Source organism: Papaver somniferum, chromosome 4, assembly GCF_003573695.1.
Source record: "Papaver somniferum cultivar HN1 chromosome 4, ASM357369v1, whole genome shotgun sequence".
NCBI lineage: Eukaryota > Viridiplantae > Streptophyta > Magnoliopsida > Ranunculales > Papaveraceae > Papaver > Papaver somniferum.
In genome coordinates this window covers 145,202,209-145,274,297 of record NC_039361.1, presented here as the reverse complement: position 1 = coordinate 145,274,297, position 72,089 = coordinate 145,202,209, and the positions used below count along the sequence as shown (strand labels likewise).

At 35.5% G+C, this 72,089-nt stretch overlaps 2 protein-coding genes across 5 annotated transcripts; one reads left to right on the top strand and one right to left on the bottom strand.

Moving 5' to 3' along the window:
* Positions 1-62,115: 62,115 nt before the first annotated feature.
* LOC113271482 lies at positions 62,116-71,475 on the bottom strand. 4 transcript variants are annotated; one of them, XR_003322173.1, is made up of 9 exons: positions 71,339-71,475; positions 71,057-71,202; positions 70,839-70,948; positions 70,595-70,660; positions 69,948-70,030; positions 68,931-68,977; positions 68,735-68,813; positions 68,397-68,643; positions 62,116-62,189 (listed from the first exon to the last, which is right to left on the bottom strand). XR_003322173.1 is itself a non-coding variant. In XM_026521362.1 (8 exons), the coding sequence occupies exons 1-8, from the start codon at positions 71,387-71,389 to the stop codon at positions 68,554-68,556; spliced, it is 672 nt and encodes a 223-aa protein (XP_026377147.1). In that variant the 5' UTR covers positions 71,390-71,475; the 3' UTR covers positions 68,304-68,553. The 4 variants fall into 4 exon arrangements, 2 of the variants coding, with proteins under 2 accessions (XP_026377147.1, XP_026377148.1); XR_003322174.1 differs by lacking the exon at positions 62,116-62,189 and adding an exon at positions 62,479-62,970; XM_026521362.1 differs by lacking the exon at positions 62,116-62,189 and having other exon boundaries at positions 68,304-68,643.
* LOC113271483 lies at positions 63,016-64,270 on the top strand. The gene has a single exon (XM_026521364.1). It carries the CDS (start codon positions 63,152-63,154, stop codon positions 63,725-63,727), a length of 576 nt encoding a protein of 191 aa, XP_026377149.1. The 5' UTR covers positions 63,016-63,151; the 3' UTR covers positions 63,728-64,270.
* Positions 71,476-72,089: the final 614 nt, after the last annotated feature.

Sequence of the window (72,089 nt, the reverse complement as noted above, 5' to 3'; positions counted from 1 at the left end):
CAAGATTCGAGTAGAAATTTCATGCAGGCGTGATTGATTTCTCCCGCCATTTTCAAATTCAAATCGTGAAAAGGTGTCCCCTTAGCAAACAGTGGTGTCCCCTTAGGAATTTGGGCTGAAATAGTAATTCTTGGGTTGAAATAGTAATTTTTCTGGTTTCCTCCGGGACATTTCTGGGACGTTTCCGGTACATTTGGGGACGTTTCCGGTACATGGGGTGCCTTTAGTACTTTTCTCCGGGGTGTAAATCATCACTTTTTGAGCAACTCTTTCCATACAAGGGTATTTTCTCCAAAAACACCTAAACAAACATAAAAACAAATATTAGTACAAAAATAGAGTTCCAACAATACAGGCATTGAGGACAAATTAGACACAAAAAGTGTCTATCAAATACCCCCAAACTTATTATTTGCTAGTCCTCGAGCAAATTTATTCTTGAAAAGTGACCGAGTTAATCTCGGGTGGGTTTATCAGAGGTGTACCCACAAAAACCAATACTCCAGACCCTAACTATCTACGCAAAATCTTGGAAAGCACTAAAGAACCTCCTTGGTTGGCATACTTATTAATTATAGGAGGAAGTACCCTGATGCGAAATTCCAATTACTGTACACGAGTTTTCACTCAAGCATACTAAAATTCATATAAGTGACAGAGCTCTACTAAGATAGTTTCACGATGGACATCATACTCGGAGTCAGACTAATCACATGAAAAGATTAAGAAGATGGAAAAAGAAAAATGTAGATGGTTGAAAAGTGAACGATGTTTCCCATATCTGTCTGAAGGCCACTGCCAGAATGAACCTATCCTAATGGACTGAGATACCGGTCTGACTAATATCAACACAACTGGCATATACAAGGGAACCAGTGGTCAATAACTTAAATCTAGATCAACAAACTGGCAAATACAAGGGAACCAGCAGTTGACTACACATAACAATAACCATTTTTTTTTAACGGCATGAATAGATATTTTTGATCCAAGCGCATGCTTCTTGTCAGCAGATTACACGATAGTTCCCACGGGTCCTGCATTCCACGCTTGCTTAGGCGACGGAAACAGGGAGAACACACGCATATTGCTATCCAAGTGTTAATACTTATTCCGATTGGTCTAACTGGTCCAGTCTTTTTTTTTTTTTTTAGTAATCTCAGTCACTCTAATTCACCCTAGCAGTGGTAACAACTTGAATCGTGTGCCCCACCAAATCACTTGAAATAAAAGAAAACTGAAAATAAAAGTGAAAAGGACTCGACGAGATATGGCGAAACTATCATGTTATTTCTAACACCTGAGCTCTGTGCTTTTATGAATAGACTCTATAGATGTTTCCATCTAGTCAGATTGGTTCCTCAACTCCTAAAACAAAAATGTTTCCATCCACTTAGATTGGTTAGTGCTATCCTTAATAGGCGTAAATTTCTAGGCTCTGGAGTTTATTTATTGCAACTAAAAGATTTTCCCATACCCCCAAACTTAAATCTAACATTGTCCTCAATGTTCTAAAGATGAAATTAAAAGCATGAACAAGGAGAAACGGTTACTATTTGAAGCAAAAGAGTTAAGGAAGGATATTACCGTGTTGCATGAGATTGGGTTACCTCCCAAAAAGTGCTAAGTTTAAAGTCTTCAGCCAGACTTAGAAAAGGTTTAGTCAACTCGAACCGTATAACAGTAGCCGGAATAACTGCGGGTCTTTAAAACCAAAAAGAGATGACAACAGGAAATTGCAGTGAACCAAGAAAATGAACAAGACTAGCGTGCCCTTACCTAGTTTCCTGATTAAGATATTTATCTAATTGTGGTTCAGGTTCAGGTTCTATGAAAGGGTCTAAATAAAATATTTTTCTTGGATGCATTTCCTCATAGATTGGATCTAAATTACTAGGTCCTAGAGTCTGGAAAAACTCAAATACGAACTTAGAATCACGAAGTAATAACCTAAATAATTGCGGATCCTCTAAGTCAATCAGATATGACTTACATAATTGACCACAATGAGAGTAGTGGTCATCCTTAAGCAAATGTGTCGATTCTAATTTCCTAAAGCATTTAGGTTTAGTCTCACAACTTAATATTCGACACATTTGAAATCTATATGTTCCCACATTTGGAAGAAAACTATTTGGTGGGAAAACAAAATCAATCTTGGTATTATTGCCTGGGTTAACCACATCAACCAGAGGATGGGTTTCTAACAGTTGAGACTCTTGTTGGATATCATTAGGTTCTGGAAAACGAGTACGAAGATAGTCTCGTAAGATGGGTGAGGCATTGATGTCAAGTCCCAAGTGAGGGATATTTTTAAGAGTTAAAGAACATGGAGAATGATAATCACCCCAAACTTAGAGTTTTCGGCGTCTCTAGGTAGACTGGTCATAATCTCCCTAATTTCTAGGTCATCAGATTCCTGAAAGTGGGCGATTGATTTTTCTAAGTCAGGTTCATCCCCGCTAATCTCTACGAGTTCTTCTAAGACTATTGTTTCTAAATCGTTTGACTCGAAAACAGTACTCTCAAGATAAACTGGTTCCTCTAAACCATCATCGGTTTCGTAATCATCGTCTAAAACGGGGGTATTTCTAGTCAAATCCTCGTCCTTTTGAATAGGTAAATAATTATTAAAATTATTTGGATTTGAACTAGAAATATCATTATCATCATCACCATCCTCCTCCTCATCATCATCACAATATAATTTTTGATATTCACGAATTCTCAAGCTTTGTTCCCAACTACATGGTCTATGTTTATAATATTTCTCATAGATCGTTAGAGGTGATTCCTCAATAAAAGTTGGAGTATCCATATATCGCTGCCCACGCATATATTCACCAAGAGTCATTTCCGAAGACGTCTCTTGATAACGAGAATTTCTAGACATATATTCTCGCAACGTCATCGCAGGTGGCGTCTCCTCAAAAGGATTCATCACCGAAGAAATATAAACTACAGAGGGATTCTATACAATCACAAACAAGGCCGACTCGACTCCACCAAAGCAAAAAAGATTTCTAGCAAACAAAAAGCATGATGGCTCCACTTAGATTGTTTCTAGACCAGCTTCTATCTTTCGAAAGGGAATTCGTTGCAATTTGAGCAAACCCCTCTGGAATCAATCCGAGTCAAAGTAAGTTGAATTGAGGCGAGGGAAGCTCAGTGGAGCTTTGATACCCAAGGCCTCACCGCTATCACAAGGCGGCGCAGTCACGCATTCAACTCACAGAAACCATCATGAACTTTGGAGTGTGCTTAAAGAGCAACCAATATTTTTCGAACGAGTTTCCTATTAAGCTCGTTACCCTATCGGTCTCGTTCTATTCCAAATTTTAAGCTTGGGTTCGCGTTAGGTTTCGTTTTCCTAAGGCGGGCAAGAAGGGAACGGTGATGAAATCCGAACCCTTATCTTGTTTAGGCCAGGCCTTGCCCTTTACTAGGAAAATAAAGACAGTCCGGTTCGTCCTCAAACAATTATCACCTTAAGGCAGACAGTAACCCGCTTGCAGGAGATTCGCGGGTGTTTCGATTGGACTTACCTCCCGTACCAGACGGGCGATGAACCGTTGTCGTCGACTCGGGCCACGACTCCTATGCCGTGTGCGAACCCGAGGGGCCGAGACGATATAGTAATCGTCGTCCTTCCCTGCACACAGTTTATATAATAATTTTTTTTTAATAATAATACCCTTCCGTAGGGTTAAAAAAAAACAAAGTCCAATTGTTTAAAGTCCAAAGTCCAAAATAAATAAATAAAAAATTACAGTTTTCCTCACACACTCTAAAAAAATTACAAATTAAAAATTAAATCCTAAAATTGTCCTTTTTTTCTTCTCTTTTCGCTTTTCGCTTTAAGATTTTTCCTCTCCAAGTCCTTAGTTTTCACTTTGAACCTGCAAAATAAAGACAAAAAGAAACGTAAAAAGGAACAAACAATTCTAAAAAAAAAAAAACCTAAAAAAAATAAATCAATCTATATACAAGTCCGCGTCGGCGGCGCCATTTTGTTATAGTTTTGAAAGTGGTAGTAAAAGTTCGTTGCTCGGACTTGTAAAGATTTAAAAAAAATATATACAAAAAATATTAACAATATGGGCAAGAGTACTGGGACTAAAGATACGGCCGTTTTTTTCATTTTCAAGTGGTTCAGAAATTAATTCTAACAATTATAGTTCAAAAACAAAACAAATATTAACTCTAGTTTATTGCCAAGATAGATTTTATAAAATATTAGTTGTATTTTATGAGCATGGCGCATCAAAAATCCCTAGGACCAAGCATACTCCATCAAATAAAATCACAAGTAATTAATTTAAAATCTTAATTCAATTAAAATTAGTGCAAAAAGTAAATAAAGAATTAATTAAATTACCACATGGATGAATTAAGGCTTTCTCCGTCGTCCCAGTGCTTGGGTTTAGCTCATCATAGTGAAATACCTCTCAAAATATTTTATTAAGCTCAATTGGTGTTTACAATGAAGAGAAAATGGAGAAAAGGGTGAAAATCGGTAAACTGCAACGCTTATAAGCGTTACAGAACACCGTTACAAAGAACGATAAAAGAGTGCTGCTGTTGTCTGCGTAGCTGACTACGACCCACAGAGACCGGTCGTTGTCACTGTTGGGGAACGACTGTCTTTGGCCGTCTGTTCTTCGTGTTCTTCCTCTTCATCAATGGCAGCAGCAGCAGAGAAAAATGGTGATTCTCCCTCTGCAGCCTTCTCTCCTCTCCTCCCAACTCTCGACACCCTTTCTCCTTGACCTCAGTGAGCTATTTATACCCAACAGCATCGATATCTTCCATCATAACTCCATATAATCTTCTCTTCAATTCTTTGCAGACGCGAGAATAATATTTTTGATTTTTTTCCTGTTTAATCGAAATCGTGTTTACCAAATATTCTCTTGGCTTCTGACGCTCTCTCAATCTTTCCTAGCTTAGATATATTCGAATCCCATGAGATAACGCACGTATATCCTCCAACAGAATCCAATATTTTCCAAAATATTCTCCCGTGAAAACAGCTCCCCTGTTTGGACTTTGATCTTCTCTCCCGGTCATTTCAGCCCAACTTGATCGCTAAAATCACTTGCATTCGGCCTGTTTAGCCTTAACAGGCTTAGCCCAATAATTTCCAGCGATCGAATCTTCCAAAAACACGTCCAAGAATCGAGTAGAAATTTCATGCAGGCGTGATTGATTTCTCCCGCCATTTTCAAATTCAAATCGTGAAAAGGTGTCCCCTTAGAAAACAGTGGTGTCCCCTTAGGAATTTGGGCTAAATAGTAATTCTTGGGTTGAAATAGTAATTTTTCTGGTTTCCTCCGGTACATTTCTGGGACGTTTCCGGTACATTTATGGGGTGCCTTTAGTACTTTTCTCCGGGGTGTAAATCATCACTTTTTGAGCCACTCTTTCCATACAAGGGTATTTTCTCCAAAAACACCTAAAAAAACATAAAAACACAATATTAGTACAAAAATAGAGTTCCAACAATACAGGCATTGAGGACAAATTAGACACAAAAATGTGTCTATCATCCTCGTACGCGTACCGTGCTGCAGTTGGCTCAGTATCAACATAATCGACATCTTTCTCAAATACTTTGGCCAAGTTCAAAATTGGGAAATGGTCATATATCCACACCTGCATCGAAAGAACCACATTAAAAAATCAAATGAATTGAATTGATAGAAACAAGTTTTACTTGGAGACATCAAAGTAAGACTAAAGTTTGCAAACTCAGAGAACTGTTCGGCTTATATGGATCAAGTATTATAAGCCGAACCAAGTAAGAAAAAACTTCGGCTTAAAAGGTTTTATGGTTATAAGCCGAACCATACTCTGAACTCCCAAAAGTTACCTGGATCAAAGTGAAGTTCCCTCCGATGTTTGTACTTGTCAACCTAGACGCGGTGGCAAGTTGGTCCAGCAGGTAAGCGAGCGTAGCCGTTCCCCAAGCAAACTTGTTACAAGTTTCAAGATTCTTTACCAATTGGAGATAATTAGCATTTACCTTGTTTCCGGTAGTGTCGGGAAAGATGTCTCTACCAAGAGTATAAAGCAAGTAGGCGGTTCCGATTTGCTTCACTTTGACGGGATCCATTATCAACAAACCTTGTGTGACTCTTTCCTTTGTGTTATCAAACTCCTTTTTCAAGTTAGTCAACTTGATCTTCTTATTTCTGCCACCTGGTATGAAAACGGTATCGACATCTTTAACTGATCGACAAAACTCCAACTCAGTTTTCATTGAACCCCAACCAAGGCATTCCAGGTACAAATTGTATAGATCATCCCAACACATGTCATAAAAACCAGCATCCACACTTACACCCCTTGCTTTAAGACCTGTAATCTTACTAGCCTCATCAGGAGTGATTGACATCTCTCCAAAAGGTAATTGAAATGTGTAAGTTTCTGGACAAAAGCGCTCGGTAAATGCAGAGGCCGACACACTATCATATTCCTTATGTCCATAATTGATAGCAGGCCATAAAGCACTGGCTTGTACGTAAGCAATCACCTCAGGAACCTCTTCATCAAGACTCCATTTCGCTGCCCTCTGGTGTCTCAATACTCGGACTGCACGGTTGTGATCAGGAGTCTCATAAATTCTCTTCGCCCAAGAATCGGCATAACCAATCAACACATTTCCTCCATCTTCCGGAAGACCATGAGGCAAACCATCTGATCGAGGTGTAATTACGTCATCTTCATCAGGAATGTGTAAACCAGTGATCCGTCGATCATCATCGTTCTTCTCTTTCTCGGGTTCTGCCACCTTCTTACCTTTCTTGTCTTTCTTGGGTTTTCCTTGGGGTTGTGTTTCTTGATGAACTTCTTGATTATCATAAACTTCTTCATCTTCAGCTATTCCTTCTTCTTGTATTTCAATTCTTACTTGTCTTTCAATTCTTACTTCTTCTAAAGTTCCTCCTCTACCTCCCGCTCCCAATTTTTTCTTATCTCCTCGTCTAGGATCGGGATTTTTAGAAGTAGAAGGTGTTACCTCCATCTTCTTCCTCTTTGTAGCTGCATTGGTCCTGACACAAGTATGAAAGTTATAAGACTAATTCGAACAACAAAGAGATTTGGAAAGCCAAAAACTTGTAAGAAAATAAGAAGGCTCGGCTTACCCGAAATAACACATATGAGCCGAATCATGTCTTGAAATTTTTATTAGCTTACACAGAGAGTGGATCGGCTCATACCACAAAACAATTATAAGTCGATCCCATATATTTGGCTCACAACCGATACCGTCGAATAAGCCGAATCTATGATTATGAACTCAAACATGTATTCGTCTCAACATGATACAATATAAATAAGCCGATCCTACACACTTGTAAAATTTATGAAATTTTAACAATAATATTCGGCGCAACACTAATACTATCGAATAAGCCGAATCTAGACTTATGAATCGAAACCTTTGTTCGGCGCAAAACTAATACAATCATACAAGCCGATCCTAAGCACATGCAAAAATTCTGAAATTCAAACAACAATTATTCAGCACAAAACTAATACTAACATACAAGCCGATCCTACGCACATGCAAAATTATTAGCCGATCCTATATATTCGGCTCACAACCGATACCGTCGAATAAGCCGAATTTATGATTATGCACTCAAACATGTATTCGGCGCAACATGATATCATATAAATAAGCCGATCCTACACACTAGTAAAATTTATGAAATTTTAACAATAATATTCGGCGCAACACTAATACTATCGAATAAGCTGAATCTAGACTTATGAATCGAAACCTTTATTCGGCGCAAAACTAATACAACCATACAAGCCGATCCTAAGCACATGCAAAAATTCTGAAATTCAAACAACAATTATTAGGCACAAAACTAATACTACCATACAAGCCGATCCTACGCACATGCAAAATTATTAGTCGATCCTATATATTCGGCTCACAACCGATACTGTCGAATAAGCCGAATCTATGATTATGAACTCAAACATGTATTCGGCGCAACATGATATCATATAAATAAGCCGATCCTACACACCAGTAAAATTTATGAAATTTTAACAATGATATTCGGCGCAACCCTAATACTATCGAATAAGCCGAATCTAGACTTATGAATTCAAACATTTATTCGGCACAAAACTAGTACTACCATATGAGTCGATCCTATACACATGCAAAATTTCTGAAATTCAAACAACAATTATTCGGCACAAAACTAATACTACCATACAAGTCGATCCTACGCACATGCAAAATTTCTGAAATTCACAAAACATATTCGGCACAAAACTAACACCATCGAATAAGCCGATCCTAAATATAAGTCTCTGTGTCACCAAGTTCGGCTCAAAACGGATTTCAGATATATGCCGAGCCGTTCAAATGCACTTTCAGGGTTCAGTTTCAAGAACAGCTCGGCGCACATCTAAGATTTGTTTTGCGCCGAACCATACCCTGTAACCGCCGCAGAAACATGATTTTGACGAATTAAATCAATCAAACCAATCAAAAACATCAAATACGAGATGGGTTTGTAAAACTAACCTTCTTATTCTCATTTGTGGAGTTGGTTCTTCTTCAATCTCTTCTTCCGGTTGATTTTGTGGTTGATTTTGAGTTTCTTATTCACTCTCTAAATCTTCTTCTTCTTCAATGGGTTGTTCAATCGCTCGATTAGAACGAGATACTGGCTTACAGCGAACCATTATATAGATGAGTTTAATCGTCGACTAAATTTTCACGAATCGACGATTAAATTTCCGCGATGATACGATGAAAAAAAAAAGGAAGAAGAAGGGTTCGGCTGTTGTGGAGGAGGAAGAAGAAGGGGTTAGGGATATGAAACTGATTTTGGTGTATTGATTATAGGTTTTTGTATTAGGGATAGGGATAGATTAGTAGTAATTTAGAGAATTTAAGGGCATATAGGTAATTGAACCATCCCATAGGGTACCCCTTATAAGGTCACCCAAGTTAGGACTAGTCCTTTGTATGCCTTGAAAGTTTTAGGCATGCCCAAAAATGAGTGTTCTTCTACTAATCTCCACATTTAAAGGAAACTCCTAGGGAAGAAAAAGCTAGCATTTTTGTAAAGGGTTCACGAGGTGTGAACCAAATAGTGCCAATATGGCAAGATATACTATTTACTCTATCAAGTCCGGATGTTACCTCTCAAATTTAATGGAGTTTTTACGAATTATTCATAAGGTTATGATGGAAAAATTTATGGAATGATCGGATATTTTTTTTTAATGGTTGTTATTCTTTTATCGTTCGGTCATTTTATAGCTAAATGCAGTAATATTCTTTTTCAAATTAAAATTCACTCAGTTTTTGCGTGATCCTTTTATTATTCAGTTGAAAAATGAGAAAGTTATACAATTCTTGATAGACAAATTGACCTTTGGAAAATCGGTACCCTGTTATTTTTCGAGTTCGTTGTCATTAAAATGCTTGTATTGTAGATACCAGATTTTGTGCCCGTGATTTGCACGGGCTTAAATATTCTGTCAAGAAAAGTATGTTTTGGTGCAAAGGGAAATTTTTGGGATCAAAAAATTGAGGCATGAAACAAAAGAAGAAGACGGGGAAGAAAAAAAAAGGCAATAAAAAGACCCCCTCGTCTCACATCAAAGCAGCTAAATTAAAATATCAAAAAAATAATAATTTGAGTTTTGTCTAATGAGTTTCTTCTTAAGTTGAGAATTCAAATTACATGTACAAGCCTCTAACCCGGCGCATACACACCGGATGGACATAAGTGGAAGATACATTTGTGTGCAGTCATTGAAATCTGTTTTTTGGAATGTAATTTGTAAGTAATATCAATGCAAGGATGATGGACACCTTATTCATTCCCTTCATATGAAGAAAAAAATAGCATTCCGATGATAATATTAGCTTCTGCAACTATTAAAAAACCAAGTGAACGGGAACTACCAATGATATGTTCCTTTTAATTTTATTGGGTAAAAAACCATCTTGTACAGCACGGATGTATATTGTTTTGAACACCAACAATAACGACTAACTTTTTATGTTGGGGTGTACTGTTCTGTGAAGCTCTTAACAAAATTTGTAACTGACAACACTACATTAAACATTTCATTCTAAAACCGAAATCTATATATTAATTGTGAGCATGGTGGTATTCATCGGGCTAAAAATATCACTCCATTGGCAGTAATATTTGCACCAACATGTCTTAACCCAAGAGTGCAAATTATTTCACTGTGGTGTTTGACCATTCTCAAAATTCTAAACTTTTACTTCCATTGCAGGTATAAAGAAAATATAATCATACTTATAAAAGAAACGTACCATTGGAGTTTGTCATTGGAAGGTTGGAACTCTCTACAACCATATAGATTTAATGATGTTCTTCTTAGTTCCACCTTTATGGACCGATGTGAACTCCATTTGTTGAACCTTTAACCTGTACATTTTCTCGTACATGATGATGTGAAATCCATTAGTTTTATCCAGACGCACTACCACACAATGAGAACCGCGTTGGCTACGAAGTCTGAACTTTGGTATATATAAGTAGTAATAGTTGGCTGGGATATTTTGTTGGGGTGGAGACATCGTGAAGTTTCCCTCATCTTTCTTTGCATTTCTTTTCTTTCTCTCTGTAAATTCTTTTCCGTTCTTAGAAGCAATGTCTTTCTGATCAGAGTCTTTGTACATACTTTTTCCATCTTGTCGCTCCCTATTGTTGGTTTTCCAAGGTCACCTACGAAGAATAAAAATAATAACCTATACATATACACAAATACCAAATGAAAATATAATATGTCAAACATGATTGAATGCTGAAAATCAGTAAATACTTGTTTATTTCCTTCTGGGAATCAAGTATGTTCTACAATTTAACATATCGTGGCAGCCTCTATCCTCCATCTTTCTCCTCGCTGCCAACAGTTCTTCCAAAGAGTCAAAGACATCAAAGGTCATGATATGTAGGCCAATTTGAGGTTGTAATACTCTAATATTACAATGCGAGAGAATAAAAGAAATAAATAAAGAGAAAAGGCCACAAATTCATTTTAGATTGGTTTGGATATTAAAACCCTAATCATCATATCACGGGGTACTGCCTTCAATGGTTAATTCAGATAAGGAGTCGGGCTTCTACATCTTCTCTTTGAGAATCTCTCTCCCTGATCCACATAGATTGCAATTAGTTTTTGTTGCTGTTACTTTTTACTGGCTCTTTCTTCTTTAGATGATAACTCCGGGTAACATCTATCCACGTCATTTCCCTGGTTCTTACAATTCTCAATCTCGTTGACACTAAATCAGATTATTTTAAACCTATTCAGGTGGTTCTCCCGATTCCTAACTCTTAGTGTTACTTGATGCATCAATTCGTAATCTTCAAACATGTCTGCTTTTGCCATGTCAAAATCCTAATCCAATTACTCTTCTTGTTAACATCTGGGTTAATTACTGACTGAATAACCTAATCCTCCTTACTAAAGAGCTCCTAACAATTACTATTATTCTTTTCCAAAAAAAAATTGAATTCGTTTTTCAGAATTATCTCCTAATAAGTGGGGCAGGAAATGATTGTAGGGAAAAATACAACAGGCGATATCAATGGATAGTGATGAGTATCTCTCCAGAAGAGGTTTCCGTGAAAAGATGGATATACTTAACGTTCTTTTATACTCCTCCAAAGGAATGTGTTGTAGCGCCCCCTAAGCTAGCAGCTGACTAATCCAAGAGATTAACTAAATAAAGAGGCACTACGAATCTAATTCAAATACTTAAACATTTAATTAAGAAATCTGCTACAAAATTTATCCCAAAACTAACCCCGCTCAGAATATATATACATGAACTTCTCTCAAATGATACATATATAATAGTCAATTGGTTTACAGATACAATAACCAACATAATAAACATAGCGGAAGTTAACTAATTAACGGAGTCAATACTTGTGGCTTTCGCTGCGCAACTCTGATCTGTCTCTGAAAACTGAAAGTGGGAATAATTAACATTTAACTTCTAAGTAATCATAAACAAGATTAAGAAAAACAATAATGTTTTCCCAGATATTAAATAGTGACCACGTCACTGAGATACACAAACACGAATATGGACAAGTTCTTTCTTCAAACAATGTATACTATGGTTGTGCAATTCTGAACTCACAAATCCAAACCTAATCGTAAATAAGGATGTCGACAATTCCGAACTCGCAAACTGTCGACCGATATAAGCATAAAAGCTGAATTCATGTAGATATAAATGCGAAAGAGCATATCCTCACAGAAGTAAACAAACATGTATATGGACAAACTCCTTCTTCAAACAATGTATACTATGGTTGTGCAATTCTGAACTCGCAAATCCACACCTAATCGTAAATATGGATTTCGACAATTCCGAACTCGCAAACTATCGACCAATATATCATAAAAGCTCTAGGTATAAATGTGAAGGAGCGTATCCTATATACCACACGTGGAAATTCTTATTTCCCGTAACAATTCATATTGACCACAACACATTATAGGTCCTTTCCAAACCATGGAAAGATTAACAGAATAAACAGAATTATCATAAAACAAGTTAAACAGTGCATAGAACGCACAAACAAAAATACATAAGTTTGTTAAACATAAACTTTTGTAAAGGAAAACAATAATGGTTACCAAAGAGTCAAATGTATTCCCACCTCTTTTGATGACAAGCCACGCCTACCTCGAGATCCACGATCCACTGGTTCATCCTTTGAATCGATCGTTGTTAATAGACTAATTGTTAATCATACAAGAAGTCTAAGAAGCTAGCCAAAATGGTTCATACAAGAATCATACAAGTCTATCTAATTGCTCTAAGTCCATTTATGGTTCTACACTTCTTTATTATCCATCTCTTGCATATCTAAAGGTTTAACTAATCCAATTAGATTGACTCTATAGTCCATACTTAAGTCTTATGAATATTTACAACTTTGTAGAATAAGCCAAAGGCTAATTCGAACCCAAAAGGTCCAATTCATCAACATAGGGTAACTAGTCCTAAGCCCAAGTCCACTAAACAAAACCGTTACTCTAAATCCCAGTCCACTAGAGTCTAACTAACGGTCACTAACTGTCAATCTAACAGTCAACGTCCAGTCAAAGGTCAAATTCCAGGGTAAGTGGTCAACAAGTCAAGACAAGTGACTCAGTGGGTCAAACCCGATTCGACTCAGTCAGATGGACTAAGTCAGCTAGACAATGCCAAATCAGACTATATAAGCTCAGTCAGACAAGCCGCCGGTTCTTCTTACACAACTGCACTCTAACTCTACAAGCTAACTCAAGTTCAACTTCAATCTAATAAAGCATTGATTCAATCATTCAAATAAATTTCAAATCTCAATTACAATACAGATACAAACTGTGTCTACCTGCAATTGCAGCTTTAAGCAACATCTAGATCATCTCAACTCACGCCTATCAGTTGTAACCAAAACAGAGTCTACTTCAACTGAACTCAGTTCAACACTATCAATTCTCTTGAACATCAGTGCCAGAACTAACTCTCCCACAACATCAACATCAGTTCATCTCTTTCACCACCATGACCTCTTCCTTGTCCTCAAACTACACTCTAGACAGTAACACCGATATCAATTCAAGCAACCATTATCATTCAGTAAACCAAACCACTTGCAACTCCATTTCATCACCAACTCCATGTCTTGCAATATTAGAATCACCACAAGCACCACCACCTTTAACAGCCATTACTCTAATACCTGCAAAATTAGACTCCAACAGTTGCAACTACATAACAACATTCTCTCCTTTAGAAGTTCATCTTCATCACTTTAACATCATCAGCTGAATTTCTAACTCCATCTGCACTACTACAACTTACCAACAATTCAACCCCCAACACTTGCAGTCGCAACACACTGGCAAAACAATCTCCAGTTCACTCCATTATCCATAGCCCCAACTCAACACACACTACTTCTTAATTCCACATTCTTATCAATCTCATACCACCGCTGGTTCAACTCCTCCCTGTAACTTACCAACATTTCTACTAACACAACATAAGACAATTCTTTGAACCCATATCATCAGCCAATACTCCATTCCATAATCCAATTCAAATATCTTATGGATATTTTGCGTCTCCCCTCCTTCCAAGATCGCCAATTAGCGTTTCCTCCCCAAAAAGATTGAAATTAGTGAATCCTCCCCTCGTTAGGTTTTCATTCCATTATTCGGTTATCCGAGTCAGCACCTGTGAATGCGTGGCAAAAATTATACAGGTGTAAATAGAAGTACCTGAAATACCCTCACATACAAATTTAATCTAACGGTCGTAGATAAAGTGAAATAATAAATGGGGGAGATTTACCTATCTTCCCTTCACATCTGCAGATCCACATACAACCACGACCAACACCATTTTTCTTCGTAGTAGTTCACTTCTTTTCATTAACAATTAATCCATAAACCAGACAGGGTAACAACTCCATCAATCAATCCATACATTTTTGTGGTAAACTCATGATCGGTTCACATCGAAAACCCCCAAATCGTCGACAGTATCTCCATCAATTTACGGACACCAAAAAAATCCAACATGTTGTGTTCAGGGACAATTGAAATTCAATTTCATAAATCATTATTCTGCATCACTGCCTTCTACATTTCAATTATCACTGCACAACAGCTCCACTAATCCCTTCTTAACCATTCAATTAATTCAACCTAAACCCGTACCACAATTCAATTACCACCAATGAGCTCATAAATTCATCTCAACTTCGACATCCCGAGTCACAAGGCACAAGCCTAAGCCAACCTTCCTCAACTGATTGTTTCTTTGATTTATCTCTGCTTCCATAACTTTGTTTCCCTGTTCAAATCTTGCAAACACAATCATTGTTCTCCAGTAATTCAACTACTAACAGCAGCAAAAATCAATTTCAGTACTCTAATTAATCTCTGATCCATCAAACCCATCAATTTCTCTGAAGACCTAATAGTTCCCTGTCTTCCTCGTCTCGATTTCATATTCATACCCATTTTGATTTCAGATTTCTTCATGAGAACATCAATTTCTTCTTTGAATTACATACGCATCTTTGATAGAGAAGATTAGGGTTTGGCTAAAGCATCTGAATTACAGCCGCATCTTTGAACTAGGGCATCTGTCCAATTTGGTTTGAATAGAGATTGAGATTGTTTTGGATTTCACGGTATTGGTTTCGCGATAAGATTTGGGTTTACTTACTCGAACAAGGAGGGGGCATTTTGGGTAATATACGCGACACGCGTACAATTTTTACCATGTGTGCATAATAGCTGACTCAGCTAACCGAGTATTGGATGGAAAACCTAACAAGGGGATGATTCACTAATTCCAATCTTTTTGGGGAGGAAACGCTAATTAGCGATCTTGGCAGGGGAGGAAACACAAAATAGGCCAATATCTTAACTTCATCAAAAACTCGATTAAGCTCATCCAATCTCAGTTCTTATTCCATAACAACTCATAAACTCATTAAATAAACCAATTCAAATCAAAATACTAAAATTAAGATTATTTAGAAGCTTACCCAATCATTAGCACCCTCTGAATTGCTACATCTCCACATTAATTCTTCTTAAAACCCAATTTCTGTTTTGTGGAAGAACAGAAACCATAATCTTCTTTAATCTCGAGTTATCCTTCATCTCTAACTCTAATTCATCCAATCGACCATTAACCATCTCAAATCCCCTTCTTAAAGCATCAATTTCAACTTATAATTCATCTTTGATTTCTCCCAGAAACCCTAACCTTTGATTCAGACATCAAACAATCCCACAACTTCAATCAAACATTAACCATTTATTCTTCATCTACCCACAACTCAATTCATCTCTCAATTCACCTAAGAACTCGATTTCCATCCAACCAATTCATCTTCAACCAACAGAAACCCTAACTTTTAATTTACAGTAGCATCAACATCTCTTCTTGTTCACAGTTAATCAACATCAACACCACCAACAACCACCACCATGAACTCTCCCTTCATAACTCGACCTCAAAATCTTAACTTAAACACTCAATCTCTCAAGACGCAGAGAAACAAAGAAAGAGGAGAAAGAAGAAAAAGAAGAATGAAAGAAACGAGAATAAGAAAGAGAAAGAAGAAGAAGATAAGACGAGAAGAGAAAATGACCACCTCTTTGACACGTGTTGATGATAAGCCAGCTGAGCTTACTAGAACGCCCAACATTTGGATAAGGGCAGACCTGGTCGGTCTAGCTTTCGTGATAATCTGGCGATATCTTCTTCGTCCGGTGTCCGAATGACACGCTCGAGTAGTCTAATTCGCATAACTTTTCGAGATCTATTCAACGGTACTAGTTTCGTACCTAGATAGTTTTTATATTAGTTCCTAATAATTAATGTTCGAGTTACACTAATCGAGTCGTTAGTGGTTAATTCGTCTCTTGACTAGTCTAATAGCGTTGACGAGCTTGAGGGTCCTTACATGTGTCGCATGGGAAATGTGAATATTGGTGCCTCTAAAAATGTTGTTTCCGAAGGGTTTCAATATGTGACTGAAGATATGAACATGCGTGTTTTATGTCCGATGACATGGCGCTGAAATTGTAACGACATGAAAAGATTGCGCTGATATGGCTTCACTAAAATCAAGAGTGGTTATGGGATCGACATGTGGCAACTTAGGGGTCCCTAATTATAAAGAAAGATGAGGAACCATAATAAATTTCACATAGGCAAAGAAATTTTACCCATGTAAAAAAATAAAAAATTAAATGCATATGTGGTTGACACTTGACGGTACATCAGTATTTGCTTGCCTAAAACATTTAGTTGTATCCACCCAGGGTACATTTGCTCCCTTTCTTGAATGCTCCAAATACAATCATTTTGTGGAGACGTCCAATTTTTGAAGTCAATTCTTTACGCATGTGGTCAAAGGACAACCAAAGGGATAGGAAATCTGGTAGTTTCATGTATGTTGGATACAGATTTTTCTACAACAACTGAAAAACATAATAAGCAAATCGTAAAGTACAGAGTAGTAAGTACGCCATCTTCAAGAATTAACATAGATCTATCCTATATAGGATCTTTTTAGCTACCTGTTGTCCGTTCAACTCGCTTGCCCTGAATCACATGAAGTTACTGAAAAAGTAAAAATGTGCAAATGCCATTTGTTTAATGGTTGGATGTAACCATCAAGTTGTGATACCTTTGAGTATAGTTGTGGCTTGTAATCCACCAGTTGTCCGAGCCAATGTCCAATAATTGACTAAAATGAGAACTTAAAATCAATTAGTATTTGAAGACACAGAGTTACAATACTAATTATCTTATCGTTGTCAGTTTTAAAAAGTAAAATGTGAGAGCAAAAGAGTTCATCTATAATTTCAAAAGTTCTTACGGACCTTCTTGATGGCATTAACCTTTGCCAAGTCTCCTACAGGTGTTGATGTTGCATGAGCATTGATTTATGTAACCTATAAATTCAAGAAATCCATTCAAATTTCAATCAGAATCCAAAAAAAATGGAGGAAACTGTAGGAAGATTAAATTGTGAATGTAATGGGAAGAATTACATCAACATGAGAATGCTGTAAAAAATGAAAAATAAAATGTGACACGCAAACTAAGAATGTCTAGGCTTGGATTCGTATCCTGAGTGAAGAAGACCATCCTGAAAACCCTTTAATTGTCTCGGACAAGAAAAAATGAGCTTATGCAGCGAACAGGAAGATGGGATGGGAGGTCGCTCTTGAGCTCTTTGGATACAACCTATCTAGACCTTGCTGATTTCCCCGAATTCTCCATATTGGAGACAATAATATCAAAAATATTAGCACTAAAATATATATGAGGAGTCATGGTCGAGTACACATTACAAAACACCAAAGCTTTTGTTTTCTACCACCACTTTTTGAGCTCGTTTTTTAAGCTCTGCATCTGCTTAATTGCATCTCTACAACGGCCGTCAACTTTGTTTTCTAATTCTTGAAAACCCTTCTTGAAATTAGTGGCATCAAACAGAAATAAAGATTAACAAAGAACATTTTTCAAAACAGAAATAAGCATAAATTAAAATAATCAAATTGTGTTTATTTGCTGATCCAGTGATTCCACTTTTCTTATCAGAGAGCAAATTAAGGGTTGTGCCTTCCTAATACTATTATGATTCCTTCGGAAACACTCTGTCTGCAAAGAGAACTTAGGAGTTACGCGCATCAAAAAAGCCACTCCAAATGCAAGACAAAATTAGCGCCACATAGAGCTTGAGATTGGAACTGGAATGGAGATTCCACATTACCACAATGCAAAAGACCCTGCAACCAAACAATCAACTGAAGAGCTAAGATAAGGAATCCAGCTCACATGCAAGTAAAGCAGACATATCAACAGTTTGAATAAAGCTAAAAGAGATCGAACATACGAAGAAGATTAACGGAAAACCCTGCAATCTACAATTGCATCTCATCACTTGTAATTTCCCCTAGCACTTCTAAAAGACGATGATGATGATAACAAAATAGAAGGAAACTATAATTTAGAGGGGACGAAAAAACTATTCTTGAGTACAACATCTACAGGATGCCTTACTAAATCATCAATTGATTTCTGTATTTCAGGATTTTCTTTCTATCGTTTTAGGGTTTTCTTCCTCCGTTTATCATCTTTTACCTATAACAAAATTGAGGCAACATATTCTGTTATTTATCGATTGTAACGTGGTGGATTGCGGTAAACCATTGATGATTAGGGTTTAGTTGCAGAAGGAAAATAATCTCTCATAATTAAGACGCAAGTCTCCTTTTTTTCCTAGGTATGATATTCGCTCGAAACCAAGTATCGTAAATATTGAAAAAGCTTTGGTGGTGTTCCGGACGAAATTTTGGTGGTGTGAAATAACATGAGCTTCCTATTGGTCTAAATATTTCCTGGTGGGGCCAAAAGCTCTAGGAAAAGAGCTTTGTTCAGCTTTTAACCACAACAGAGAAAATTCACCTGAAGTCATATTATTAATGATACAAAGACGAGACTTTGTTTCAAATCCATAAGGAAAGTACATGCTAATGAAAATTCGGAATGGAATCTGCTTGGTAATGAGCTTAGTCCGGTACCTAAGTTGGTTGCTGAAGAGGATATTGTTGCATTCTTGGAGCCATTCTCGGTTCACAAATGTTATAATATCCAAAATGAGGATGGGACTAACTGTGTGATGTAGTTTTTACAGTGGTAAGAAAGGGTTTGATTCTCGGACTTGTGAAATTGATTTTAGACTTAAATTATAAAATTAATCTAGAAAATAAAACAATGGATAATGACAATATTGAGAGATTACTAAGAATCAGGATTTCACCAAACTCTTTTTTTATGGTTCAATATTAATTCTTAGAAAAATATAGCTCCAAAAACAATAATCATTGACTCTTAATCGTTGCCAAGGTAGATTTTATAAAACATCAGTTGTAAGTGGAAAGCATGAGTTATCAAAACACTAAAGCTAAGCATAACCCATCAAACTAAATGACAACTAATTAATATAAAATCATAATTCAGATTATATTAATGCAAAAGTCATAAAAAGAATTAAATAAAGTTACCACAGTGATGAGAATTGGCTTCCTCCGTCATCCAAGTGATGGGGTTTAGCTCCTCATGGTGAATACACGCTCAAAATTGGTATTCATAGCTCAAAAAGTGTTTACAAGAGGTGAAAAATAATAAAGCATTGAAATTACAACGAGATATAAGTGTTGCAAAGTCACTGTTACAATAAACGATAAATCGTAGGAGTAGCAGAATAAACGACTGTATGTTTGTGTTTCTTCATCGTGTTCTTGAGAATGACTCTTATCTTCTGTCGTCTGCAACTCTTCTTCTTCCTCTTCACCTGCTGCTGCTGCAACTCCTCCTGCAGCGTGGCTTTATGTCTACGCTCTACCCCAAACTCTCGATAATCCTTGTATGACCTCCCACCACCTCTTATATACACCACAGGATCTCTAAATCTGCCGGAAAATCTTTATTTCTCCTTCACAGCAAGTTACGGGATATTCTTCCCTGTTTTAATCTTCACGCGTATTCTTCTTCCTTTTTTGTTTAACTCAAATCTTCTCTAATTGGTAGCACCAAATCTCAGGGAAGATATTCTACCTTTAGTCATCACGTAACAACCAACTTCTTCCCTGTTTCGCCGAGGTGGAAGATATCTTTCCCTTTTTCTTCTCGTAATTCTCAGATATAAAAGAACCGAGTCTTCTTCTTTTCCACACGGATTCTCTGAGTCAATACAAACTTTCTTCAAATTTGGCAACAAAATCCTGTGAGAATATCCTACAAGTAACCACAAAATCCCGACAAACTCTCTTCTCTCTGTTTTGTTCGTGAATCCATATTTAACTTGTTTTCTTCGATTATAGAGATCATACCTTCCATGTTTACTCGTAGCAAGCCCATAATGATCCATATCCGTGAAAAAAGTCCAACAGAATCGCACCCAAATCGCTGCCAGAAAGCTACGTAGCGTGAACTTGAAATTCCCGCCAAATCATGTTTTCAAAAGTGTAAGAGATGACCTCCCCTTATCTGGATTGGGGGTCCCTTTAGCAAGTGGGGCGGCAATAGTAATTTCTGGGGTATGCATAGTAAATTTCCTGGGGGTTCCTTTAACAAGTCTTCGGGTGCCTTTAGTAATTTTCTCACACGAGCGTAAAAACCACTTTTCGAGCCAATTTCGCCGCACAAGCTTATTTCTCCAAAAACACGTACAAAACCATAAAATACCAACATAAGTACAAAAATGGGTACTAACAATAAAGGAAATTGAGATCAAAATAGACACATAAATGCGTCTATCAATGTGACTTTGAAAAGTATATTTGAAGGAAAGAGATACCACCAAAGGTTTCCTATGTGCTTTGAGCTAACTATCATTGTTCTATCCCTACTCTAAGCATGCTCAGGCATATAGGGGTTGATGTGCAAAGTATTCTCTGCAGCATTTGTAAGAAAGAAAATAAGACTGTTGAACATATTTTTCTTCATTGTGAGTATGCACATAAGGTCTAGAGTCATTTCGTAGACTCTTTTCACCTTAAATGGGTTGCTGCTAAGGATGTCAGGAAGCATTTTAAAGCCTGGTTTTCTTTGCATTTAGTATGAAGGAGGACGGAAATCCATAATTCTCTTATTTATGTTATTTTATGCATATTTGGAAAGAACATAATAGTATAGTTTTTGGTGGAAGGTCCATGGAGGTTGATAAGCTTCGTTTAATTATTAGGCTTATTCCTATACACAAGGTTAAAAAACCATGTTTAACATACCAGGTTGCAGGGCAAATCAGTTAAGCCACTATGGGAAAACAACTGAGCGGTAGAATCTCTAGCGAGCGATATGAACAATAACTCCGGTGACAAGGACTATATCGCTATATACATCTATTATGTCTTCAATGCTCGTGTTAGAGCACTGCTCGGTCGAACTCGCAAACATTGCTATCTCAAGCTTGTTTGTCAATGTTAGTAATCAAAACTATAAGTCTTGATTTCTAGTCTACTTATAGATGTATCGGTCTAGGACAGATTGTGTAGTTGAGCATTAGACTTCACGGCGTTCATCATTGAACACGAAGAGCTACTAAGGAGAGCTTGTGGAACTTCATCAACAAAAAGGTATGTGGAGACTGAAACTCATCTAACACTTGGAAAGTCTATTTCTACTTTATCTCCTATATTGAGACATAAGTTATGTTACGATATAGCTTTCTATTATATACATTTGAGACTTCGAGCTTAGTTTAACTCGCTTACATATTTCTCGGAATATGTGTTGGCAAGTTTTCGCTTCGACCAAGTTCATCTTATATTCTTGACGAAAATTTCCGAGTAACATCTTACATGGTTTGTGTGATACAATCATTTGCTATAGATTTAGAATGTTTCGATATGATTATTTCAATATCTTGAAAATTGCTTTGATGCTAATAGTGTGTGAAAACGGCCATTGTCATCCTCTAAGAAAGTTTCAATGGTTTAAATAAGAGTTTAGAACACTTAACCATTATTGGATTTGACATGTTGTGTACTCTTGCACATATGTAATCCATGTCCGGGAACCATAGTATGCATACCCGTACGCGTACCCGTTGGTTTGAGAAGTCCGGGAACCTAAGAATGCGCACCCGTACACGTACTGGCATAAGGTTCATGTCCGAGATTTTTTGCTGGGATTGGTGGTATGCTACCCTGTTCGCGTATTGGCGAAACCCAATTTCAGTCCGGGTATTTCAAGTATGCGTACCCGTTCGCGAACTTGAAGGTTGAAGTTCTAAAATCGGTTTAGTACATGAACTAATACATTTATATAATAAGGAATGCATTCTTTGCAAACCGTGGCTATAATGTTCATGAAATTGATTTGAGTGAATCAAACAGATTTTGCTTCAATTGTGTTCTTGTATACCTCTATGAGAATATAGCAATTGAACAACTCGTTAACTAGTTTCATTGAGTAATTTGAACTAGTTATGGTTAAGATGAATAAGGTTGATATGAGAGTGTTCATATGGCTAACCTTGGTTAACTATTGTTGAGCCAACATGGTGTACACGTTTAGGTATGGTTACATAAACCCAAATGAAGGTACATTTCATTTATGTTTAACAAGCTAAGTTCTATCTAACGGTGATTATTGAATGCTTTTTTACCAAGGTAACTTAGATTGCAAACCCTGATTTGAAAATTATATAAAGGAGAATTCTAGCAACTTAGTTGCATAAGCTAGAGTCCATTCTCCTTTAACCTTAGGTTTTTCACGAAACCTTGTAGGTTAACGACTTGAAGACTTCATTGGGATTATGAAGCCAGACCCAACTATTTTCTTTGTAGTTGCGTGATCTGATCTTGTTGTTTCTATCGTATTGAGTACGATCATCTTTAAGATTGGCTAGAGATTTATTCTCCGATAGGCAAGATAAAAAGTAATCACAAACATTTTCATATCATCGTTTATGATTCCACGTATCTTGTTTCGCTACCATACGATTAAGATTATTGTGAGGTAATTAATTATACTAGGTTGTTCTTCACGTTTTTTTGTTTTGTATTGCTTCTCTTTAGCTCTGAATTTTTCCTCTAACATAAATGTAAAATTTATTGAGCTAAAATGTGTGAGATCCCTCTTGTATCAAAAACATTGATGTACATACAACTTTCTTATTCCATGTTTTTCGCTATTAGGGTATTTTCTAGATACGGGTCAAGGTCGTGTTCGTACGGGTACCCTTGTTACTTGTCACGGACTAACTTTGGAAACCCTAAAATTTTGTCTCCCTGAGAATCCATAAATATCAAAACCTTTTGTTTAAGCACACATACTTTAGGTTTGTTGTTGCTCAAGAAGATTGCATCTCCTTCGGGAACGTGTAACTTTCCAAAAGGTTTTCTTGACAGGGGTTGTGGTTTCAAAGAAGGGGAGAAAAGAACTCATGTGGAATTTAATGATACCTATCCTCAATCTCCTGATACTTACTCAGATATTGAGGATGATGAAGAGATTTCTGCTGAAGTTGTTCAAGATTTTATCGGGCAGTTTAATGATGCAAAACTGCTTCTTGTTGATACTTTAAAAAATCTTGACATGTTAAGAACGGAGTTTAAGAAGGTTAACTCTGACCTTGCTCTGATGAAGACACGTGTTGAGAATCGTCTCAAGGAGAATACCGTGTCCAAAGATGTAGTCAATTCCATCTGTCACAAGCTTGAAGGTCTTGAAACCCGTGAAGCTTCCGTACATGAACGCTGATTTTTGCTTGTGATTTTTCTTTTTTTTAGGGTTATATTTTTATTTTGTCTAGGAAACTTCTTATGAGAATTTATTCATGTGTTTTTAAGAAGAATAATTAGGGTTTGGAACAACCATTATTGTGAGTACACATAGTTATTTCCAATTTATTTATTTAAATTCTAAAATTGATGTGGAAGATGATCTTTGCAGTATTAATCTTTATGGTTTTATATATTGCAAATTGTTATGGGATATGTTGTTTACGTTTGTGAACCTTGACTGTCCCATACTTGTTCAAAAGTTATCTCTATTATATGTCATATGAAAGTATTGATAAAAGATACAATGAACTTTTGACTACAAAAGTTAAGCCTTTTATGTCATTATGCAAATATTGATGTAAGAAGGATGAATTTTTGTTTGCAAAGATTAAGTCTATTGTATGTCACTGTGCAAATAGTGATGAAAAATAGAATGAATCTTTGTTTACTCCGCAGTATTGGTCTTTCCCTGATCCACATCTTTGTGCATATATTGTGTTTCTCTGTAAGTTCTCTTATGTTGAGCATGGCCAATTGAATTGATCATTTTCCTTGTGGTTAACTCAATTGAGATTTTTGGACACAAATTCATGTTTCATGTGATTTCTTAATGTCCAGAGAAATCCTTCTACTCTTGTAAAAGTAAGGTTGCTCTTGTTGTTCTTTCGAGAATGACACTTTATGGGGGAGAGTTCTTAACTGAACTTGTGCTTAATTGTTAAATCTTTGTGGGGAGTGCGGCTGTGGAATATTGTAGGGGTTATCTTATATCTTTATAAACTCCTTGATGAATGCATGTAGTTTTGGATATATGATGGCATCCAAACAAGTTGATATGTTGTTCAATTTTAGTCATGACGTATCTCTATGAAAATTTCATGAGGATCCTACTAGTTTTCGTACCTTTGCCAATTTATATTGACAAAAAGGGGGAGAATTAATGTGTAGTTTACACTACAAATACATATGGTTCACGGATCATTATGTAAGGGGGGTGGTTTTCATTGTGTGATAAAGTATTGACTAACAGGGACTGATATATATCACCATAGTATTGTTGTCAAAGTTGTCATGCAATTAAACTTTGATGTTGTGCAATGATACTGTGATACTGTATAACAATGATTGAGACCAACTGTTTTCTCATTGTTATAGCTACGGATCTTCAACAACTATGATGCTGAGTTGAACACATTTGGAATCATTGGAGTACTTGAAAGTGACGAAGATTTCAAGTAATGTTGAAGAACCAAGTAGATCAAGCATTTGGATGAGAAGTTACAAAGCTTATTTATTTTGTATCCATATGTATTGATAGTTTTGTCACTAAAATTGACAAAGGGGGAGATTGTTAGAGCACTTCTCGGTTGAACTCGCAAGCTTGTTATCTCAAGCTTGTTTATCAATGTTAGTGATCAAAACTATAAGTCTTGATTTCTAGTCTACTTATAGATGTCTCGGACTAGGATAGATTGTGTAGTTGACCATTAGACTTCACGGCGTTCATTATCGGGCAGTTTAACGATGCAAAATTGCTGCTTGTTGATACTTTAAAAAATCTTGACATGTTAAGAACAGAGTTTAAGAAGGTTAACTCTGACCTTGCTCTAATGAAGACACGTGTTGAGAATCGTCTCAAGGAAAATACTGTGTCCAAAGATGCAGTCAATTCCATCTGTCACAAGCTTGAAGGTCTTAAAACCCATGAAGCTTCCGTACATGAATGCTTATTTTTGCTTGTGATTGTTCTTGTTTTTAGGGTTATCTTTTTATTTTTTCTAGGAAACTTCTTATGAGAATTTATTCATGTGTTTTTAAGAAGGATAACTAGGGTTTGGAATAGCCATTATTGTGAGTACACATAGCTATTGTCAACGTTTTCATCTTGGAATGTTTTAGATTTATTTATTTAAATTCTAGAGTTGATATGGAAGATGATCTTTGCAGTATTAATGTTTATGGTTTTATATATTTCAAATTTTTATGGGATATGTTGTTTACGTTTGTGAACCTTGATTGTCCCATACTTGTTCAAAAGTTATCTCTATTATATATCATATGAAAGTATTGATAAAAGATAGAATGAACTTTTGACTACAAAAGTTAAGCCTTTTATGTCATTATGCAAATATTGATGGAAGAAAGGATGAACTTTTGCTTACAAAGATTAAGTCTATTGTATGTCATTGTGCAAATAGCGATGAAAAATAGAATGAATCTTTGTTTACTCCGCAGTATTGGTCTTTCCCTGATCCACATCTTTGTGCATATACTGTGTATCTCCATAAGTTCTCTTATATTGAGCATGGTCAATTGAATTGATCATTTTCCTTGTGGTTAACTCAATTGAGATTTTTGGACACAAATTCATGTTTCATGTGATTTGTTAATGTCCAAAGAAATCCTTCTTTTCTTGTAAAAGTAAGGTCGCTCTTGTTGTTCTTTCGAGAATGACACTTTATGGGGGAGAGTTCTTAATTGAACTTGTGCTTAATTGCCAAATATTTGTGGGGAGTGCGGCAGTGGAATATTGTAGGGTTTATCTTGTATCTTTATAAAACTCCATGATGAATACATGTAGTTTCGGCTATATGATGGAATCTAAACAAGTTGATATGTTGTTCTCTTTTGGTCATGACGTATGTCTATGAAAATTTCATGAGGATCCCACTAGTTTTCGTACCTTTGCCAATTTATATTGACAAAAAGGAGGAGAATTAATGTGTAATTCACACTACAAATACATATGGTTTACGGATCATTATGTAAGGGGGAGTGGTTTTCATTGTGTGATGAAGTATTGACTAACGGAGACTGATACATATCACCAAAGTATTGTTGTCAAAGTTGTGATACAATCGAACTTTTATGTTGTGTAATGATACTATGACACTGTATAACAATGATTGAGACCAACTGTTTTCTCATTGTTATAGCTACGGATCTTCAACAACTATGATGCTAAGTTGAAGACATTTGGAATCATCGGAATACTTGAAAGTGACAAAGATTTCGAGTAATGTTGAAGAACCAAGGATATCAAGCATTTGGATGAGAAGCTACAAAGTTTATTTATTTTGTATCCATATGTATTGATAGTTATGTCACTAAAATTGACAAAAGGGGAGATTGTTAGAGCACTGCTCGGTAGAACTCGCAAGCTTGCTATCTCAAGCTTGTTTGTCAATGTTAGTGATCAAAACTATAAGTCTTGATTCCTAGTCTACTTATAGATGTCTCGGACTAGGATAGATTGCGTAGTTGAGCATTAGACTTCACGGCGTTCATCATTGAAGAGGAAGAACTACTAAGGAGAGCTTGTGTAACTTCATCAACAAAAAGGTATGTGGAGACTGAAACTCATCTATCAATTGAAAAGTCTATTTCTACTCTATCTCCTATATTGAGACATAAGTCGTGTTACGATATAATTTTCTATTATATACATTTGAGATTTCGAGCTGAGTTTAACTCGCTTACATATTTCTCGGAATGTGTGTTGGAAAGCTTTCTCTTAGACCAAGTTCATCTTATATTCTTAACGAAATTCGAAAGATGATCATGTGAAAATTTCCGAGTAACATCTTACATGGTTTGTGTGATACAATCATTTGGTGTAGACTTGGAATGTTTCGTTATGATTACTTCAATATCTTGAAAATTGCTTTGATGCTAATAGTGTGTGAAAACGGTTATTGTCATCCTCTAAGAATGTTTCAATGATTGAAATAAGAGTTTAGAACACTTAAACATTATTGGATTTGACATGTTGTGTACTCTTACACATATGTAATCCATGTCCGGGAACCATAGTATGCATACCCGTATGCATACCTGTTGGTTTGAGAAGTCCGGGAACCTAAGTATGCGCACCGTATGCGTATTGGAGTAAGGTTCATGTCAGAGATTTTCTGCTGGGATTGGTGGTATACGTACCCGTTCGCATACTGGCGAAACCCAATTTCAGTCGGGTATTTCAAGTATGCGTACCCGTTCGCGTACTTGAAGGTTAAAGTTCTAAAATCGGTTTAGTACATGAACTAATACATTTATATAATAAGGAATGCATTATTTGCAAACCGTGGCTATAATGTTCATGAATTGATTCGAGTGAATCAAACCGATTTTGCTTCAATTGTGTTCTTGTATACTTCTATAAGAATATAGCAATTGAATAACCCTTAGTTTCATTTGAGTCATTTGAACTAGTTATGGTTAAGATGAATAAGGTTGATATGAGATTGTTCATATGTCTAACCTTAGTTAACTATTGTTGAGCCAACATGGTGTACTCATTTTGGTACGGTTACATAAACCTAAATGAAGGTACATTTCATTTGTGTGTAACAAGCTAAGTTCGATCTAATGGTTGAAAGATATTAGCTATAAACTAATCAGATTTTTATCTAACGATGATTATTGAATGCTTTGTTACCAAGGTAAGTTAGATTGCAAACCCTGATTTGAAAACTATATAAAGGAGAACTCTAGAAACTGGGAAACCTAATCCCCACACCTCCTATGTGATACTAGTTGCATAAGCTAGAGTCGATTCTCTTTTAAGCTTAGGTTTTTCACGAAACCCCGTAGGTTAACGACTTGAAGACTTCACTGGGATTGTGAAGCCAGACCCCAACTATTTTCTCTGTAGTTGCGTAATCTGATCTTTCTATTTCTATCGTACTGAGTACGATCTTCTTTAAGATTGGATCGAAATTTATTCTCCGATAGGCAAGATAAATAGTAGTCACAAACATCTTCGTCTCATCCTTTATGATTCCATAATATCTTGTTTCGCTACCATACGATTAAGATTATTGTGAGAATACTAGGTTGTTCTTTGGGAATATAAGTCTGGGTTATCAATTGGTTCCTGATAGACGCATTTATGTATCTATTTTATTCTCAATTATATGTATTGTTAGTGCTCGATTTTTTATTTATTTGATTGTTTTATGTTTTTGTAGGTGTTTTCGGAGAAATAAGCTTTTGCGGCAAAATTGGCTCGAAAAGTGCCATGTAGAAAGTATTAAAGGCACCCCAGAATGCGCTGAAGGCACCCGGAGGAGTGGTTAAAGGCACCCTGAAATTTTACTATCTACGCCCCAAAATTTACTATTTACACCCCAGGTGCTAAAGGGAAACCAGCCACGGATAAAGGGGAGGTCACTTCCTTCCCAAATTTAAATCAGAAAATGGCGGGAAAGTTTTGTTTTCACGGCAGAATTTAGGGTTGGGATTTTGATCGAGTTCCATGGAGACTAAAAAGCTGAAATTGATTGGGTTTACTTCTTAGGCCTAAACAGGCCTGGTATAGTCGTTTGATTGAACCCAAATTGGCTAGAACTCGAGTTGAAGCAAAACAACAGCGGAAGAAGTTCACGGTCCCTGTTTGTTTAATTTTGGAAATTTAAAGAGATTCAGGGTAAGAAACAGATTTCCTAAGAAACTTATATGCCTAATAAAGAGTTTGGAAAGAATTGAAGAGGCCAGAAACACGTAAAGAAGACTTGGAGAGGAAATTTCGTACCTTGGAAGCAAAGAAAAAATGAGAGATTTAATCGGGTTTTAGAGGGTTTGGAGGTGTATAAAAGTTGTGCTCGAGTCCCAAAGAGGGAGATTGAAGTTTAGAAGAAGTTAAGGGTAGTTTATAACACAGATCAACAGGAGCAGTTGCAGGAAGTCGAGTTCTGCTGCTGCTGAAGAACACGAAGAACATTAGACGCACAAAAACAGTTGTTATTTTACAGCATAACCCTTCTATCGTTTCTTGTAACAGTTCATTATTGCAACAGCTTCTATAACAGTCGGTTTGTAACGCCGATAAAGCGTTGCAAACACTCTGCTTTATTAGTTTTCTCTTGTTTTTCATCCTTTTGAGCTATGAACACCTATTTTGAGCACGTGAATAATATGAGGAGCTAAACCCCTTAGCTGAGGCAACAGAGGAAGCCATTGTTCCATGAAAACTGGTATATTTCTATTTTAATTAATTTTTATAGTTTCTTTTATGCTTATTTGCATGGAACTAATATTGGAAAATTGATTTTTATTGAATGATTGTGATTCGTTTTGATGGAGCATGCTTAGTTTAAGACTTTTGATATTTCATGCTTGATGTTTACAATTGTTACTTCGAAAATCTACTTGAGGCAATAAATTAGAATTACTTTAAACGCAAAGAATTGCATGAATATTGATTAGATTGAATCACTTAATTGGTCAATGGTGGAATCCTGAGTCTTGGTGATTTTTATAATCTTGATAACAACGTCAATTGAGTTTTCTAGTTTAATTTAAGTCTAAAACAAAATATTCACAAGTCTTAGTGAACGATATCTTTCTTACCACTTTACAAACAACATAAAAACCACATCAGTTCCTGTTCACCTTGATTTATCAAAAGACGGAACAAAACTTGTAGGTATTTCCGTAGTAGACAGATTTATCTATTCCTACAGTGTGTTCTGTGTGAGACAGATTTGTTTATCAAGTCTTCGACTTTGGGTCGTAGCAACTCTTAGTTGTGGGTGAGATCAGCTAAGGGAATCAAGTGCATATTATCCTGATGGGATGAAAGACATAAGGAGCGCAACTGTACCTTGAATCAGTGTGAGATTGATTAGGGTTCAACTACAGTCCAGTCCGAAGTTCATTGGCAGTAGGCTAGTGTCTGTAGCGGCTTAATACAGTGTGGTGTTCAAATTTGGACTAGGTCTCGGGTTTTTTTTGTATTTGCGGTTTCCTCGTTAACAAAACTTCTGGTGTTTGTATTATTTCTTTTTCGCATTATATTTTGTTATATTATTGAAATATCACAGGTTGTGCGTTGAATCGATCAATTGGGAAATCCAACCTTTGGTTATTGATTGAAACTGATTGATCCTTGGACATTGGTTTTTGGTACCGTTCAAGTTATTTCTCTTATATTCAATCAGGCTCGCAAATTTCTATTTGTTGATTGCAGATTAAATTGAGAATTACAGATACAAAACTCTTGGATATACTTATCTCTATATTGAATTTAACTGTCTAGTTGATTCTCTTGAAAGTATATTGGAGTTTGTCTATTTAGATTGCCAAACAAAATATTGGGTGTGGTTGTTGTACCACTGCTTTTTCAATTGGTGTCAGAGCAGGCAAACACGTTAAAGACCTTATAAGTCTGTGTTTATAACGATCTGAGTAGGACGATTTTATCTCTGATAAACGCATCGCCAGAAATAAAAGTTATGTTTCTATGAAATCTATTAAAGAGAAAGATTTGTCAATCTCGAATATAGACGAACCTAGAGTTCCAACGAAACAGACTTTCATTGATAAGTGTTACCCGGTTTACCTTACTGACGAGTCTGACTCTGAAGTTGAAAGGGAAGCAGCTAAAGAGAGTGCAGTGATTCTAAAACTTGTTAGAATCCAGGCTGATGATGTCAACCGATTGAAACACAAATTCAATGTCCTTGTTGGTATGGTAAATGAGCGTGACTCTCTTCTAAAGATCCTTCGTGAGGAAAACGCCTCTGTCTGTTCTTTACGAACTCAGCTTGAGGGAAAACTCAAAGAGGATGCTTTGGAAACTGAACTTCTTTTGAGTTAACTCTCTATTCAAGAATGTTCCAAGTAATCCACCATACCAACTGTTCTGGTTTAACTAGAAAAATTTCTGGTCCAGAAGCAAAATTAAAATCCTTTCATGTTGAAAAAGATGTGCACGTGTGTTCCTCTGATAAAGGAATATACACATCACATGGAAGGAAGATATTTCCCAATGATGGTATTAAGACTGTTCTTCCTAATCACTCAGGTGGTCAGAAAGTGTGTCTCTTTTGTGATTCAAAAGGACATGGTGAACAAAAGAGGAAATCTAGGTTGAATGACAATTCTATTGGTCGTCTTCAACACACCTTAGATTTAATTCTCAGAGGTGTAACTGACATTCGTATGTCTAAACTAATTGGCTTTAGTACTCACCATGTGTACCCCACCAGGAAAGTCAGTTCGATGTATTCATGAAATGTTCAGATATGAAACAATCTTCCTAAACCAATTCGTCCAAGAAGAGCTCAAGGATCTGCTTATATTAAAAAGGGATATAATGTTGTTCTTGATGTGAAAAAGGTACCAGAATAAGGAAGAAAAAATGGAAAGCTGGAAGACAACATAAAAATGATAATTGAAGGGTATAAAGAGATTATTAACACGCTGTCAATTCCCTCTAGACAAATTTCTTCAGGTAAGAACAAAAACTATGCGTCGTATTTTGATGATAGTAAATTTTATGATAACTTTTCGCATCATAATGGTTTTCCTCCAAAGATCAGGAAAAAGAGGTTTAACCGAAAACAACGTTCATTTGATGAGCTCAAGGCTCATACTTGTGCTAATTAATCACAAGGTTGAAATCTCACTTGCAAAAATCCTGGTTGAGTGAGATATATAAAGGTATACTTGATGGAAAATTGTTTTCTGATTCTCTGGCCATTTTCTTATCGTTCCTGGTCGGATTAGCTTTCACAAACATGTTTGCGTAAGTATTTGTATTTTGACAAAACTTTTCACGTTTTTTTTTGTTTTGTATTGCTTCTCTTTAGCTATGAATTTTTCCTCTAATATGAATATAAAATTTATTGAGATAAAATGTGTGAAATCCCTCTTGTAGCAAAAACATTATTGTACATACAACTTTCTTATTCCATGTTTTTCACTATTAGGGTATTTTCCTGATATGGGTCAAGGTTGTGTTTGTACGGGTACCCTTGTTACTTGTCACGGACTAACTCTGGAAACCCTAAAATTTTGTCTCCCTGAGAATCCATAAATACCAAAACCTTTTGTTTAAGCACAAATACTTTAGGTTTGTTCTTGCTCAAGAAGATGGGATCTCCTTCGGGAACGTGTAACTTTCCAAAAGGTTTTCTTGATAGGGTTTGTGGTTTCAAAGAAGAGGAGAAAAGAACTCTTGTGGAAGTTAATGAAACCTCTTCTCAATCTCCTGATACTTACTCAGATATTGAGGATGATGAAGAGATTTCTGCTGAAGTTGTTCAAAATTTTATCGGGCAGTTTAACGATGCAAAATTGCTGCTTGTTGATACTTTAAAAAATCTTGACATGTTAAGAACAGAGTTTAAGAAGGTTAACTCTGACCTTGCTCTGATGAAGACACGTGTTGAGAATCGTCTCAAGGAAAATACTGTGTCCAAAGATGCAGTCAATTCCATCTGTCACAAGCTTGAAGGTCTTGAAACCCATGAAGCTTCCGTACATGAATGCTGATTTTTTCTTGTGATTGTTCTTGTTTTTAGGGTTATCTTTTTATTTTTTCTAGGAAACTTCTTATGAGAATTTATTCATGTGTTTTTAAGAAGGTAACTAGGGTTTGGAATAGCCATTATTGTGAGTACAAATAGCTATTGCCAACGTTTTCATCTTGGAATGTTTTAGATTTATTTATTTAAATTCTAGAGTTGATATGGAAGATGATCTTTGCAGTATTAATGTTTATGGTTTTATATATTGCAAATTGTTATGGGATATGTTGTTTACGTTTGTGAACCTTGATTGTCCCATACTTGTTCAAAAGTTATCTCTATTATATATCATATGAAAGTATTGATAAAAGATAGAATGAACTTTTGACTAAAAAAGTTAAGCCTTTTATGTCATTATGCAAATATTGATGGAAGAAAGGATGAACTTTTGCTTACAAAGATTAAGTCTTTGTTTACTCCGCAGTATTGGTCTTTCCCTGATCCACATCTTTGTGCATATATTGTGTTGCTCCGTAAGTTCTCTTATATTGAGCATGGCCAATTGAATTGATCATTTTCCTTGTGGTTAACTCAATTGAGATTTTTGGACACAAATTCATGTTTCATGTGATTTGTTAATGTCCAGAAAAATCCTTCTTTTCTTGTAAAAGTAAGGTTGCTCTTGTTGTTCTTTCGAGAATGACACTTTATGGGGGACAGTTCTTAATTGAACTTGTGCTTAATTTCCAAATCTTTGTGGGGAGTGTGGCTGTGGAATATTGTAGGGGTTATCTTATATCTTTATAAACTCCTTGATGAATGCATGTAGTTTCGGATATATGATGGCATCCAAACAAGTTGATATGTTGTTCAATTTTAGTCATGACGTATCTCTATGAAAATTTCATGAGGATCCTACTAGTTTTCGTACCTTTGCCAATTTATATTGACAAAAAGGGGGAGAATTAATGTGTAGTTTACACTACAAATACATATGGTTCAAGGATCATTATGTAAGGGGGGTGGTTTTCATTGTGTGATAAAGTATTGACTAACAGGGACTGATATATATCACCATAGTATTGTTTTCAAAGTTGTGATACAATTAAACTTTGATGATGTGTAATGATACTGTGATACTGTATAACAATGATTGAGACCAACTGTTTTCTCATTGTTATAGCTACGGATCTTCAACAACTATGATGCTGAGTTGAACACATTTGGAATCATTGGAGTACTTGAAAGTGACGAAGATTTCGAGTAATGTTGAAGAACCAAGGAGATCAAGCATTTGGATGAGAAGCTACAAAGTTTATTTATTTTGTATCCATATGTATTGATAGTTTTGTCACTAAAATTGACAAAGGGGGAGATTGTTAGAGCACTTCTCGGTTGAACTCGCAAGCTTGTTATCTCAAGCTTTTTTGTCAATGTTAGTGATCAAAACTATAAGTCTTGATTTCTAGTCTACTTATAGATGTCTCGGACTAGGATAGATTGTGTAGTTGACCATTAGACTTCACGGTTCATCATTGAAGAGGAAGAACTACTAAGGAGAGCTTGTGGAACTTCATCAACAAAAAGGTATGTGGAGACTGAAACTCATCTATCACTTGAAAAGTTTATTTCTACTCTATCTCCTATATTGAGACATAAGCCGTTTTATGATATAGTTTTCTATTATATGCACTTGAGATTTCGAGCTGAGTTTAACTCGCTTACATATTTCTCGGAATATGTGTTGGCAAGCTTTCGCTTCGACCAAGTTCATCATATATTCTTGACGAAATTCAAAAGATGATCATGTAATAATTGCCGAGTAACATCTTACATGGTTTGTGTGATACAATCATTTGGTGTAGACTTGGAATGTTTTGTTATTATTATTTCAATATCTTGAAAATTTCTTTGATGCTAATAGTGTGTGAAAACCGATATTGTCATCCTCTAAGAAAGTTGCAATGATTGAAATAAGAGTTTAGAACACTTAACCATTATTGGATTTGACATGTTGTGTACTCTTGAACATATGTAATCCATGTCCGGGAACCATAGTATGCATACATGTTGGTTTGAGAAGTCCGGGAACCTATGTATGCGCACCGTATGCATACTGGCGTAAGGTTCATGTCAGAGATTTTCTGCTGGGATTGGTGGTATACGTACCCGTTCGCATACTGGCGAAACCCAATTTCAGTCGGGTATTTCAAGTATGCGTACCCGTTCGCATACTTGAAGGTTAAAGTTCTAAAATCGGTTTAGTACATGAACTAATACATTTATATATTAAGTAATGCATTCTTTGCAAACCGTGGCTATAATGTTCATGAATTGATTCGAGTGAATCAAACCGATTTTGCTTCAATTGTGTTCCTGTATACTTCTATGAGAATATAGCAATTGAACAACTCTTTAACTAGTTTCATTTGAGTTATTTAAACTAGTTATGGTTAAGATGAATAAGGTTGATATGAGAGTGTTCAGGCTAACCTTGGATAACTATTGTTGAGCCAACATTGTGTACACGTTTAGGTACGGTTACATAAACCTAAATGAAGGTATATTTCATTTGTGTGCAACAAGCTAAGTTCGACCTAACGGTTGAAAGATATTAGCTTGAAACTAATCAAGTTTTCATCTAACGGTGATTATTGAATGCTTTGTTACCAAGGTAACTTAGATTGCAAACCCTGATTTGAAAACTATATAAAGGAGAATTCTAACAACTGGGAAACATAATCCCAACACCTCATGTGAGATACTAGTTGCGTAAGCTAGAGTCGATTCTCCTTTAACCTTTAGGGGAGGAGGCAAAATTTGGAGATTGCATACAAATCTGTAGGGAGAAAATTTTAAGTAGACTGAACATCCAGAGAGAAATACAATTTGAGAGAGAAAAAATTAGAGCGATAAAAGAATTGGTGTTCAGATACGATTTACGACATTATTGGATTCATCTTTTCAATCCCATTGACAACAGGACACTAGCAGCGAAAACAGGTTTTGCCTAGGTGAATTAAGGTGAACTTCTGCATCTAATATTTTTGGTGTCATATTTTATGAATTCATTATAATATACTCCCTCTGTTTGTTTTTTATCTATCTTATATTCTATTTTAGTCTGTCTTTTTTTATCTGACCGCTCTGTTTATAAACATATTTTTCCCTTAAACTATCAAATATATCTTTTATTTTTTAATATAAATTCAATCCAAAATCTCAAATAGTATCACCATATACAAGGAAAAACATTTATTCAATACCTTTCGTATTGATCGCCATTTCCTATTTAAATAAAAATATTTATGGACAACTATAAAATTTCTAATAAAGCTCTTATCCATTCATATGGATTCCATAATAAAATCAAAATATCTTGGTTTTTATTTTCTTAATACATTGCCTAAAATAATAACATTACCCAATTTATATTTTTTAATATATTAATTTTAATTTGAGTAATAATATAACATTAAAGAGGGTGAGTAAAGGGTTAGTCATGACATTTCGTACGATTCCCTTAATCTTTCTGACTTTATCAATTAGGACAGTTAATAGAAGAAGGAGGGAGTTTTTTTTATGACCATCAAAACCCTAATATCCCAATCATAAAGTAGAGGCCGATCAAAACCCTAATAACCCGTATCTTGATTCCCGGACTCGTACTCTGTTAATTGAACCAGTGCTATGTTGGATCCAAACTCCGTAAATTGGGCGGCGACTTCATATAATAATTATTCCACCGGTATTGGTGACTCGAATCTCTGACTTAGAAAAGTTAAGCCAGGTATTTTTATTTTTATTTAAATAAACTCATAATAAGTATTTATTCATAAAACAAAATAACATAAAAAAAGATGAAGGAAGACATAAAATCAAAACCTTTTTAAAGGCAAAACAAAACAATACAATACAAAACGAAAATAATCAGAAAAGAGAAAGCACACATTCCGGAGCTCACCTAAGTGTTTTATACGAAACTGGGTACAATAATAGCCTTGTAGATCTCATATTTTAGCTTAGAATTTATTTTTCTAGAAACCATGTGAAACAAGCTACAACCCACCCAGAGAAGAATAAATCGATGTTATTCTGTCTGGAGTATGCTCCACCACCATATACTCTTGTATCTGCGATGATGGAAATGTCGGATAATCGCCATATTCTTTATCATCCATCGCTAGTTTCTCAATGAACGTCGATTATATGATTCTGGATATTTTTTCTCATATAAATCATACATGCGAGTCCCTTTCAATGTATTGGGACTTATATTATTTTCATCCTTATCATTAACACTTTAAGGCTTGTTTTTCCCATCAGATACTACTTAGCTTGTGAATGGTTCTTCGATTTCGTTATGTGCTGCTTATTTAGATATCTCATCTACCCTTTGCTTGTTGTTGCATCACCAACTGTAGTTTCTTCCACCAGAATTGAATCATATGACTAAGTACCTGCAATATCTTTCAACTTCTATGCTATATTCTTCAACCACATAATGTAGAACGACCCTCTTATGCTTCGACTATTTAGACTCAAATTTACGGTTTTACAATTTGTGACTCATTCCTTAAGAATCTTTCTTCCATATTCACAACAATGTGGCTAATTACCTCGAGATATGAAGAAATAATTGACAATTTTTCATGATGAAATTAAGCCATAGAGGAAAAATCCTCAATCTCTACCAAAAATTCATCATGAACAAGTGGGAAAATTTTCATAATACGTATTCATCTTAGAGATATCGACTAACATAAGTGTGTCAATTGCACTAGTGATTTCACATAAAAGTTTAATATGCCAATACTCGAGACTTACCCCGTACACATACACCCAAACCTGAGTTAGTGATTGAGTTGTGATGATCGTTTAAAATTTAGCGGGGATGATTTCTGGTTTCAAAAAGAAACCATCTAGTGCTCTGACCTTGCTTAGATTTATAATTGAAAAAATTTGAAGCAATAATGACCTTTTCCCTACTACTTAAAAACGTTTAGGTTGGACCTGATAAGATAGATTGACGAGTCAGTGGAGTTTATAGACTCAAGAGAAAGAGAGAGAAAAAAAAAACTTGTTGAAAAAGCAGGGGATACCAAATACACCCAACTTTTTCCTTCGGCAACCTGCATAGACAAAACTTAATACAATCTCAAGTAGACCAACTTAATTATCCTTGAAAATATGTATATAGAGTTAATATCTCAACCTCTACTCAATCAGTTTGTATATAGATACAAGGTCCGTAAACCTGATTGTTAAGCAAAATACTTGGATGATCTCAAAGATCAATATCCAAGATCAATCTAGTCATATCCAGAATTTAATCGGAATTCTGCCAAGTGATTAAACTTGTTATCTATCTTTAAAGATACGAATTATGCAAGAAACTAGTCTCGTAATCGATTACAATTAAGTGGACATATATACTTAGATTGAATACGTACAGACCTGTGTAAATCCAATTTTAAAGATAAACAATACAATGCGAAAAAGGAAAACACAAGACACCAGAAATTTTGTTAACGAGGAAACCGCAATAGCTATAAATCCCCGGGACCTCGTCCAGATTGAACATCACACTGTATTAAGCCGCTATAGATACTAGCATACTATCAGACTTCAGACTGTAATGCAATTGCGACTAAATCCACCCTCTAAGCGATTCAATTACAGTTCTTTATGTCTCTTGAACCTTGCAAGGTTCTACGCACTTGATTTCCTTAGCTGACGTCCTTTACAACCTAAGAGTTTCTTCAGCTGAAGTGAACAGTTTTCTTACCAATTTTCCTCTAACAGATAAGCCTATTTGATTTCCATTTAGATCAAAGATCAAGGTGTGGAAATCTGTTGGTAATAGACAAGCTAGCAAACCTCACAAATCCAGAACTTACTACTCCCGAATATCAGTCTAGATTAACCACCTCTCAAAACAATGGTCAAAAGATCAACTAAGATCAGTCTTTAAATATCTATCTTGAGGAATCACAAAGTGTGAGACGAAGAAAACTTTGTGATTACTATCTATCTTGCCTGAAAGAGATTACGAAAACCTCATAGAAAAGCAATATTAGGATTTACAAAATATCAAGGTAAAGATAGTCGAACCTGGCTTTCACGAATCCCAAAGCGAAGTCTTTTTAGTCGTAGACCTAAAAGGTCAATAGAGGCGACTCTAGAATCAACTAGGACACAAGGTTTCAGGGATTGATTTTCCCAGTTGACAGAGATGCTCTGTTTATAGTTTTCAAAGACCATGGTCAACTTATAATTCAAGCTAAGATAACTTGAGAATCAAGTAAACTAATTAGGTCTTCAAACTGTAATTGAAGACTATACACATAGGTTCGGTTACGAAATCGTGTATAATGATTGTTCGGTTTGGCAAGTTAGCCAAAGAACTAAAAGTTATTTGATGTTCATTTAAACACCTAAAATATTAACCAAAGGTTATACACATAAGTGTTTAAGTGACCAATGGATTCTTAGAAGTGTTTAAGAGAGTTATAGCAATGCTAAACATTTTAAAATAGTAAGTGTTTAAGCATCTACTAAACATTGTCGGACAGTTGGTACAATGGTTGCCAACCGTAGGGTTTGTTCACGAGTCAAGGTGCCACGGTTCGTGAACCGGATTCATCATCCCTACTAGACTACCGACCTCAGTTGACCTCGGTTCGTGAACCGAGTTCGCCAACTCCTAGCCAATTTATCCAACTTATAAAATCAATTCTCCACGATTTGCCAACCGGGTTCGTGAACTGTTCCCAACTGAGCTTGTGGTCTGCGAACTGGTTCGCAACCTTCTTGTATTTATGTAACTCAGATATCTATGGTTTGCAAACTGAGTTTTCCAACCTTCCTTGAGTGGAATTTTAGTAAGTTCATATTTCCTCTTATGATGTTTGAAACATTCCCAAGTGATATAATCATTTGCATGGGAAATTTCCAATTGATCCACAAATTAATTCATAGAACTAATATTAGTAAGGACCTTTGAACATCTAATCTCTAAATCATATTTCGAGATTTTTCACAAGACAAGCTTGACTCGGAACATCCTCTTCGCAAATCTACTATAAGTCATACGACATAGTCTTAATAGATAAAATGATGGTATAGTGAGTAAAATAGAATGGTTCAGTCTTCAGATACCTGACATATAAGTTCTCCAAATGTTTTCATAGATCTTCAGTATTCAAGGGTGATCTCTGATACTCAACTACAATTCTAACCTATCTGAAACTTGACTTAGTAAATAGAAAATCAATATATGGTTTTGATCACCTAACATTGACAACTATCTTGAGATAGCAAAACTTGTGGGTTCAACCGAGCAATGCTCTAACACTAGTGTTACAAGTTTATGATATAGGTTTACGGGTTCCTTTTGAAATTTCAATGATTTGTACAAATTTATGCCTTCTCTTGCTGCTTAAAGATCTTTTATGCTCGTCTAATGTTTGATATATTTGCGATTAACTAAGTGTAATTTTATAAAAAAAAGTTAAGGTTACCTACCCACATCCACACACCCCACCCCAACCTGAAACCCTTGTTACAGTTGATGTTCACCTTTGGCTTTGGTCGGATCTAGTCTTTGTTAGTCTTTTGTTGTTTTTTTCCAAAACTTGTTTTATGTTTTCTCAGTATTCGTAGGTTTTGTCTCTTTTATCCCTTTTCTATTTTGGTTTTCTATCTTTTTTGTTTAATGAAGCTTTATATATGTGTGTGTTGCATTTTGTGAATCTAAAGCTCAAAGGTGGGGATTGGTGATTAGGGTTTTGCTGATCCCAAAGAAGGTTCTCCCTGTATGGAGAATGATGGTGATTTTTGCAAAGGTATTATGTTATGGTGGTGGCGGTGGTGGTGATGATGATGGTGATGATCTTGGATTTTTTTGAAGAAATAATAATATATAGTTTTTTTTGGATATCATGCTGGAGTTCACTTGTGGTTGTATGAGGTAGTAAGAGGTGGTGGCGGTTCGACAAGGTTTAGTATCAGGCAGTGACTCAGCCAGGTCTCATCTCAAGTGGAAGAAAATTCATATGATAAAAATATGTCATACAAGCGTATAGGAGGTCGTGGGATGCTTGATTTCTTTTGTTAAATTTTTTATTGATATTTTAGTATTGTTGAAAGAAAATCGGGTTATAAAGTATTTAAAAGCATATTATTTCACTTGACTACCTTTAGGTACTTACCCATTTTATTTTAATAAAAATGCTAGCAATAAAACCTACCTAAAATTGTTAGGATGATTATAAATACGTAATATAAAAAGAAAAAATTAAAAGATATCGATTTTTTAAAGTACAAACTTTATAAGGAATTTAATTTTTAGATCCAAATATATATTCCCTTGAAAGGAATGAAGGATATTTTTTTTTAATTATATAATATATTTTTTAATATTTTAGATCGGGTCCCGTTAAAAATAAATTTATGAGTATAAAAAATTTAAAGATATATTAAAGAGTTCATTGAAAAGATATATGAATATAAATATAAGCTGAACACAATTTTGAGATGGACGAAAATGGAATAGAGGACAGTCTTTTTGCACGGAGAGAGTATCATGTTACAACTCTGACCCCATTATGAATAAGATTTCCAATTCATCATTATACATTTGCGGCCACAAGACATGCAAATTTTAAAGAAATGAAGCCTAATGTAATTAAATATCAAAATCAAGTATGTCTATTGATCTCACTTGTCCCCACTTGTCTCTATCCCTTGTATCAAGTTGTGTGGTTGTGGGTGTACGAGGTAACAAAAGGTGGCGATGATTCTCAAGGAGAAGCATTAGGGAAGTATTTTGGAGTATAAAATTGGTGGTGGTGGTGGTTATGGTAGTTGTAGGGATGGTCAAGTAGATGACCAATGTGTATGAAGCGGAGACGGCGATGGTAACATTTATAATGGAGGTAGCATGTATAGTGTTAACCGCTTTAAACTTTAAAATTAGGTTGTTTCATTGTGCTGGGATTTTTGTGGTCTTTAAATTGTGTGGTTTTCTGTGACTTCATTTTGCTAACCTAGTTTTGATGGGTAAAAACAATTTACTAGTTAAAGCGTAAAGTGGTGGAAAGTTGTAGAGTAGGCGAATCCTCAATTAAGCAAATCGTCTAAAATCTTTAATAGATACACTGCAAAGGAGTACTTGAATTCGAGAAGTCAATCTATAAGACTCCGGCCTAAACCAACAAATTATCGTTTCAGAGTCAGTTCTGTCACAAATAATGATGAGGGTCAATCTATAGGAGGGAAGCTGAAAATGTGTTAGATCAATGATACTTAATGGATTGTGAATGTGTTGAATTCAACGTATTAGATTGAGAGAGAGGCTTTTGTGTGTTTGATAATGATAAACTGACATAAATTGGATTAAAGTAAGTTCCTCTTCTCATGCTGAGTCTAGTGGAGGAGGGAAGGGGGTACTTGTACAGTTGTGCCACGTTAGATAGGAGGGATGTCTTAGTCTAATGACGAGGGAAGGAAAATAGGAAAGGGAAACAAAACATATTATATTCCTTTTTAAAGAGTTTTACTATTTTTAAATATTTTTATTATAAATTTAATATTTTAAATATATAAAGTGGATCCACTTTTAGATTATGTTTATTATAAAAGTGAAAAAAAAAAAGAGAAATCCTCGCTTTTTTCTTTTACTTTTCGCCCATTTCAAAATCCCCTCCTACATCCCCTGCTTTTGAGGAGAGAGTTATCATGCTAAAATGTGCGAAAAAGCTTAGTATCCCGTATATTTAGCCCAGAGCGTTCCTTTATGACGTGTTGCAAAATTAGTGATTCATGAAATTTTTGTGAGAACCTACCGCAGTTCTCTAAGGATTCACCACACCCAGATGAAGGACTTAGATCAAAGCCACGTCATGGAGGAGGAATGGGCAAAAGCTGAGGGTGTATAGAGCTTCGTAAACTGTGCGTGTTTTTCTCATAAAACTATCTGGAAATGCAAATTCTTTGATTATTATTTGGGCTTCTTTTCATAATTCTTTACCAAGTAGAGACATGTTGAGACACAGAAGAGCGGAAATAGACAGTGATTTGTGTGTTTTCTGCAACATCGAAAGAGAAACTACGGATCATATGTTCTTGCATTGTTCTTATTCGTTTGAGGTATGGAATTATTTCATAAAAGCTTTCAAAATTTCGTGGCCAATGCCGAAGACTTTATTGGATGTGTTTGAAGCTTGGACTTCAAACGTCTTACAAGGAAGAGGTAAAGCGGTATGGTGGATTATCCATTTTGCTATTCGTTAGAGACTTTGGAAAGAAAGGAATGGGAGAGTTTTGGGGGAAAGAAATAAGAAAGTGGCTGAGATTATTAACCTTGTCAAACAACTCGTAGTTGTTTGGTCGTGTGTTACGGATACATTTAAGTTTGTTTCTGCTGGTCTCATTCGGAGTAATTGGAAGACTCTTATGAACGTGTAATAACGTATGTATTGTGTAAGGTTTTTTTCTTTTCTTTAATATAACCTTTTGTTCGAAGAAAAAAAATGCGAATTCTTTGATTGCATCTCTGACGCTTTAACCAGCCGTTCCCATTCGTTCAATTAGGACAAGGCATGGACTAATGTGTGCGTATCGAAAACTCCAAAAGTTAAGATATCAAACCAACGAAGTACGTACATTGATTTTAAAAAGGCTAACCAACTTGTTAGAGACTCCAATTGGTGCGAGGAGTGAGTAATGTAAAACAAAGAAGATAGGCCCGGCAAACATGAAGTGTAGCCTACTTTGGTTTCTTGAGGTGACCATTCATCATTTTTCATATTCATTCACTCAATAAACAAAAGAAAGAAATATGAGAAAATGTTTTCATGATACATTCCATAAACGTGACTATATTTACTTTTGATTGGATCTAAAGTATGGCCCAACTTTTCTATTTTCTGCAAATTTGTTAGTGGAGGTGGGTAATGTGAACGGAGTAGAAAGACTAGCAAAGTAAAGAAGTGGGTGTTGTGCAATATATTTGTTTGCGTCACTGGAAAATGATCAGCCAGTGACGCCTCTTTATTTTCTGCTAGCAGATCTTTTGGCTAAAGTAAAGCAATTCGTGGGGCTGTTACGTGAAATGTTAGGACGATTACTTTAACTTGGTTACCTTGCTCCATTATATTAGACGTTGGTTCTTTCGTCAAAATGCTCGGGATCATTCTAGAATCTAGAAACATGTTTTATTGTTGCGTGCCCGGGCCAAGAAGTAAGAACAAATACGCCAACTAATTTCATTGGTATTTATTTTTACGACGACGTGGACGTCATCATAAAAGTCTAACTTGAAATTTTCCATGAAATATAGCCTTCTAGTTCAAAACCAATTCGGTAAATAATTTAAAAGATTTAACTAAATTTTCTCTGAAGATAAATTTTTAAGAAATGTGTACTAATTATTGTTGAAAGAACTTATATAATTATCAAAAATTTAACCTTATAGTTAAGCCAGTGTGACGTTTTCACAAATATTTAATTTGCAACAAAACTGCAGAATAATCTTCACTCAATTCAACGGTAACACAAATATAGATTTGTTGTTTTCAATCAATAACAAATTACATACACTAGTATATGAAAACAACATTCATAAATTTGAGTAGTACAAGCATTCATTCACTATGATTCATAATAAAAGAAATGGATAGGGAGAATAATTGATACAAACCACTAATTCTATGTCTTTAAATTGATTAAACCCCCATAACAATGTCATAAGGTTGATTGGCGTTTGTCTGTCGCAGGACTATAACAATCACCATCTTGGTTGATGCAGCCACTCAAACAATCAAAAATCTTCAAACTAAATTGTATCCTCTGTGATCTCTTTTTGGCACTCAAATTTTGACACAAAAACATAAGTAAAATTGATTTATGAGACAAGGAATTCAGTGGAGCTTTACAGACGAAAGTGACTCAAATAGAGAAATGAGGACTTTTAGAAAGGGTACCACGTCTGTTCCCAGAACATGCCTCATTTCTTATATAATTATCCTTGAAAAAATAAATTGTACTAGAAATTTTATTTAGGAATTGTTTTTTCCTTTTAATTTGAATTCAAATGGTTAACTGATTTTAACCCTTTGGCATGTTACTAGACACGAGTCTTAGCCTTGTACGCTTCACACTTAGCATGAAATGCTTACCCGATTCCTTGCATAATTTCATATTCACTCGATCGTGGAGTCAGACTGTATAGTTCCAACAATCCCGCACATGAATGGATATTTCTATGTAACAAAAAAACGATGAGACAGAAAAGATAAAGAATACATAAGCGTCGGAATATATGGTTTTTGGATTTGAACCTTCCTTCGTAAATTTTTTCTAGTGACAATTAGTCTTGAATTATTCAACTTTATAATGTAAATTGAGACAACAAAAAATCACATCATTTCTTTCAGTATATTTAATTATTACGGTTGTGTTCATTTTGGCCCGAACAACCTCCGGTTTTCATGGGTGCTATTAAAGAATATAGCCTAAGGATTCTAATAACAATGGCAATATATCTCACGCATATATGTGATCTTCCATTAAGAGTAACATGTCATGCTTCACTTATTGTTAAGTGTAGAAATCATTGAAAGTATTGATTATCTTCTAACAACTATAATTGGATTGAGTAGGACAGTGTTCTACTTTGAATTTTATATACGTTTGTAGTCTCCTTGAACCTAGATTTTGGGATTTCCAATCAACTAGGTAGAGTTTCTTTTATGAAAATTTATTTTTCAGTAGGCTTTAAACCCATTCCCCTCAATGATTTTCTCAACTTAATCTTTGAAAAACCTTCAGTAAGCGGACCTGTTAGGTTCTACTTTGACTTAATATAATCAACAATGGTTATTCCTGTTGGGAGCATTTGCCTAATGATTTCATGCCTTCATATTATATGACGAGACTTACCATTATAAATTTTATTTTGTACCCTAGCAATTGCTGACTGACTGTCGCAATATATATTAATTGTTGGCACATGATTTGGTTAAATATGAATACCCTCCAATAAATTTCAAAGTCATTCTGCTTCTTCCCCAGATTTCTCTAAGGAAATATATTCAGATTCCACAGTAAACCTTGTTATAAGCGTGTGTTTGGAGGATTCTCATGACACAGACGCTCCACCAATTGTAAGGACATAATCATTTGTGGATTTAATGTCTCACGTGTCTGCAATCCAATCGGCATCGATATATTCTTTTAATACTGCTAGGCATTTTATATATAATAATCCATAGTTTTTTGTGTATCGTAAATACCTTAGAAATTAAACTATTGCCCCTCAGTGGTCCCTCCTGGATTATTAGTATATCTATTAAGTTTTCTGACCAAATATGTTATGTACGTCCGTGTAAAATCATAACATGCATAAAACGTTCTATGATCCTTGCGTATTTCAATTGGGCTATGCCTAGCCCAATATTCTTCACTAATTGTAAATTAGTGTCTCCATGAGTTTTTGCTATGTTATCAACATTCTTGTTAAATATTTCAAGAATTTTATCTATGTAATGCGATTGGGATAAATCTATTGCTTGTGATGTTTTAGTAATCTTTATCCCTAATATGACATCCGCAATTCCAGGATCTTTCATATCATGTTTATTTGATAACATGTTCTTAGTTTTTTTATAACGGATAAATTACGTCCCATTATTAACATGTTGTTTACATGGAGAGATACAATGACATATCCATTCCCGTTGGTTTTCGAGTACATACGCTTATCACATTCATGGATTATAAAGTCATTCGCGAACATTGTGTTATCAAACTTTTTGTGACACTTCTTTACTTCTTTGATGCTTGGTTTAATTCGTACAAGGTTCGCAAGTTTGCAAAAAAATTCTCTTGACCCGGAACTATAAAGCCTTCAAGTTTTTTCATATAGATTTAGTCTTTTAATTCACCATTTAAAAACGCAATTTTAACATCCATTTGTTGGACTTATATATTACGCAACACTGCAATAGTTATTACCATCCGGATAGATGTTGTTAGAGCATTGCTTGTTTGTCAAGTTTAGTTGCCAAAACTATAGGCCTTGATTTCTAGTCTACTTATAGCTAAGTCTCGGATCAGGATAGAAAGTGTAATTGAGCATTAGACATCACGGCGTTTATCGATTGAAAAAAGAAAAACTACTAAGGGGAGCTTGTGAAACTTCAACAACAAAAGGTATGTGAATACTTGAACTCATCTATCACTCAAAAGTTTATCTACTCTATCTCCTATTTGAGACAAAAGTCGTATAGCTATATAGACTTCAATTATGCGCATTTGATATTTCGAGCTGAGTCTAACTCGCTTACATATTTCTCGAAATATGTGTCCGTAATATTTCGCTTTAACTAAGTTCATATTTTATTCTTGACAAAAGTCAAAAGATAATCATGTGAAAATCGTCTGGTAACATCTTACATGATTTGTGTGAGACAGTCATTTGGTGTAGACTCGGAATGTTTCGTATTGATCTATTGATCACTTGAAAATTTCTTTGAAGCTAATAGTTTGTCTGAGACAGCTATTCCCGTCTTCTAAGAATGTTTTAATGATTGAAATCGTAGTTTAGAAAAATTAACCATTGACTGGATATAGCACAGTATGCGTACTTGTATGTTAACCGTTGCAAGTTATTCCAAGTCCAGGAACCATAGTATGCATACCCGTATGCGTAAAGGTTTAATAGTTGAAGTCTGGGAACTTAGTATGCATACCCGTATGTGTACTGGCTTAACAGTTCAAATCCGGGAATTCAGTATGTGTACCGTTTGCATACTAATTCAACTGAGTTGGTCGTGAACGATAGTATGCGTACCCATTCACATAATGGGGGACAGACCAAGTCCGAAACTCTAAGTATGCGTACTTGTTTGCATACTTGAGTGGGTTCAGTTCTAAAATCGATTTGTTCATGAACAAATACATTTATATAATAAGGAATGCAATCTTTTGCAAACCGTGGCGATAATGTTCATGAATTGATTCGAGTGAATCAAAATCGATTTTGCTTCAATTGTGTCTTGTACACTTCTATGAGAATATAAACAATTGAACAACTTTATAACTAGTTTCATTTGAACTTGTTGTGATTAAGATGAACAAGGTTGATATGAAAGTTTTCATATGGCTAACTTCGGTTAACTATTGTTGAGCCAACCAAGTGTACACGTTTAGGTAAGGTTACCCATATCTAAATGAAGGCACATTTCATTTGTGTATAACAAGCTAAGTTCAATCTAATGGTTGAAAGATATTAGCTTGAATCTAATCAGGTTTTCATCTATCGGTGCTTATTGAATGCTTTGTTACCAAGGTAACATTGATTGCAAACCCTGATTTGAAGACTTTATCGGGATTCTGAAGCCAGACACAACTATTTTCTCTGTAGTTGCGTGTTCTGATCTTACTTTTTTCTATCGAATTGAGTACTATCTTCTCTAAGATTTGCTCGAGATTCAATCTCCACTAGGTAAGATAAAAGTAGTCACAAATATCTTCGTCTCATCGTTTGTGATTCCACAATATCTTGTTCCGCTACCATACGGTTAAGATCATCGTGAGGTGATTGATATTACTAGGATGTTCTTTGGGAATATAAATCTGGTGTATCAATTGGTTCTTGTTCACCTTGATTTATCAAAAGACGGAACAAAAACTCGTAGGTATTTCTGTGTGAGACAAATTTATCTATTCAATAGACTTTTCTGTGTGAGACGGATTTGTTTATCAAATATTTGACTTTGGGTCGTAACAACTCTTAGTTGTGGGTGAGATCATCTAAGGGAATCAAGTGCGTAGAGTCCTGCTGGGATTCAGAGGCACAAGGAACGTTATTGTACCTTAATCAGTGTGAGATTGGTTAGGGCTCAACTACATTCCAGTCCGAATTTAACTTGTAGTAGGTTAGAGTATGTAGCGGCTTAATACAGTGTGGTGTTCAAATCTGGACTAGCTCCCGGGGTTTTTCTACATTTGCGGTTTCCTTGTTAACAAAATTTATGGTGTCTGTGTTATTTCTTTTCCGCATTATATTTTCTATATAATTGAAATATCACAGGTTGTGCATAGTTCAATCAATTGGTGAATCCAACCTTTGGTTGTTGATTGAAATTGATTGACACTTGGATATTGGTCTTTGGTACCATCCAAGTTATTTCTCATATTAATCCGGCTCACATATTTCTATCTTTTCGATTGCAGATTGATTTGAGAAATTGAGATATAACTCTTGGGTGTATTTTTCTTGATTGAGTCTGACTGTCTGGTTGATTCTCTTGGAAATTTATTGGAGTTAGTCCATACAGATTTCCTAAAAAAAATATTGGGTGTGGTTGTTAGACCCCCGCTTTTTTAATTGGTATCAGAGCAGACAAACACGTTTAAGACCTCATAAGTCTGTGTTTGTAGCAATTGACTATATGGACAGAAACGCTATCTCTATAAACGTACCGCCAGTCTTCGATGTCTCGATTTATCTATGGTGGAAAATTGCTATGCGTGCCTTTTTTCAAGCGCGTGATTTTTGATCATGGGTTCATGTAGTTAATGGATATGATCCTCTGGTTGTTGCAGAAGGCGATGTAACTATTCCGGAGGATATTGGAACTTATGATCCTGCCGAGATTCTTGCTGCAAAGCAAAATTATGATGGATTAAATGCTATCATCCATGACATTACCCTAGATCTTCAGCACCATGTGACTACGTTTACTAAGTCTAAAGAAGCCTGGATATCTTAAAAACTGTATTCGAAGGCAATTCCTCTGAGGAAGCAGCTAGGCTTCAAAATCAAAATTTTGATTGGGGAAAAGCTTTATATGGATGATGAAGATTTTTTTGATGAGTTTAATCACAAAGTATCTGAAATTTTTAATGCATCTTTTGCATTGCGTAAGACTATTCCTGAAAATGACATTGTGATGAAAATTCTCGGATCGCTTCCAGCTAGATACGATTCTAAGAAACATGTCATCGTTGAAGGAAATAACCTTAATACACTATCCACAAATACTCTTGTTGGGAAGTTAAAGATCCTTGATCACGAGCATACATCCAAATCTGGAAAAGATATTGCTTTCAAAGCACAAAAGAACACTAAATTACTTAATAAAAATAAAAGTGTTGGCAACTCTGTAGTTGATCCTATTGAGACTGATTCATCAGATGAAGATCCTGACAATTCAGTTTCAGTGATCACAAGACAGTTTAGAGATCTTCTTTTAAAGAGAAGTAAACGGTTCATCAGAGATAAACCCATATCATCAGTCAAACCTTACGATCGTGCCCCTCCTAAAAACAGAGACACCGTCAACACTGATGAAGAGGATATGCCACAGTGCTTCAAGTGTAAAGGTTTTGGTCATTTTTCTAATGAGTGTCCAAATTGTAGAAAATACACTGGGAACAAAGGTCCTTCTGCAACTCTTGATGAAATGTCCGATCACTTTGATTTGAATGATGATGAAAAGTCAAGTGTTGCACTCTTTGGTGAAAATATTGATTTTGGTAATTGTAGCAATACGTATATCAATCTTGATATTCTTCCTGGAGAAAATTCGTCAACCACTATGGAGGATAAAATGGATTTTTCCCTGTCTACTGAAAATTTTATTTCACATGTTTCAGGTACCGCAATTTGTTTAGCATCATGCTCATTTATGGTGTCTGAACCGTCCTCCACATTGACATGTTCTTATTGTACTCTTAAGGGTCATGAACTCTATATATTTCAAGTACAAACATAAAATAAAATATGTCAACAAACTTCAACGAAGAGCAAACCGATTAGCAAACAAGCTCAAACTTGTTCAGAAGTATAATTTATCTGAGGTAAGTAAACTCAATTCTTCTCCTAAAATTTAATTTCTAAGGAATTGATTAGACCTCTTCGAAAAAAAAAAAAAAAAAAACAAGGTCTAAAAATTATATGAAAAAGGGTATTAAGAATTTCGTACAAGAATTGAATGGTGGACAGATTATCGTTTTCCCCGACACGGCTTTATTGTGTTGAAGATGCATCTTGTCTCATGTGCCTGGTCAAAGAGACAAGAGTTGAGCACAAATCAGGCTTTAAGAAAAGGTTGTTTTTTTTTTGTTTTTTTTTTCTTTTGGTTTTCTGGAATTTTGTTGATCTTTTCATATCATAAATTGGTATTGAAAAGGACTTCCCCTTTGATTATTGAAAGAGGGTTAAATTCGAAAATTCATACTTTTCTAGGGATGTGAATTGGTCGTACGTGAATCCTTTTACTTGTATAAAGGTTTTGTAACCCTACATTCCTTTTTCCCAGAAAAACTCTTTTTATCACAAGATTGCTTGTTCAGCTTTATTTGTGTATTTCTTTCACAATTCCATACTTGTATGGAGAGTCCAAGCATCATGTCTTCTGATGGAAAAGATGTTAATATGATTGTTAAGCCATCAATCATGAAGGAAAAAGATAAATCTCATTCCTCTACAATTTTTAAGAGAAAAACGAAGAATATGAAGAAACCAAGGGCTATCCCCTCTAATCTTCAGAAGTTTTCTGGTGTTCTTGAAGATTTGAAGGAAACAAGGAAGGAGATTCAGCAAATAAAGTCTATTGTTTTAAGGACTCTTGAAATTCAGAAGGCCCTGGGTCGACATCAGTCAAGAAGGTTTGTTGGAATTGACTCCTTTCTTCATGAACCTTATATTCCAATGGTTTTTGACGACAAGGAGTTCAGGGACGATAAAGAATTTTTCAGAGGTCATAATGTCTAGGAAACTTCTTATTAGAATTTATTCTTTTGTTTTACGAAGGATAACTAGGGTTTGGAATATCCTATATTGTGATTCCACATTGCTATTGCCAACGATTTTCATCTTGCAATGTTTTTAGATTTATTTATTTAAATTCTAAAGTTTACTTGGAAGTTGATTTTGCAGTATGTGTGTTTCCATCCGTGAATTATGATTGTCTCGTATATGTCAAAATTTAAAGTCTATTATGTCATTATGCAAATATTGATGGAAAAATAGAATGAATTTTTGATGTCAAATATTAAGTCTATAGTGTCATTATGAAAATATTGATGAAAAATAGAATGAATCTTTTTATATTCCGCAGTATTGATCTTTCCCTGATCCACTTCTATGTGAAAGTACTATATGGCTTTGTAAGTTCCCTTACGTTGAGCATTTCTAATTAAATTAATCATGAGATCTTTTTTTGGTTAATTTAATTGATTTTTCTGGGTACAAATTCATGTTTCATGTAATTTGTTAATTTCCAAAGAAATCCTTCTTTTCTTGTAAAAGTAAGGTCGCTCTTGTTGTTCTTTAGAGAATGACATTTTATGGGGGAGAGTTCTTAATTGAACTTGTGCTTAATTGCCAAATCTTTGTGGGGAGTGCGGATGTGGAATATTGTAGGAGTTTTCTTATAGATTTATAAACCTCCTTGATGAATACACTAAGTTTCGACTATGTGAAATCATCGAAAAAAAGTTGGTATGTTCTCTTTTAGTCATGAAGTATCTCTATGAGAATTTCATATGATCCCGCTAAAGTTCGTACCTTTGCCAATTTATATTGACAAAAAGTGGGAGAATTATTGTGTATTTCACACTACAAATGCATATGGTTTACGGATCATTATGTAAGGGGGGGTGGTTTTCATTGTGAGATGAAGTATTGACTAAGGGGGGGTGATACATATCACCATAGTATTATTGTCAAAGTTGTGATAAATTGAACTTTGATGTTGTGTAATAATACTATGATACTGTATAACAATAATTGAGAACAATTGTCTTCTTATTGTTATGGCTACGGATCTTCAACAAGTATGATGCTGAGTTGAACACGTTCAGCATCACTGGAGTACTTGGAAGTGACGAAGATTTCGAGTAATGTTGAAGAACTAAGGAAATCAAGCATTTGGATGAGAAGCTACAAAGTTTATTTATTTTGTACTCAATTCTTTTTTATTTAAATTAGTAGAAGTACAAAATATGTTTTATTTTTCTAGGACGACATTATGAGAGAATTAGATGTTATTTAAATTTAAAATATAAACATTAAAGATGCCATAAACAAATAGTGAACAGAAGTGTTGAAGATTTGTGAATCAATAGTGAAGCTTCGTTTGAAGTAGTTGTATACACAGACACAGTACAATACTACTACTCACGATCCATGTATTATTTTTGATTGATTAATTGGGGAAAATGAGTTGGATCTTGTAATTTTTGATCCGAGGGGGCTTAGGCAGATTAGGTTGGGGATTGATGATTTGATGTTGATATTTCATCAGCAGCCATTAAGATAATTCATGAACAAATACATTTATATAATAAGGAATGCAATCTTTTGCAAACCGTGGCTATAATGTTCAGCAATTGATTCGGGTGAATCAAAATCAATTTTGCTTCAATTGTGTCTTGTATACATCTATGAGAATATAAACAATTAAACAACTCTATAACTAGTTTCATTTGAGTCGTTTGAACTAGATGTGATTAAGATGAACAAGGTTGATATGAGAGCCTTCCTGTTGATTTTAGAAATTGCAGCAACATCAAAGTTTTTTCGCAAGCCTTCCTGGCAGTTTTTTCTTTTCTAAATAACTCTCCTTGATTTAACTTAAGGTCATGGCATTGTTCAATCATTACCATCATGTATGATCAAAATAGATTATTACTTAGTAAAATTTCTAACTAATATGATCATTATAAGATTGTAATAAATGTATGCTAACTACCTTATGCAATAGATAAGGTATTGAAACATAAACTCTAAATTTATATAAATGTCAGGAATTTAAACTTATACTTAAACCACTTTGATGTTCTCAAAAACACTTAGGTTACAATAAAACTATATACTAATGTTGACTAAATTTAACAATAACATCTAACACAAATGCAGATTTGTTGTTTTCAATTAATACCAAATTGCAAACACAAATATGTGAAAAAAGCAATCACGATTTAAAGTAATACAAGCATCCATTCACAATGATTCACAAGAAAAGAAATGGACACAGAGAGAGATAATATATAGCAACCACTAACACTAGATCGAGGCTAGAGAAACTTCTCTATTTCCTTACAACGATTATGCCCCCATAATGATGTTGTTAGGTTAATTAGTCTTCGTCTCCCAAGACTACAACAATCTCCTTCTTGGTGGATGCATCAACCCAAAACAACCAAGAATCTTCAAACTAAATTGTACTATGTGTAATCTCTTTTTGACACAAAAGCATGAGTAAATTTGATTGAGGGGACAAGGAAATCAACTGAGGTTTTATAGACGATGGTGACTCAAAATAGAGAGAAGAATGTTCATAAAGGATACACATCTGATCTCAGAACATGCCTCATTTTTTTAAATGACAATCCTTGTGAAAAGACACTGGACTTCCATCTGATTCCGTCTTCTTCTTTTTTCTGCGAAATATATATGGAGCTATCAAAAGAATTTTATCATGATACATAGGATCAATGTATTTGTTTAAGGCATTAATATTCCAATAAACATTCTTGTTCGGTCAGATGATTAACTGTGATCGGCGTGTTATCATTGATAACAAGCGGATGCAAGCTGGTATTTTGCCAAGGTATCCAAAAGTCTTCCCAAATATCAATACTAGATCCATTATTCACCTGCAAACTATAGTTCTCATTGATATTATTCAAATCTTTCATTATACTTCTCCAAATCCAGGAGATGTTAGACTTTTTCAATGGGTGTAACTTTGGATAATATTTAACTTTAAGAATTTTATCTCATAGATGATTACATTAATTAATTAGTTTGCGGGAAAGTTTAGTTAGAAGCTTTAGATTTTGTTCATGAGGGGTTCTTAGTCCCCAAGCCATCTTGGTCTTTACTAATGCGAACAGAGTTCCAAACTTTTGTGTAAACGTGATTTCATTATTCTTATTCACTAGAAGTTTTTCTACCTTATCTAAGATTTTTATGGAAAAGTTAAACACTACATTTCATAAACAAGATAATAGAGCAGATTTAACAAGAATTGTTCTACCAGCCAGGTTGAGAGTTTGGGATTTCCGAACTTCCAAAGAAGCATAATACTTGTTAAGAAATGGTTCACAATTGTTAGATTTATTTCTATCAAAAAGATCTCCAAGATATTTATCAGTTTTAGAGATTTTCCTAACTTTCATAATTCTGGCGATTGTTTTACAGTGTTTAATGACAAGCTGGGGAGAGAAGTGAATTCTCGATTTTCGTAAGTTGATAAGTTATCCCGACAGTTCTCAAAACTGATATACAATATCTATGATATTTTTGGCTTCAGACATGTTAGCTTTTGAAAGAAAAAAAAGAAATCATCGGAGGAAAAATAAATAAGAAGCTGAAGAGCATTTTTTACAACTTCAATTCCACAAATGTTCTTATACATCTCAGCTTTAGTAAGCATCTCGGAAAGAATTTCCATGTATAAAATAAACAAATAAAGTGAAAGAAAGTCACCTTGCCAGAAACCCCTCTCAACCTTAAAGTTTTCACCTGGTGAACCGTTAATAAGAATGGAAAAGGAAGTAGTCGTTATGCATAAAATAATTATTGTTACTGGTTTTCGTAGAATCTAAATGCAATTAAAATATTTTTTATAAAATCCCATTCCACCCCGCTGAGGGCATTTGAAAGATCAATTGTTAGAGCCATGTGACCATTTTTGGTACGAAGAACTTCATGCAACTATTATACCATATGTAATCTGTCTCCCTGGAATGAAAGCAGGTTGATTGGGAGCAATCATTTTATCCAGGTAAAGTGTCAACCTAGTAGACAAAATTTTAGATATCAATTTATAAGTTGTGTTACTCGTACTTACAAGTCTCGAATCACTCGATGTAGACGACTATTGAACCTAGAGGTTAATAAAGTGATAAAAGAATGATTCAATTATTTTAAAATGATTTTCTTATGAAAAAATTCTGGACCAGATTTATAATATCATATTTAATACTGCTCCAATGGTTCCTTAAAAACACAGGGAAATGACCCCCGTTAGTTCATTTCAGAATAGAGTTGGCAAACGGGCGGGCCGGGGTTGGCTTGTTACGGGTTACACGGGTTTGGGTTAACATGGGTCAAAACCCGCGGGTTGATATTCTTCACGGGTGGTCATTTCATCAACCCGCACTCGTAACGGGTCAAACCTGCGGGTTCACGGGTTAGCTGGTTTCTGCTTAGTCAACGAACGAATTGACAGAGTTTCCTCTGATTTCTGGATTATTTCCGACCACATTCAGGCCATCAAAAACTCCTTCTCTGCAACCTAACATTCATCTAATTCATTTGACATTTCCATTCAATTCAATCAACAGATTACAGATTCAACAGTCAGTGACTCAGTGTCGCACCGAAATTTAAAAACTTAATGAAAGGATCAAGAAAATTGCAAAACTTAACAATAATTTGACATTAGTTTTGCATCATGAGAGGAACACAGACTCACAGAGTCACAGATACACAGTATACTAATCATTGTAGTTTAGTACTCATCAGTTCATGATATCTTCAAAAAAGAAAAAAAAACCTTCGAAACCGTAGTAATACCATTGTTTGTACTTTGTATCACCAAGTGCAACAATAAAGATATTAATAACCACTTCCTGCACAAAATGTATATTGTGGTTAATCAAAAAAAAAGTGATAACTGTCCAAAAAAACATCTCCAACATCTTTTTTATACAAAATTTGGAGACACTGCGATAACTGTCTGTCCAAAAAAATTCTCATTTTCCATGTCTATCTTTGAGTAGCTCCAACTATTCAATATGAATCTGTAATTTCAAGCAAAAATAAATCAAACAAAAGAAAATATTCAAGTAAAAAACATGGAATTTGCATAATTACCCCGCTTTATATTGAAGAAGTACGCATACTAATTAGACGCATAAGAACTTACTTACCCATTCTCCTCTGTCCTATCCTCCACTGCACCAAGTTCAAATCCTAATACATCTTCTCCAATAATCCCATTGTCTTCATCCATATCTTCTTTTCCTACATGGATAAAAACAATCAAAGTTATATATGAAATTTACACATTCAATTAAATGAAGTATTACTGAATTACGCGGCGCCACTTAGGCACACTTACCAACTCCATGTTTCCAATCACGAGTTGTTATCAACGCCTCAGCATTTTCAGGTAATAAAGAACTGCGAAACCGATCAATTACCCTTCCACCAATGTTGAATGCAGATTCCGAAGCGACGGTTGAAATAGGAATTGACAAAATATCCCCTGCCATTCTTGAAAGTACTGGAAATCGTTGTTCCTGGGATTTCCAATACATTAGGATATCGAGCGGTTGATTAACAAATCCATATTTCTCGCTAAGATATTGATCCAACTCTGACAAGTCAGATTGCAGATCACCACCACTTTCCTGTGCTGCAGCATATTCCTGCGAAACCGATATATGAGGACATATAATATAACTTCATAAACGCACTTTGTTTGGTTAAAACACAAAATAATACAAGACCACATGTACTGACATAAGTAAGCTTTAAAATTACCTGGATACACTCACTTCCTTGATGGGCAGAATTTGCACCAGTTTGAATACCAAAATTCTGAGTTCCACTACCAGAAGCTCTTGACAAGGTGTAATACTCATTATAAAGTTTTTTCATATCTTCACGCACATCAGCAACTTTACTTTCTAATTGTCTTACATCAGGATACAACTTGGAATAAGCAAAGTTTAGATACTTCAGTTTCAATCTAGGATCTAACACAAGTGCCATATCCAATATAGGACTTAAGTTCTCCCAATAACTGTTAAAATTTTCTTGCATCTCTTTCACCATGTCCCTAATGAATTCAATTTCATTTGTGCTTTCTTTTTTTAATAACACCTGAACTTGACAAACTCCTTCAAAATATAGATTGGAGGTAGGATACTTATTACCAGAAAACAAAGTTGTGAGATCATAAAACGTCTTGAGAAACTTTGTGACCACTTCAATTTGATCCCATTCTTCGTCAGTTGGGCAGTCTTTATAGTCTGAATCCACCTCCTTCAAGTGATCGAAAACACTTCTATACACAAGACAATTGTCTAACATAAGATAAGTTGAATTCCATCTGTATAAAAAAAGTAACAAACATTCAATGAGTATATTATAAACAATAATACCATTCTTTAACTGTATAACAAAATAAAAGTGGAAACCCACCTTGTCTTAACATCTTGACGAACACCCCTTCTTACTGCAGACATTCCTAAAGTATCAACAATGTCCAAGAATTTTTGTTTTCTTACTTGAGACTTTTTAAGCGACTTCACTGACTTTCTTAACTTAAGCACAACTGGATCAATCTTCACAAGTCCATCTTTTACAATAAGAGCTAAGATGTGAGCACAACAACGCACATGAAAGTATTTTCCCTTGTTAAACAGGATCTTCTTTGCAACAAGTCTACTCTGCATAATTCTAGCACAAGCTCCGTTATTTGTAGCATTATCCAAGGTGATGTTGGATACTTTTTCTTCAATTACCCAATCTTCTATCATTGCAAATAGCTTGGAAGAAAGGTTTTCACCTGTATGAGGTAGTGGAACACAAAAGTTAAACTCCCAATTAAGTACTTCAGTTCACATGTATGAGGTGGTGGAAGATCTCAAGACTGAAGTAAAATATCACATGCACATAAAATAAAAGATCTTAACACTCAAGTGCTTCACCTGTATGAGGTGGTGGAAGTTCACAAAAATTCAGTAGATACTTCTTTAATTCCCAATTTTGATCAAGAAAGTGGACAGTTAAGCTTATATACCTTGTAGTCGTAACAAAGGTCCACATGTCTGATGTTAGACACATCCTACCTGTAAGGATTACACATACATATCATCACATCTTATCATAATCAATTACACATACATAAAAGTATAAAACAAAACATATGGTGTGGGTCATCAGGATTTGAAATTTTGAATCGTACCTGGAGCAAGTTTCAATATGTTTCAAATAACTTCTTTTTGTGCATTATGTTTTTTGACAATATCGGCTTTCCCAGTATTCCTTGATATTGGTTTAGCATCCTCATTTAGATAAGCACATATGTCCCTAAATTCTTTCCACTCCACCAAAGCCAATGGGACATTTCTTGCAATGAGTAATTCTGAAATAAGATCCTGAAACTTCATCTGATCAATTTTGCGTACGCGGGAAGACAACTGGCCATTCTTTGCAGATAAAATCATTTGCCCTATGTCCTGAGAATGACACTCACGGCACTTATGCCTTTTCATAGATGAGGTTCCACCTTTCTGGCTATCATATTTATATCCCACTTTACAAGCCTTGCACACTCCTTTCTTTGATCCATCTTTATATTTAATGAGATCAAAATATTCCCAAACATCAGATCTAAGTTTATGTTCCTTTTCACCTGAAACTGGTGCAGGTGCACAATCAACAGTTGTAGAGCCATCCAAAGGATCTACCATCTCAACATCATCATCCTCACCGTCACTACTCATAACATCGTTATAATGAGTTTGTTCTTGTACACTTGACATCCTGGAATCTGGATGGAGCCACAAAGAATAGGTCAAAGACACAAAAATCAGTACATTACTTACTAGTTACTATCATGGTTAAATAACAAAACACTCAAAGAATTCAATTTCAAACCAATAAGGGAAAATAACTTGGACAAGAAAAGAAAACAAAATCCATCAGATTGTTACTACTGTCTATTATCATGGTTCATGGACTAACATCAGCAATTGACTTGCAAAATGACTCAATCGTCAACTTTGGTCATTGATTGAGCAGTGAAAGTTTGAAACATAACCAATCTAGAGAAATTATCAGACATGACATGAATTACATAAACACGGTACACAGAAGAACTAAAGAAGATAGGATTAGAAGATTACATGTCTTAAACTCTGAATCTTCCACAACAAGATGAATAATTAGCAGAGATTATTAACAAAACCCCAATTCCAAAATCTGAAAAAACTCAAACCAATCGAATCACTATCTGCAGAAGTTAAGATGGAGAAGAAGACTCGTTTTTTTGAAGATTAAAATCAATTAGAAATCACACTTACCCAGGAGTTCGGTGATTGTGAAGATTCAAGTCAAGTCTTTCAAGATCGATTTCAACATTCAACTAATCAGTGAACTGCGGATCTGCAGCTGCCGCTGCGGACGGAGAAGAAGAAAGAAGTAGAAAGCAGAGATTCAGAGAAGATAACGCTGGGGTCTTTTTCTTTTATGTTTTATTTATGCTCAGAGCCTCAGACACGTATAAAAATTGATAGGGACACGCGGCATAAATGGAACTGCGGGTATACGGGTTATATCCGCGGATTTACGGGATGGGCCGGGTTTATCCGTTCTCACACAAGCCGGCATTTCTCCAACCCTAACCCGGCTTGTTAAGACAACCAGCCAAGCCGGGTACGGGTTTTCATGGGACGGGTCGGATTTATCCGCGGATTTTGGCTGGTTTGCCAGCTCTATTTCAGAAAGAGTCATATTTAACTTCTTTTTCATCGGGGATTTTTGTAAGAAGAAGATTATCATCATTAGTAATTACAAAGTTAATTATCTCTTTAGTAAATTAAAAATCCAGTGGAATAACTATAATTTCCGTAAAATGTTTTAGAGGTAAATTTTGGATATGAATTTGATCCCCTATCCATACTCCAGACTCATCTCTAAGTGTGTGAATATGGTTAATCTTCCTAACTTTTGTTTCATAAAAAGTCGACTTTTTTTCTTCTAAAAGTCGTTTAACAATTTTATACCCAAACTAACTGTTTGATTTGTGACTTCTAAAACTCAAAAAAAAGTTACTTCTAAATGGGCATCCCATTCCGAACACACGTTATTAGGAAAACTTGTTTGTTACTTCTCCGTGTAAGTACGAAAAGACTCTTGCTCTTACATTATTGGTGATATGTTTTGGGGTATGACATCACTAGTAAGTCAAAAAATGGTACTGAATTATTTTCATAGCTAGGCTAAAAAGCAAAATGTTCTTCACGAATGACTTTACCTTTTCTTCCCATAAACAAGCAGAATGACAAAAGAAGTCCCTTTTTCTTTTCCTATGCAGCTAACTTTAACTCTCTTTGGCATTAGACTATTCATAATAATGCATATAAAATTTAAAGTCATGCACTTTATAAAACAGGGGGCATCTCCTTTGACAGAAGATAGTTTTAATTTTACATTTTATTTAAATAATGCGTGAAATGTAGCTTCTCTGAAGCTTACTGTGAAGAATAATTCCATGTGCCCACATCACCAAAGACATAGAAATGCAGTTTATGAAGAAACTAAAGGCCTATTCATCCTTACCCAAAGACATTTACTTTTGTTTTTGTTTTTGTTTTTGCGATTAGCAAAAAGAAGGTTACTTGAACATGGACCTGATGCTTATTGGTACGGGCTTTGCTAGACACACCGAGCACATACACCGAAAATTTGCATCGAGAGAATCGCACGGATGCAAAGCGCACGGACACAAAGCAGCGTGCTTAGTATTGAGATTGGAAAAGGTAGAAATGGGCGGCACCCTTCCTCTCACACGGTGCAATCATGGTGTCTCTCACACGGTGCAATCATGGTGTATTTGGCTCGGTGTATAAAGCATTTCCGTATTGGTAAGTATTTTGTCAGAAGACTCAGAACTTAGAATGTCAAATAAAACACTATGGGGATAGACTAGTAGCTCATGGGACAGGTTGCCTTTGCGTTAGTTTCGCGAATTAATTCAAAAGCTGCCTGATTTGCTTGCTTAAAAATAATTATTAACAATTATTTTAAAAATAATTACTACTATATTTTAAGTAATTTAGGTATGTTTGTAGGACCTCTGTAGGTCAAAGGTAAAACATAAACAAGATAGTCTTCTATCCAACCGTAGACCCAAGCTGTAAGCCTTAGGCCTCCGCCACTACAGGTGAAGCTGCATCAGAACATATACTACTTCACTTCCCATATGATTGCCAAAAAAGAATCTCGAGCCATTGCATTTGCTGCACTGGCTTAAGCTGTGATATATAATATGATTAATGTCAATAAAAATTATATAATAAAATTGATTTATAGATGTACAATAATCTAATTAAAATTTTATTCTGAAATCAGTTCTTTTTCTATCAATCAAACAAAGAATAATTGTTTTTTTTTTGTTTCTTTAATATAAAAGATTGAATTGTTCTCCTAGCTGAATGAGCAATATTAGACAAAAGGAAAATATGAAATCCTATTAGGCACCCAACTCAAACCACATTACAGAAAACGAAATCAATAGCTTTCACAAGGACATGGGGGTATTACCTTTACAAAATATATATCTATGATTCATCTTCACGGAGTGGCATTTTAATCTACTTATTAGAAGTCTTTTCTAGAAAGTTGATGGTAATTAGGTATGAGGAGGTTATCGTCCAACCACAAGGACAAACGCAACACAATCAATTAAAAACCTAAAGTGAAAAAGAAGAAGCATTTGCTCCAACGGCTCTTCCCTCCAACTTTGCATGAGTAGCTGGCACTCTCGAGTCTCTCTCTTCTATGTTAAGGAAACACTTAACACAAGTTACATAACATTCTTCATAACCTTCCAAGCACAACAACAAAGAAAAACAGCCATCCGAAAACACCACATTTTTACATTTTTGTTTTCTCATTCAATCCAACATATAGAAATGCGCCACGTCTTCGTAGAATCAAACTTTTTCTTACAACTTCTTTATGGACCTGTACTTTTTTTAACTTTCACTTTCATGGCTCTTTCCTTAGCACCTACTTTTCTCTCTTCATGAAACCCTAGACAACAACAGAGAAAAGCTTCATCTATATAAACCCACCAAAGCTTCATTACTCCTTCATGCCAAATCACACAATTTACAATCTAAACTCATAACATCAAAACACACATTCAATTATTCTTTTCTCTTATACATTTCATCTCTTAATTATAATTGTTTCATTTTCTCTGTTAAACACCATGAAGACTAAAGCTTCAAATTTCTTGAAACAAATACTCAACGTTTTGAGTACAGTTGTCAAGGCAAAATCATTGGCGATAAAGACGAAAACTAGTGCCATGAAGACAAGACTCTTGATCTTCTCGTTGTTGAAGACAAACAGGAAGGTATTGGTTGGTAATATCACTCATAAGATTCATGCTCTGATTAGCCATCTAGACAGCAAAAAACACGACGACAACAATGCAGTCGACGAAGATAAAAGCAAAGCTATTGTTCTCTACAACCCAAGTTGTACCACAGCCGAGTTAGACTACTACTACTACAACAACAACGAGGATGACGATAAGTACCCGGATCTAACTCACGGTCTGTTTGACCTCGAGGATGACGATTTCGTAGACCAAGCTGGCTCAGTTATAGATTTGGTGAAGAATGCTAAGGAAGAAGATGGCAAGAACTTTAGCCTTGAAGACGAGATTGACACCGTTGCTGACTTGTTCATAAGAAGGTTTCACAGACAGATGAAAATGCAGAAACAAGAGTCATTTAAGCGCAGGTATCAAGAGTTGCTTGCAAATGAACCGTTCAATTAAGTATTAAGCTGAGTACAGATAAATAAGTATGAAGATCGAGGCGTCTGAGATGAATACGTACAAAAGAGATCAATAGCTAGTGGTTTTTAAAAAAACTTCTATTGATCTGTATCTATCTTCCCTCAAAATTCCAGTTCCATTTAATGCATGGACGTAATCTTTTTGAATATTAGTTTGCAGTATACCGATCTATGGTTACTAATTAGGATTTCTTTCAATGAGCACAGTGAAGATTAAGATGATCATGCAGCAAGACAATCAACTTATACGTAACGAGACAACCAAATAGGCATTGGATGTGATGAGCAGCGTGGATAGTTTAGTCCTTCAGATATGTCTGATCTAACTAAACTGAGCTTGTATACTTAACAAATTTATCTAAGTATTTATGTATGTGTAGATGACAACTGAATAAGCTATTATTAAGCTTTTACAGTTTTCCTTTTTGGTCTTTTGGAATCTCGGACATGTTCTCTACATGGTGTAATTGCTATAGATGGTTCTAATGTACGTATGTCATTGATCCAACCATTTTCATCTTTCCGTGTTCTTCTTCAATATCTGAACTGCCCGACTAGTCTAGGCTTTGATATGGTGTATCGATTATGACCATCCATATTCGAGGGTGATTAATAAGTCAGTCCAAGGCAAGTGCAGGCAACTGCAGCCAAGTGCAATCAATACAATTCATCAAGGACGACTTCCTCAACCAATTCAAGCTACTTCCTCAACCGATTCGAGATGACTTGACAATTTCAAAGGGAATTCAGACCTGTGACAACGCATCCTAGCTGTAGAATATCATATCTATGTAAATCCCCTTGTAAACTCTTACTTGTTTAGATTAGGCCTTGACTATTAGAGTCAGTAGTTGTTGGTTAAACTTCAACATAGAAGTCACTAACAAGCTGGTTAGGACAAAATTAAGAAATTGATGTAATCCTAAGAGAATTAGAAGTCATCTAGTTCTAAGAAAAGGAAAGACATGTAATAAGGTAATAGGATTAGGAAAAGGAATTCATAGTTCTATATATATATGATCACCAAAGTTGTGGTTGATCATATGAGCAAGATAAGAGCTTGTGTTTAGTTTTGAGAGATTTTCTAAACATCAATAAAGAGAGTTGTCTTTATATAAGCTAAGTTTCATCTTGCAGTTGCCATTAATTGGTATCAGAGCTTGTTTCTGAGCCATGGAAAACGAAACCACCATTGTGGGTGCAAAACAGTTCACCCCACCATCAATACAAGTTCCAATCCTCAACGCCACAAACTACACAGTATGGGCCACGAGAATGAAGGTACTGATGAAAATCTACAAAGTTTGGGAAACAATTGATCCTGGTACATTGGACCCAGACAAAAACAATGTTGTCATTGGATTACTCTTTCAAGCAATACCAGAATGTCTTGTTCTACAAGTTGGTGAACAGGAAACTTCAAAGAAAATTTGGGATGCAATAAAGGCACGTAATCTCTGAGCTGATCGAGTTAAAAAAGCCCGTCTGCAAACCTTAATGTCTAAATTTGAAAGAGTGAAGATGAAAGACACTGATACTATTGATAGCTTTGCAGGAAAGCTATCAGAGATAGCCTCAAAAGCTGCGTCACTTGGACAATCTATTGATGAAGATAAACTGGTAAAGAAGTTTCTCAATAGTTTACCAAGATCCAAGTATATTCATATCATAGCTTCTCTCGAACAAGTCTTAGATTTAAAGAAGACTAGCTATGAAGATATAATTGGAAGATTGAAAGCATATGAAGAAAGAATCCTTGATGAAGAAAACTATGGAGAAACTCAAGGAAAACTCTTGTACACAAACTCTTACCAACAAAACTCTGCGACAAGAGGAAGAGGTCGTGGAAGAGGTGGTAGAAGAAACAGAGGCCGAGGAAGGGAGGAAGGTTTAACTCACAAGATAGAACAACAAGTCAGAATGATCAAAACCAAGGGAAAGAAAAGAAGGATGGATCAAACATTATTTGTTACAGATGTGATAAACCAGGACACTTCTCCTCTGTATGCCCTGAAAGAATACAAAAGATGGAAGAAACAAACAAGAATGAAACAAGGGAAGCAGATACAGCTCTTTTCATGCACGAAGTTGTATTCTTAAACGAAGGGAACCTAATACCAAAGAACTACGAATCAAAGGATGGAGAAGAAGGAATCTGGTATTTAGATAATGGAGCCAGCAATCACATGACTGGTAAGAGGCACTACTTTCCTGAACTCAATGAGAAAATCAAAGGACAAGTGAAGTTTGGGGATGGATCTTCTGTAGAAATTGAAGGGAAAGGATCAATTCTATTTCAGAGCAAGACCGGAGAACAGAAGCTTGTCACAAACATCTACTTCATCCCAAACTTACAAAGCAACATTCTAAGTTTAGGACAAGCTACAGAAGTTGGATGTGATGTTAGAATGCGACAAGATTATCTAACAGTTCATGACCCAAGTGGAAGACTTTTAGTTAGAGTCTCACGCTCACAGAATAGACTCTACAAGATAAGTCTCATGATTGGAAGGCCATTGTGTCTGAATATGAGACTGGAAGATCAGACATGGAAGTGGCACGCAAGGTTAGGACACATAAGCTTTAGAACTTTAAAGGCAATGTCTCAAAACAAGATGGTTCGAGGACTACCACAGATAAATGATGAAGCAAAAATCGGTGAATCATGTTTAGTTGGGAAACAAACTCGTCAAGGTTTCCCAAAAGCAACAACATTCAGAGCCTCAAAGCCATTAGAGCTTCTTCATGCTGATTTATGTGGTCCTATTCTTATGAAAGAAAAGAGTGAAGCATTTGACAGATTCAAAGCTTTCAGAAATCTGATAGAAAAAGAGCTAAAAGAGGAGGTCAAAATGCTTAGAACTGATAGAGGAGGAGAGTTCACTTCCGTAGAGTTCAACAAGTTCTGTGAGTCAAATGGAATCAAAAGGCAACTCACAGCACCATATACACCACAACAAAACGGAGTGGTGGAGAGGAGAAACAGGACTCTAATGGAGATGACAAGAAGTTCTTTAAAGGCTATGCAGCTACCTAATTACCTATGGGGAGAAGTTGTACGACACTCCACATACCTAATAAACAGGACTTGAAACTTGTAATCCAACTAAGATACCAATGGAGTTTGGACTTAAAGTTTCAAAGGCACAAGAAGAAGCAGAGATCGATCCAACGAGTTATAGAAGAAATGTTGGATGCCTAAGATACTTATTACACACAAGACCAGATTTGGCTTTCTCTGTGGGAGTAGCAAGCCGTTATATGCAGAGTCCACGCAAGTCTCATGGTGATGTAATAAAGCAGATATTGAGATATCTAAGAGGAACAATCAGCTATGGATTGAAGTATGGTCGAGGAGGATCAAAAGAAATTGTTGGGTATAGTGATAGCAGTCATAATATTGACCAAGATGATGGAAAAGGTACAACTGGTCATATATTTTATCTAGGAGAAGCACCTATTACATGGTGTTCACAAAAGCAAGACATTGTTGCCCTCTCATCCTGTGAAGCTGAGTTTATGGCTGCAACAGAAGCAGCTAAACAATCAATATGGCTTCAAGAACTGTTGGGTGAAATCAAAGGAAGAGAACCTGAAAAAGTTCTCATCAAGATTGATAATAAGTCTGCAATTGCACTCACTAAAAATCCAGTGTTTCATGGGAAGACGAAACACATTCACAAAAGGTATCATTTCATACGAGAATGCATCGATAAGGAGGTCATTAACGTTGAACACATACCAGAAACTGAGCAGAAAGCAGATATATTGACAAAGGCATTAGCTCGGATCAAGTTTGAAGAAATGAGACAATTGATTGGAGTACAAGATATGTCACGAACTCACGGGTAAGGTTGAAGCTTAACGGGGAGAATGTTGGTTAAACTTCAACATAGAAGTCACTAACAAGCTGGTTAGGACAAGATTAGGAAATTGATGTAATCCTAAGGGAATTAGAAGTCATCTAGTTCTAAGAAAAGGAAAAACATGTAATAAGGTAATAGGACTAGGAAAAGGAATTCATAGTTCTATATACATATGATCACCAAAGTTGTGGTTGATCATATGAGCAAGATAAGAGCTTGTGTTTAGTTTTGAGAGATTTTCTAAACATCAATAAAGAGAGTTGTCTTTATATAAGCTAAGTTTCATCTTGTAGTTGCCATTAGTAGTATATATATACCTCTGTAACCTTGTGTTTATTATAAATAATGAATGAATCTATGAAGTCTACAAATTTCTGACACTAACCAAAATATCCTTTTTAGTTTATTATGATACCGCAAAGTAATCAAAATAGTAAATGGTACGGGCTCTAGTCCTAAACACGGTATACAGTGACAAGCGCAAACTTGAGACCTTCGTCATGAATGAAGAACAGTTCCATTTTATTTATATACCAACTATTGCATTTCTTCTCTCTTCAAAAATTCAAGTAAATGAATCATGTTGTACAAATCATGGTAACATGTTAATGCGAAGATTTTGATTTTGAAAATGTACTGATTCCCATGCTCAATTTGACACCAACTGACAATTCATATACTCGCTACAAGGAATCAACATGCATGCATCAAATATGCATTATATTCTGTAAATTTAGAATGAAATGATAGCACATAAAACGGAGATTAAAGCACTTATCTGACCTGAAAGCAGTTTTCCTCGGCAATAAAACCCAACTTATGTAAGAAAACAAAGAAAACCCTCGTGTAAATAGGATTTGAACCCCAGATCTCTAAACAAAGAAAACCCTCGTGTAAATAGGATTTGAACCCCAGATCTCTTGGTACAGCCACCCAGTGCTCATTCACCACTGCTTTCAAAGCTAAAATTGAATATTTGGCCAACAGCTTCTAGAGCAGAGATATTCCAACTCTCGCAATGTCTAAAGATCTGTCAAAGACCAGAGGAGACATGGTTAGCATACTGGAAACATCTGCCTATGTAAAAAAACATTTTGAGGTACAACGGGAATGTTTCTCACTTTGAACTCATCATTCAAGTCATAAACTGTACTTCCTTCTATAGAAATCAGAGGCCTCCATGGAAGTCTCAGGTAGGTTCTGCAAAGGTGATACCAATAGAAATGTAAACGAAGTTATATGCAATAAACCAATTTAAGCTGATGGAGTTACTGCCGATCAAAAAAAAACAAACTGATGGAGTCGCTGGCGAAGAACCTTAATTTCCATGTTGCTAGCACATAACTTAATTCGGAACTCATATCCTGCATGTAAATTTGCATAAATACATGGGCATGAGTAATGATGAATAATGGAAGTTTTACCTCCAAACCTAAAATTACTTAAAGGTTACAAAATAAATTCATAAAATGACATGCTATTGTGCAGCTACTCCTGATGAATTGGGAACAATCCCATTGGAGAATATTCATCAGACACCAAGCACAGGGTAAAGATATAAAGAACCAACAGCATGCAGGAATTATCAATCATTAGAGAAGAATTGCAAAGAACAAGTGTACGTACAAATGATACCCAACCTATCAAGAAAAACAGAATAGTGAGATTTTTTTATTTTTTATTTTTTTGAAGCAGAATTGTGAGATATTTGAGCTACCTTGATTTATCGGAACATTTAAGTTTCCTTGGGAGATGTTGTCTAAAAGGTTGATGTGAAGAATGTCCTTACCTATTACTATTACTACTAATACAATGTAGTTATACTAAGGATGTATGGAGTTTCTGTCTCCAACGGCAAATGTAAATTGGACTTTACCTATCTCAGTCTCAGAAGTAGCTTCAAACTGGTTTGGACAACAGGGGTTTCTCAAATTCGGTAGTCATAAGCTCATTCGGAAATTAATAACAGTAGTTACTTTCTGGTCTATATGGTTGGATGAAATCAAAAAAATCTCAAAGGGAAATTGAAGACGCCCTATAATCCGAGTATAGACATTCACAATATGACTTGCCCTCCTGTCAGCTCTAGAGATTGAAGAACTGATCTAGCAAATGCATTTTCTAATTGGGACTTCAGTCTTAGTGCTTGACTTAGTTGTTTTTCTCTTTGTTCTTTCTTGTTTCTCTCTGTATTTTTTATGCTTTTTGTTGTTTCATGGTCCACTGCTTGGGGCCCTTTGCGCCTGTTTTCCTTCTTCTTAAATAAACTCTCTTTCAGAGAAACGGAAGAAAAAAAAAGTTTCACTGAACAGTATTGTAATGATAAATGAGTACCTTCTCAATCTGTTGTAGTACAAGTGAAGGAGAGTCGAAAAACGGCACAAGCAATTTCAAATTGCGCGAATAGAGATCTCTACCTGAATAACTCCATGATGTAGATGGTATTAGATTGTTGCTCTTAAACCTCTTTTTCAGCACAGATAACATTAATATCAACCAAAACCCTTCAAATGCCACAGCTAAAAAAGATACAATGATAGCATCTTCCATATAAAAGCGGTAACAACAGGTGAACGTCAAACAAATAGCAGAATAGTCGGAGAGACCATGGAAAACTCCTCGTATTTCCATTTGGGCTCATCAAAGACAAGTGAATCCCGATGAAACACAATGATTTTTACCAAGCACAGATCATAGGATATTATCGGGAACCTAGTGCTTCAAAGGGCTTGGAGGCACTCCTCAAGGTCAGGCTACTCCAAAAATGTCATTTATCATAATGCATAATTAATGCTTTCGATACAGTATTATTAGCTACTCATGTGTGCTAGTGGGTTTATAATCCATACGTTCTGATACAATTGAAAATGAAATTGAATACAGAATTGTAGCCATTACTCTTCAATATGTTGTACTAGACAAACCAATATACTTATCTTAAAAGAAAAACGAAGAAACTATTAATAACTGGAATGGCTTACCACTGAACTTAATAGTTGGGTCTTCGAAGATGCAATCTTCAGTATAAATTGCTGAACTAAAATTCCCTGATACACAATTGACATAATTTCAGTTTAAAAAATGTTGTTTGCCACCCTAAGTACAGCCCTATTCACCACCCAAATTAGTTGGATCTGCATTGGGCTGTGAATAAGCGTTTCTCTTTTAAGAAAATTGTTCCTTACCCAAAACTGACCCATAAAATTCAAATCAGATCCTTGATACCTGTAAGAAAATAAGCGTTCTCATAATCTGATTGAAGAATCGACACAACATCATCTATACCAGAAACCGAAGTTTCATCTATCTTTACATTATTCACAGCAGTATCCAATCTGCAAAATATGAACACCAAATACGAAAACCAAAAGGAAATTTATAACTGAACTACTAAATAATTGACAAGAATTTCATGGACAAGATAAGAAAGAGTAAGAACAAACCCTTGTTGTAAGTAAGTCCTGTTTGGATTGCTTGGAGAGAAAATTCTAAGAATTTCTGTAATCCCACTCATTGCTATCTTTAGAATATACGGAGCTGTATCTCTTCTTTTGTTCTTTGAACTACCCCAGCATTGAAACCTTAAATTCTTTTACAACAACAAAAAAAAAAACGTGATGAGACAAATTCATCAAATAATTACAACCCCCCCCCCCCCCCCCCCCCCCCACCCCCCCCCACAAAGAAAAAATACCATGTGAAGGACGGAAGTGTTTCACACTCACACTTGCAGGAGAAGGTTGGGTTGAGACTCGAATACAACAGATTGCCGCCATTTTTATTGTTTCCTCCGAATCTTCCCATCCACTTTAGTTACCGTTTTGGAACTCAGGCAGTAAATAGAATCTCAGTCATACCGACGTGTCGCTTAATTTATTGATGATGGTTTATCTTCTTCCCACCCACTTTAGTTACGTTTTGGAATTCAGGCAGTAAATAGAATCTCAGTCATACCGACGTGTCGCTTAATTAATTGATGGCGGCAATTCGTTCCGCACTTCTGTACGGGGCGGAGTGCTGGGCGACAAAAAAACCCATACATTTTAAGGCTACATGTGACGGAAATGAGGATGTTACGATGGGTTTGTGGGCTGACAAGACACGATGAGATTCAAAATGATTTTATTCATGGGAAACTTGGGATAGCATCGATGAAGATGATACTTACGCAACAGCGGCTGCGTTGGTTCAGGAATTTCCAACGGAGCCCACCTGAGGCCCCGGTACGAGTAGGACGCATCGGACGAGCCGAAGGGAGAATGAAGAAACGAGGACAGCCGAAATTAATCTGGGATGAACTGATTAAGCGGGACCTGAAAGACCGAGGCTTGGAGAGAGATTTGGCGCTCGACAGAACAGCGTGGAGGACAACGATCCACGTGAAAGAGGTATGTACATGAGGTGCGTGACTGGACCCTTCCTTACCTTTAATTATTCGTTAGAAGCTTTCTCTCTTAATAGGACTGTGCAAACCGC

Coding starts and splice junctions, on each gene's coding strand:
- LOC113271482 (XM_026521362.1), bottom strand. CDS start 71,389: ATGGCGGCAATCTGTTGTATTCGAGTCTCAACCCAACCTTCTCCTGCA. Junction 71,203..71,338: donor CCCAACCTTCTCCTGCAAGT/GTGAGTGTGAAA, acceptor TTGTTGTAAAAG/AATTTAAGGTTTCAATGCTG. Junction 70,949..71,056: donor AGGACTTACTTACAACAAGG/GTTTGTTCTTAC, acceptor CATATTTTGCAG/ATTGGATACTGCTGTGAATA.
- LOC113271483 (XM_026521364.1), top strand. CDS start 63,152: ATGAAGACTAAAGCTTCAAATTTCTTGAAACAAATACTCAACGTTTTG.